This window comes from Salvia miltiorrhiza, chromosome 2, assembly GCF_028751815.1.
Source record: "Salvia miltiorrhiza cultivar Shanhuang (shh) chromosome 2, IMPLAD_Smil_shh, whole genome shotgun sequence".
Classification (NCBI taxonomy): Eukaryota; Viridiplantae; Streptophyta; class Magnoliopsida; order Lamiales; family Lamiaceae; genus Salvia; species Salvia miltiorrhiza.
The window spans coordinates 3,398,762-3,468,908 of NC_080388.1; the positions used below are offsets into that span (position 1 = coordinate 3,398,762).

General features: G+C 34.5%; 5 protein-coding genes across 7 annotated transcripts; 4 read left to right on the plus strand and 1 right to left on the minus strand.

Annotated features, from left to right (window-relative positions):
* Window positions 1–10,919: 10,919 nt before the first annotated feature.
* Window positions 10,920–12,915, minus strand: LOC131012666 (myb family transcription factor PHL8-like). Of its 2 annotated transcripts, none has more exons than XM_057940654.1 (3): window positions 12,474–12,915; window positions 11,205–11,410; window positions 10,920–11,096 (listed from the first exon to the last, which is right to left on the minus strand). In XM_057940654.1, the coding sequence occupies exons 1-3, from the start codon at window positions 12,506–12,508 to the stop codon at window positions 11,023–11,025; spliced, it is 315 nt and encodes a 104-aa protein (XP_057796637.1). In that variant the 5' UTR covers window positions 12,509–12,915; the 3' UTR covers window positions 10,920–11,022. The 2 variants fall into 2 exon arrangements, with proteins under 2 accessions (XP_057796637.1, XP_057796638.1); XM_057940655.1 differs by having other exon boundaries at window positions 10,920–11,092; window positions 12,474–12,914.
* Window positions 12,916–13,108: 193 nt separating this feature from the next.
* LOC131012663 (putative pentatricopeptide repeat-containing protein At1g12700, mitochondrial) lies at window positions 13,109–15,558 on the plus strand. Its single transcript, XM_057940651.1, has one exon. It carries the CDS (start codon window positions 13,370–13,372, stop codon window positions 15,509–15,511), a length of 2,142 nt encoding a protein of 713 aa, XP_057796634.1. The 5' UTR covers window positions 13,109–13,369; the 3' UTR covers window positions 15,512–15,558.
* Window positions 15,559–23,864: 8,306 nt separating this feature from the next.
* LOC131012667 (uncharacterized) lies at window positions 23,865–24,602 on the plus strand. 2 transcript variants are annotated; one of them, XM_057940656.1, is made up of 3 exons: window positions 23,865–24,082; window positions 24,232–24,278; window positions 24,382–24,602. In XM_057940656.1, exons 1-3 carry the CDS (start codon window positions 23,957–23,959, stop codon window positions 24,512–24,514), a joined length of 306 nt encoding a protein of 101 aa, XP_057796639.1. In that variant the 5' UTR covers window positions 23,865–23,956; the 3' UTR covers window positions 24,515–24,602. The 2 variants fall into 2 exon arrangements, 1 of the variants encoding a protein (XP_057796639.1); XR_009097414.1 differs by having other exon boundaries at window positions 23,881–24,082; window positions 24,393–24,602.
* Window positions 24,603–28,007: 3,405 nt separating this feature from the next.
* Window positions 28,008–29,035, plus strand: LOC131012668 (uncharacterized). The gene is made up of 2 exons (XM_057940657.1): window positions 28,008–28,140; window positions 28,225–29,035. The coding sequence occupies exon 2, from the start codon at window positions 28,337–28,339 to the stop codon at window positions 28,796–28,798; it is 462 nt and encodes a 153-aa protein (XP_057796640.1). The 5' UTR covers window positions 28,008–28,140; window positions 28,225–28,336; the 3' UTR covers window positions 28,799–29,035.
* A 10,089-nt stretch (window positions 29,036–39,124) lies between these two features.
* Window positions 39,125–48,607, plus strand: LOC131012669 (pentatricopeptide repeat-containing protein At1g63330-like). Its single transcript, XM_057940658.1, has 2 exons — window positions 39,125–41,428; window positions 48,498–48,607. Exon 1 carries the CDS (start codon window positions 39,214–39,216, stop codon window positions 41,401–41,403), a length of 2,190 nt encoding a protein of 729 aa, XP_057796641.1. The 5' UTR covers window positions 39,125–39,213; the 3' UTR covers window positions 41,404–41,428; window positions 48,498–48,607.
* The last annotated feature ends 21,540 nt before the right edge of the window (window positions 48,608–70,147 follow it).

Here is a 70,147-nt window from a genome sequence, read left to right on the forward strand (position 1 = left end):
ATCACATTGATTTCGTCGGATTTCGAAGTATAGCTCTTGAATCCAGTTTTCGTTTGCTAGTGAGAGTGTCTAGTGTTCAAATACCTAGAGTCTTGTAAAGGTTTTGAACTTGAGTGTTCATTCTCCATTTAGTCATTTTGCCATAAGGCGTCTTCAAGTTATAAATTATAACTTGAAGAACTTTTGTATCTCCTTGTGTCTTCTCCCATTTTTTATTTATTTTCGCTGCTTTATACTTTGTATTTTTGTGCGTGCTATTACACAATATTTTGATCCAGAAGAAGCAACACTAACAATGCTTACTTAGTAGAGAAATGTTGCTTTGGTTTCTTCAACAATTCTTCACAAATTTTGCAAATGATATTCATCTCCTTTTCAATTTGCAGGCAATTGACATTGTAGGTCTCGAATAGGGCTGTGCATTAGGATCGGACCGAGAAAACCGAGATGGCATATATTTTGGTGGACCGACCTGAACCAAAGCTATAGAATGGCACCGGACCGAAACCGACCATCGATTTTGGCCTGGTTCGGCCTGGTTCGGTCCAAAACCGACCAGAATGTTCAACATTAAAAAAAATGTTTTTTTCTTCTTTTTTATTCATTTTTTTTTTTCATTTTTGAACCTATTTTAGCTCATGTAAGAACAATACTCCAATATCCTATAAATCAATTCATTAAAATCATAAAATTCAGTAATCAGTATACTACTATTAAAATCATAAAATTCATAGCAATTAGGGTTTGAATGGAATCCCATAATAATAATAATAATAATAATAATAATAATAATAATAATAATAATAATAATAATAATAAATATATTAATATATTTATTTTGTTCGTCTCGGTCCGGTTTTCAGCGGGTCTCGGCCACCCAAAATCGAAACCGGACGGAAACACTTTTGGTCCTCAACTTTGGAACCGCCCCGGACCGAAATGGTTAGCAGGATCAGACCAAACTGATCGGTTCAGTCAGGCTCGGCGGTTTTGGTCCGGTTCTGCTCAGCCCTAGTCTCGAAAGCCATGAAACTATCTCATTTATCAGTCATATTTCAGATTTTCTGTTCTTGATGGAATCGCTGAAATGCAATGCAGGATCTTTTATATTTAATAATGTTCGTGTTCATTATTTATAGGATCAGCATTTTTCTTTCTTAGATACATGATATATAAACATTTTTTACCATAACATTTTGTGGCGCTCCAAGAACAATACTTCATCCGTCTCACAAAAACATTTTACTCTATTTTGATTTTAGTTTTTGATATATATTGTTTAAAACACATTTCACATTTTCATATTTTTGAGGCATTGGAATTCACTACATGGCTCAAATCACTTGTTTTCTCCTTTGTTCATCGATCATCTAAACATTGTTTATCTATATATACATCTTCCCCATGAATTGGTCCCAACTTTAGAGTTTCAAGTTATGTTTGGGTTATTCGCCAATAAATACAGAAATTTGTTTCAATTTCTAAAATTTAACATGACTTTTATTTTATGCCCACAAACCACATGAACTTGTCATTTTTATGATTTTTGACACCAATAGGAAAAAACTCTATTTTACTGTTAACGTGAAGGCCGAAATATCATGTCATTCACTCTCCAATCAAAATATTATACTACTAGTCTATTAAAGTGCATATTTTGTAGTCCACATCATGTATTCTAGCTTCCACGTCACCAGTAAATTAGGATTTTTTATTGTCGGAGTAAAAAATAAGAAAAAACTAAGTTCATGTTTTTGTTGGCCCATTAAAAAAAAATGTATTTCTTGGCAAAAAAAAAATAAAAATCATGTTAAATTTCAGAAACTGAAACAAGTTTGTCTATTTATAAAAGAATAACCCTTTATGTCTTCTCTACTTATTTGAGTCGGAGCTTGTTCTTGACACTATACAATGTTCAAAAGTTTTGTAAGGTTTGGATGAGAAGGTGTTCACATATAAGATGTGATCTAAAATTTTACCTATCAAATAAAAAATTATACACTTATAAAATTAGTAAATTTTTTCTATTTACAATTAACATGAAATATGATGTATCAATCCTCCATCATATTCTATGTCAAAAATTTTACATATATTTTTTTCCTTCTCATCATTTTTCTAAAATCTCCAATCCTACGTCAACTTTTTATAAAATTTATCAAATAAAAATTTATTTAAAAATACAGTCTATTCTAACTCTCAACAAAAAATTAACATATAATTGACGAAAATTGTTGAGATTATTATAGTTTGAACTGTACTACTAATTTAGATTTGGTCAAATAAAGTCAATTAAAAAAAATAATTTATATAAAGATCATTTGATATATTATAATTATATATAATGATAATTTCGATGTAAAGTGCTTTCACGTAGAATTTTGACATGTTACACTCTAGTTAATCTAATAAAATGATTGTATAATTTATTATACATGGTTCTTTTGATCATGAATTTGTTTGGCCAACTAATCAATTAATTATCCAAAGTAAATTCAAGATGCAAAACATACGTAGGATAAAACATTACACATAACTATTACTCCCTCTGTCCACGAAATTTATGCCACGATTTTCTTTTTCGTCTGTCCACAAAAAATATGTCACATCCATTTTTGATAGTAGGGCCCACATCATTCCACTCACATTTAAAGTGAAACCCTTATTCCACTACAAACTTCACTCATATTTTATTAAAACCTGTGCCAAAAGCAAAGTGGCATATATTTTGTGGACGGCGGGAGTATAAAGCAATATGGGATATGAGTTTTGAGGAAAATAAGAAAGTAGGAATTAAGGAAAATTTGAGAATGTAATGAATTTTTTTTATTTCTTATTTTTATTTTCATTTTAACCTTTTTTTTTCATTTCATATATCAAATTTTATTAATGTGAATTCTTCTTTATTTTTTTATTTTCTCACATCCAATTTAAATATTTCAATTTAAATTATTTTTTTTATTATATTTATAAATATGATAATTGAATTGGTATTAGTTTTATATAAAGATAGAAATATAAAAACGTTTCTCGTGCATTGTACGGGATGCAAATGATAGTTTATAATAAACTTATAAATAAGACACTAAAAAATGGTGAAAATTGAGATATGATATCAGCAAATTATCCAAACGCCTCATAGGCTTATTGATTAACAGTTGCACCAATTTAAAACCTATATGTAGCCGTATCTATCCAAAGCTCAGTTTAAAGATGATTTTACTAATTGGGACCGTCTTAAACTTATATAGCTAATATCAGAAATTATCCAAACTTGTTTAAATTTATTGATAAAAATTACTATAATAATTAGTAATTGATCTTAATAATGATCCAAATTCGTTTAAATTATCATTATCACTGTTTATGAATTAAATAGGAAAAAAAACGTATAAACCGCTCTTGACACCAAAATAGCAATAATTACAACAAGTATTCGGATTTAAACTATGCATACAAATTATAGATTCAAAATATATATGCATTTTTGTAGTTTATTGTTATAGAATAGTCATCATCTTGATTGATTTACTTTATGTAAATTAATGTACTATGCATATTTAAAGTTTAATTTGCTTACATAAAACTAATAGTTATATTAATATTTTTCACAATATATGACAAATGATTGCTTTGGTTCAATGGTAACTGCTCGCACCTCACGCTTCTTAGCCTCCAGGTCACAGGTTCAAAATCCATTGGACACCTTTCTTTCATTTTTAACCTCTTTTTCCTTTTTTCCTCTTTTTTCTTGCATTTTTTTTTTGTTTTCTTTATATATGCGTTTTATTTGTTTTTCCTCAGTTTTTTGTTTTTCTTTTTGTTAGCTTCTTTATTTTTTTTGTTTAATTTTTTATTTTCAACACTTTTTTCAATTCTTTTCATTTGTTTAATATTACCTTTACTCATATCAATGTTTATTTTTTTTAACTATAATTACTTAACCAAATAATTAAAATTATAAATTTTCGTGAGTAAAATTAACAATTTTCGTGAAAAAAGTAATAATATTGAAATATTATATTTCTTCTTATGAATAATTATTTTTTTGTTAAGATTATAGTTACTTTTAATAAGTATAAAATGTACTTTTCTTAGCACAAATGTATACTTATGTTAATATAAGTATTTATCTTCATTCAATATAAAGTATTATATAAACTAAATCCTAAACCTTGAAAACTAAACCCTAAACCTTGAACACTAAACCCTAAACACTAAATCTCGAACTATAATAGGAATATTTACTTTTCATAAGCATAGATATACATTTATTCGCAAAAATGTATACTTATGTTAATATAAGTATTACTTTTTTATTATTAATTAAAAAGTACAAAATACTAAGAAATTTGAAATTTAATTTTGAAAAAAAAAACAATTTTACATTTCATAATACAAATATTTACTTTCAATCAGTATAAGATATACATTTGTTGGCACACATGTATATTCATATTAATCTAAGGATTTAATTTCATTTAATACAAAATATTATATTTTCTAAACCCTAAACCGTGAAAACTAAACCCTAAACACTTGGTTGATTGAGTTTAGAATATCAGATAAATGACTATTTTCATACATGTTCTGGACGTAATATTTACTTTCATTGAAAATAAGTAGTACTTTTCATATTATTAATTAAAAAGTGCAAAATACTAAGAAATTTTAAATTTAATTTATTAAAACAAAATTTTAAAAAATTACATTTATTCATATCAATAATTACTTTTTTTATTATAATATATTATTTACTTCATCAAATAAATAAAAATACAATTTCTCATTCATAAAAGTAATAATTTTTGTGAACAAATATAGTAATTTTAAAAAATTACATTTATGCATATCAATAATTACTTTTTATTATGATAATATTTACTTCATCAAATAAGTAAAAGTACAAATTCTCATTCATAAAAGTATTATGAACATATGTAATCATTTTAAAACATTACTTTTTTTTATGTTAATAATTACTTTATATTACAATAATAATTAATTACTATTTGACAAAATTACCACAAACAAAAATTATAAACCACAATAATTTAGAAATAAACAAAAAATTATCCCCCAAAATCAAAGCAATCCAACACTAGCCAAGATCTATTCTCAAAAAAAACACTAGCTAAGATCTATTCTCAAAACAAATTATAGAAGCTGCAGATTGCTTGAATTGGGGCATTTGAAACACCATCCTCACTTTTCATACCAACACTAAAATATAGATCTTGCTCCGCCACTCCAAATTCACTTTTCATACCAACACTTTCCCAGAAAATCTAAGTAATTCTTCTTGTTGTTTCTAATTGAAGAAAAGAAGGGAAAAAGGGTAACAACCAAAAGATAAATTGAAAAGGAGAGTAAAATTGAAATATGTATACTTAAAAATCTGAACTTTGTACCCATTTATTTCCAAGCTAATCAAGACTTGAACAAATATAGTGAGAAGGAAGCTCTGCAAATTGGTCGATTTCCAGAAACTATCGTAATAAGTTGGGTCGCACGTCGCCCAGAACGAGCGGCTCCCTCTCCAATCCGTCGTCCAAGTCCTTCACTACGAGCAGCTCCGCATCCGCAGCCCCTGCTGTGCTCTTTCCCGACGAAGACGCCGCAAAAATGAACAGAAATTAGGAAAAAAGAAGAAATACCGTCGCGATCTTCGTCACTTTGGTGAATCGAGAAATCGAAGAACAACAAACAACAATTTTTCGACACAGATTGAAGAACAAGACGAGCGAACTCTAGAACGAAGAAGAAGACGAGAGAATTCTGGAAGGAAGAAGGACACGAGCGAATTTCGGAAGAAAAATACCCACAAAATGAGAAGAAAATCGGAAAAAGGCTTTTACTCCCTCCGTCCGCCAAGATTATGGCAATTTACTTGGGCACGAGATTTAATAAAATTGGTGATGATTTTGATGTAGTGGAGAAAGGGTCCCACCACTTTATGAAATGAGTGGTTGAGATTGAATTTTGAGTGGTTTTTTTGTAAATAAAGAGTGTTAGTAAAGATAAAATATTAAAGAGGATGGTGGGACCATTGCCATAAAAGGAAAGTGACATAATCTTGGCGGACGCCCGATATAGTAATTGTGACATAATCTTGGCGGACGGAGGGAGTATATTTTACTATGTTGGGTCGGGCCGGGTCTGTATTCGGGCGCGGGTCAACCCGTCGCATACGGTGCGACGGTCGCACACAATATTTTGCGCCGCAAAAAATAATTCAATATCCCATAATAAATATCCTTCATATATTAACGTGTTACGTGTTTACATATTCTACCACATAGTGGGATCCTCTCTCCACTCACAATAATTAATTATCTGCATTAATACTGTCTTTATGGTGGAACTCTTTCTCCACTCATAACATACTTAACAACTTTTATTAAAACTCGTATCACTCATTCTTAGAATTATTTTTACTGGACATATAGAGTATTAGATAAACTAAAATAATTTTTTAAATAAAAATATAACTATTTATTTGGTCAACTAAAAGTTAATTGACTTTTAGTAAATTCGCAATTTCATAATAATAAGTTTTAGTAAAGATGAAGTTTGATTAAAAATCAATAAAGACGTGACTTGTGAAAAAATTTGCCTGCATTATCAAGGGGCACCAGCTTGGCTCGTGCTCGGAGCTCCTGCACCTCACACGTCTCTTTTTCCTTACACGGTGCTGATCTCTCAGGATCCTTGCCATTAAGGTTTTTTTGAAGCCCTTTAGTTTGTTTTTGCCTTCAACGGGTTTTCCTTTGGTTTTTTCTTATTTTTGTTGTTTTTTCGTTTTTTCGTTTTTTTTTCTTTTTTCTCAATAAAGTTTCAATTTAGCAGTGACTTGTGAAAAAAATAATAATTAAAAGAATTGAGAAAATATAAATGATGAAATTCTAGGTAGCCACGCCAAACTCGTTTTCTATTGGGGATGGACTTACGTGAGCGCTTTATTTCTGCGCGCATGGTGTGAGCGCGGGTCTGGGTCACGACCCGACCCGGATCCGGCTCCACCTTAAATATTAAAAAAAAAATTATAACCGATTTTAATATATTATATAAAATTGTTAAAGCATTGAATATCAAGAGAGCCCTTAGCTTAGTTGGTTTAGGCTCCACAGCTTATGCAAGCTAGACCTGGGTTCGAAACCCACTAGGAGCAAAATTTTGGGCTTCATTTCATTTATTTTGTTATTTCTTTTAATACTTGTAGTTTCTTTCTTTTAAGTATATAGTTTCATTTATTTTGTTATTTCTTTTAATACTTGTAGTTTTTTTCTTTTAAGTATATAGTTTCATTTATTTTGTTATTTCTTTTAATACTTGTAGTTTCTTTCTTTTAAGTATATAGTTTCTTTTTTTTGTAGTTTCAAAATATAGTTTCAAAATAATACTTGTAGTTTCTTTCTTTTAAGTATGTAGTTTCTTTCTTTTAAGTATGTAATTTCTTTATTAAAATAATACTTGTAGTTTTTTTTTTTTTGTAGTTTCTTTCTTTTTTTGTAGTTTCTTTCTTTTAAATATAGTTTTTTTTTATAGTTTTTTTCTTTTAAATATGTAATTTTTTTATTAAAATAATACTTGTAGTTTCTTTCTTTTAAGTATGTAGTTTCTTTATTTTAAATATGTATTAAAATAATACTTGTAGTTTCTTTCTTTTAAGTATGTAGTTTTTTTTGTAGTTTCTTTCTTTTAAGTATGCAATTTCTTTATTAAAATAATACTTGTAGTTTCTTTCTTTTAATACTTGTAGTTTCTTTCTTTTAAGTATGTAGTTTCTTTCTTTCTTTTATACTTGCAGTTTTTTTTTTCTTTTTTCTATAGTTTATTTCTTTTAATACTTTTAGTTTCTTTTAAGTATGTAGTTTCTTTTTTCTTGTTCTTCTTTTTTCTTTTCGTTTCAAATTTTTAATTATTTTTTTATTTTAGTTTGAAAAATAGTATCATTTGTTCTATATTAAAGGTTTCATTTAGTAAGAAAAATAGTATCATTTGTTCTTTTATTCTATATTAAAGGTTTCATTTAGTAAGAAAAATAGTACTCCCTCCGTCCGCCAAAAGTATGGCACTTTGGCTGGGCACGAAGATTAATAAAATTGGTAATGATGTTGATGTAGTGGAGAAAGGGTCCCACCACTTTTTGAGATGTGTGGTGGAGATTGAATTTGGGGTGGGTTTTTTGTAAATAAAGAGTGTTTGTAAGGATAAAATATAAAGGTGAATGGTGGGACCATGGCTTAAAAAGGAAAGTGGAATACTTTTTGCGGACGCCAAATATAGTAATTGTGCCATACTTTTGGCGGACGGAGGGAGTATCATTTGTTCTACAATATTTCAAATGACACTTACATGTAAATGACACTATACTAAACCCTAAACATTATGACACTATGACAGTTTAAATGACACTACAAGATTTCAAATGACACTACGAGATTTCAAATGAAACTTCAACAATTAAAATGACACTATAAGATTTCAAATGCTACTATGACATTTCAAAGACACTTCGAATGACATTATAACAATTCAAAATGACACTATAACATTTCAAATGACACTACAAGATTTAAAAATAACACTATGACATTCAAATGACACTACAAGATTTTAAATGACACTATGACATTTCGAATGACACTACAAGATTTCAAAGACACTACAAGATTTCAAATGACACTATGCCATTTCAAATGACACTTCAACAATTTAAATGACACTAGAAGATTTCAAATGATACTACAAGATTTTAAATGACACTATGACATTTCAAATGACATTATTCCATTTCAAATGACACTTCAACAATTCAAATGACACTACAAGATTTCAAATGAAACTTCAAAAATTGAATGACACTACGAGATTTCAAATAACACTATGACATTTCAAATGACACTATGACATTTCAAAGGACACTACAAGATTTCAAATGACACTATGACATTTTAAATAAAACTTCAACAATTGAAATGACACTACAAGATTTCAAAGGACACTATAACATATCAAAATGACACTACAAGATTTCAAATGACACTATGAGATTTCAACTGACACTTCGAAATGTTATAGTGTCATTCGAAATGTTATAGTGTCAATTTTAAGATTTCATGTAGTGCCATTCGAAATCTTAAAGTGTCATTTTGAAATGTTATAGTGTCATTTTAAAATGTTATAGTGTCATTCGAAATGTTATAATATCATTTCAAATATTGTAGTGTCATTTCAAATGTTAAAGTGTCATTTGAAATCTAGTAATGTCATTCAAAATGTTAAAGTGTTATTTGAAATCTTGTAGTGTCATTCGAAATGTCAATATATCATTCTAAATATTAAAGTGTCACTTCAAATGTCATAGTGTCTTTTGAAATGTTAAAGTGTTTTTTAAAATATTGTAGTGTCATTTTTTTGTTGGAGTAGTGTCTTTGAAATGTTAAAGAGTCATTTGAAATCTTGTAGTGCCTTTTGAAATCTTGTAGTGTCATTCGAAATGTCTAAGTGTCATTTTAAATCTTAAAGTGTCATTTCAAATGTCATTTAAAATGTTATAGTGTCAATTTCGAAATCACATAGTGTCAATTCAATGTATTAATAGTGTCATTTGAAATCTTAAAGTTTCATTTGAAATATAATAGTGTCATTTCAAATCTTGTAGTGTCAGTTCAAAATGTCATAGTGTCATTCAAAATGTTATAGTGTCATTCGAAATGTCATTTGAAATGTCATTTGAAATGTCATAGTTTTATTAAAATTCTTAAAGTGTCATTCGAAATCTTATAGTGTCATTCAAAATCTTATAGTGTCTTTTGAAATCTTAAAGTTTCATTTCAAAATGTCGTAGTGACATTTGAAATGTCATAGTGTCATTTTAAATGTCATAATGTCATTCAAAATCGTCTAGTGTCATTCGAAATGTTATAGTGTCATTTGAAATCTTGTAGTGTCTTTCGAAATCTTCAAGTGTCTTTTGAAATCTTATAGTGTCATTTGAAATCTTTTAGTGTAATTTGAAATCTTAAAGTTTCATTTGAAATGTCATAGTGTCATTTGAATTCTTGAAGTGTCATTTGAAATCTTAAAGTTTCATCATGAAATGTAATAGTGTCATTTCAAAATGTCATAGTCAGAGACGGATCTAAAGGCCAGGCCACCCCGGCCGTCGCCCGGTCAAATTTTTTTTTGTTACCTATAAATGTATGATTTTAATTTTATTTTTCATTTCAAATAATTATTCAAGATTCAACTCGTTTTCTTTACTAAAACTTTATTAGAATCATCCGGTGAAATCTTGCCCGGTCATTATTAAATTTCTAGGTCCGTCCCTGGTCATAGTGTCATTCAAAATGTTATAGTGTCATTCGAAATGTCATAGTTTTATTCAAATTCTTAAAGTGTCATTCGAAATCTTATAGTGTCATTCGAAATCTTCTAGCGTCTTTTGAAATCTTGTAGTGTCATTTCAAAATGTGATAGTGTCATTTGAAATATTATAGTGTCATTTGAAATATTGTAGTTTCATTTGAAATCTTAAAGTTTCATTTGAAATGACATAGTGTCATTCAACTGTTTGTAGTGTCTTTTGAAATATTGTAGTGTCATTTCAAATCTTAAAGTTTCATTTCGAAATGTCATAGTGTTATTTGAATTCTTGTAGTGTCATTTGAAATCTTAAAGTTTCATTTGATATGTCATAATTTCATTTGGAATCTTAAATTCGTACAGTGGCATTATTACAAGTTAAATCAACAAGAATTGGAATGAAACTATATCATTTATATAATGAAACAATGCAAGTTAAAACTACAAGAATTGGAATGAAACTATATCATTTATATAATGAAACAATGCACGTTAAAACTACAAGAATTGGAATGAAACTTAATGCAAGTTTAAAACTACAAGAATTAGAATGAAACTATATCATTTATATAATGAAACAATGCAAGTTAAAACTACAAGAATTGGAATTAAACTATATCATTTATATAATGAAACTACAAGATTCAATAACTAAATTGCACACACAATCCCCTTGTCTTCCTTGCTGAATATCCTCCTATTTCCGGCATAATTCATTTCACTGTCTAAAACCAAATAAAGCACATAAGAAAACAAAACATTTACGAATAATATCATTTGCTAATGCACCTAGTACCATTTACATATATTGAAAGTGTCAATATTTAAATCACCTTTTTGCTTTGCTTTACTGAGAGAGCTGTGGTCCGAGGCGGAGTGGAGCAGGTGATGTTGAGTCTCCTTGGCCTTGTTGAGCACCGACTGCAGGTACCTTCCTTGAGCTTCGATTCTCAGCTGCAAATGTCTCTGCACCTCCATTTTCTGCTCCAGCTTCCTCTGCACCTCCATCTGCATTCTCAGAGCTTCCGCAATCTGCACACTGCACCATCAATTCATCAGCAAACCAAACCAACGCTCTATTCTTACATGCTTCTCTAGTCTACTGTAATTCAACTTACTCATTTAAATATATTAAAAATGTCATTTACTAAGAAAAGTAGTGTCATTTGTAATATAAATATATAGTATCATTTATTAGTGTAGATAGTTTCATTTACTAAGAAAAGTAGTGTCATTTGTAATATAAATATATAGTATCATTTATTAGTGTAGATAGTTTCTTTTACTAAAAAAAATAGTGTGCATGTGTGCAATCGAGAGAGAGAGAGAGGTCAGAAAATCCAAAGAAGCCCAAAGAAAAAAATGGTGTCATTTAGATATTTTAGAAGTGTCTTTTACTAAGCTAAACAGTGTCATTTTTGTTTACTAAGAAGCATTCTTTTCACACTCATCTGAATCTTTGCTTCCATTGACACTCTCTTCTGCACTTGGAGTTCAAGATACGCATGCATGAGCAAAAATAGTAAATGACACTTGAAATATTTGTAAATGACATTATTGAACTTAATAAATAACACTATTTATTCAACTTTTTATTCATTGAGACATTTTAACAAACACCTTGACCACAATCCACAGTGACATGCTTAAGCTATATATAGAACAGTGGAGCACCCTTAAATTTGAGCTAGTCATTTCAAGAGAAAATATAATAATAGTCACAAATTCTCTATTCACTAAGATCAACCTGCATAAGATAAAGAGAGTACTTAGTTGTATTTAGGTTGAAGAGGGATTTCAGCCTATATATAACAATGAAAAGTGTCAATTCCTAAGACAAATAGTATCATTTAAATATATTAATAGTGTTGTTTAAATATAAATATCAACATATAAATATATTGATCCTCAAGAATCCATAGCTGCATCCCATGTTCTGAGATTATAATATTACTATATTAAAGAATTTCCCAGTCAAAAATTCAATGAATTTTATTGCAATGGTGACAATTTCGTATCGTCAAGAAATTCAGAAATTCCCCCAATTAAATTACCTCAGATATAGAAATTGAAACCAATCTGAAAACGTATTAATCAAATACCTATCATCAAGAAGCTGCCTTCTTCTCATAATCATCCAATTTATCTTCCGCCGCTTGATCGGTCGATTTCTCCATCTCCTTCTCCGCCTCCAGCTGCTTCCCTGCCGCCTCCTGCGCCTCCAGAAGCAGCTTGTAGTAATCGGAGTGCGCCTCCATACACGCACAGAAGAAGTCGCGTGAAAACATTTCTCCACGATATACTTCTTGTTTTTCTCCCCTTAATACACGCACTTCTCCCAATTCGTAAACATCACTCTACAACCGCCCGCTTTCATAAACAAGCAGAAACCGCACTCGCCAAGTCCAAGTATTTGAGAGGCGACGACTTCTCCTTGGCTGATCTGAAGTGTGAGAAAAGCGAGAAAGGAAGACAGAGATCGAAGGTGTTAGGGCTTAGAATGAATTTTTTTTATATACCGGGTCAACTGACCCGGTTAACTTTGTCCGACCCGACCCAGACCCGCGCGCATTCTGTGAGCGCAACTTTTAGGCGGCGCTATTTTAAGTTTTTGTGTTTCTATTGTAGAGAAGATTACTTATTGGCAAACGTTGCTTTAATTTGAGCCAAACTCGGATATTAATTATGAAAAGTCATAATCATAATCATTATTTTAGAAAATAAAGTACTGGATAAAATGCTTTTGCTTTTCAGCGACTCCTCAAACGCGATTACTCCATCAACGGCTGAGATTTGATCAACAACATCCAACGGCTCACCATGAATCGAAAAGCCCAGATCTACTTTGCCTTTCTTCCCCAGCTAGCACTGCGAATTCCCCCAAACTCGTTTTTCAGTCTTCTTCTCACAAAACCCTATCTCTCCATCTTCAACAGCGACCTTCCCCAATTCTTCAGCTTCCAATTTCAGCGGTCACAGCTACAAAACCATCCCAAGAATGAGGTCGAACTCCGCCGCCATGTTTCTGGGTAGAATTTTGTCGATTTCTTCATCTAAATTCTCCACCTTTGCCATCGCTTCTCCACATTATCAATCATTTCTTGTACCCAGTTTTAATTTTGATAATGCCAGCTGCCAAATCAGACAATTCTCCGCCTATCCCAGATCCGATTTTGGATCTCTGCGTGAGCCCAACGATGCCGTCGATCTATTTTGGGAGATGATGAGAACGGAGCCGCTTCCTTCTGTTAAGCTTTTCTCGAAATTGCTGAGTGTTGTGGTGAAGATGAAACAATACTCTCTTGCCCTTCATCTGTTCGACGAAATGCTTCAGAGGGATATTCCTATAAATCACTTCACGTTGACTATCGCAATTGATGGCTGTTGCCGACTGAAAAGACCTGATTTTGGGTTTGCGATCGTAGGCATTTTTTTCAAGCGTGGGTACGAGCCTACTGTTGTAACCTTTACCATTCTCATCAAAGGCCTTCTGTTGGTTGGAAGGATTCCAGAGGCAGCTAAAGTGTTGGGGAAGCTGTCAGCTTACCAACTGTGCGAGCCCGATGAATATATGTATAATACTATAATTAATGGATTATGCAAAGCTGGGGATATTCTCCAGGCGATTGAGTTGCTCTGCTCATTGGAAAAGGGAAAAGGGAACTGCAAACCCGATGTCTATGCTTACAACATAGTCATTGATGGTCTATGCAAGGAAGGAAAGGTGGACGAAGGTCTCCATCTCCTCTCCACTCTGGGTGATAAGGGGATTTCACCCAATATTGTGACATACAATTCAATAATCAAGGGGTTGTGCAATCATCGTAGAGAGGATGAGGCTGAAGACATTTTCAAGAAGATGATTGTCTGCCCAGATGTGGTGACGTGTAATATCTTTGTGGATGCTTGGTGCAGAGATGGAAATGTGGAAGAGGCCGAGCATTTGTTGGTATCTATGAAGGAGATTGATGTTCACCCCAACATTGTCACATACAATGCATTGATTAATGGGTATTGCTTGCAAGGGAAAATGGATGAAGCCGGACGTATTTTCCAATTGGCAGTCAACTCTGGAATCAAGCCCGATATCATCAGCTACAATAGCTTGATGAACGGCTATTGCAAAATGGGGCGAGCCGATGAAGTTTCACGTCTTTTTGCCATAATTCGTGCCAAAAGGTTAGAACGTAATGTGGTTTCTTATAGCATAATGCTGCATGCCTTATTTTGTGAAGGCAAGTGTGAAGACGGCTTGAAGCTGATCAAAGAGATGGAAGCTCTACAGGTGTCTCCGGATATCAAGACTTACAATATCTTGTTGGATGGTTTGTGTGGAGCTCATCGTATTACTGAAGCTTTTTCAATGTTGCATACCATGGAAGATAAAAGCATCATTCCAAACATAGTAGCATACAATGTTCTCATTGAGGGATTGTGCAACGACAACAGAGTCGGTGAAGCAAAGGATTTGTTTGACAAGCTTCCATCCAAAGGTTTGCAGCCTGACGTCATAACATATAACATTCTCATTGGGGGATTGTGCAACGATGACAAAGTAGGAGAAGCAAAGGATTTGTTTGACGAGCTTCAATCCAAAGGTTTGCAGCCTGAAATCATAACATATAACATTCTTATTGATGGATTGTGCAACGACAACAAAGTCGGAGAAGCAAAGGATTTCTTTGACGAGCTTCCATCCAAAGGTTTGCAGCCTGACGTCATAACATATAATATTCTCATTGGTGCACTTTGCAAAGAAGGGCATATAGCGGAGGCTAAGGATATGTTCCTTGAGCTTCCATCCAAAGGTTTGCAGCCTGACATCATAACATATACAATCCTTATAGGTGCACTTTGTGAGGAAGGGCAGATAGAGGGTGCTAAGGATTTGATGATGCAAATGGTAAACAACGGTTGCTTGCCTAATAGTGTGACATACAATGTTTTCGTTCAAGGTCTTCTCAAAAGGAACAAGATGCATGATGCTATACAACTGTTGGAAGAGGTGGATTCAAGGGGATTCACACTTGACAAAACTGCATATTCGACGTTGATCGAACCTATGAAAAGAGAAGGTAGAGATAGTGTTCTAATTGATAAGGTTAAGAAACTCGTACCAAAGGACTTCTATTTTAGTTAGGTGTTATGTTGTGTTTGAAGGTCAAGAATTATTTCAATAGAAATTAAGGGGAAACTACAATTGCTTATTTGTTTATTTAATCTTTATGTTATGATGATTTAAAATGCTTCAATTGTGTAGTTTTGATGTTGCTTCAATAATTCTGCAAATTGAAGGTCAAGTTTTGTATCATGCTTTACTACATTAATATGGAACAATAATCACCATTCTCGTCTTTCAACTGCTCTCGACAAGAAACAGATTGAATACCTTGGAGGAAGGCCGATGGCTTGCTCGACTTGATAACCAACACTAATATTGATGGAGGTAGCAAAGAAGCAGCAGATCTGGAGAGACAAATCGCATCTGCAGCTCACGCAACTTTTAAGCTCTTAAGAAACTACATCTCATAAGCTCTTTAAAATAAGTTTAGCCAAACACCCTCTAACTCTTCATCGAGAAATCTCATTTTTAATTATTGTTTTTCAATTGTCGTAAAGGAAATGAAATTGTAAATTTTACTATGTGTTTGATTTTATATTTGTTATGAATGGCTTTCTTCCGCCAAGTTCATCAATAAGTTATATATATATTTCTTTCTTTCGCAAAGTTCATCAAAATCCCTTCTTTCTTTCTAAAGTTCATCAAAGAAATATTCTCTTACACTTGTTCTCCAAATAATCATTCTCCCCAAGTATTCCCTCGAAGTTGTTGGAAATTTGTTCTTCTTCGACAGCAACACAAACGTATGTGTTTTATAATTCACACATCTTGATTCACAAAGAGAAGAAATGTTTTGTGGAAGGAATGATGGTTTTAAGAATTTTTGTTGGGAAGAAAGATTTGTGAGAAACAAAAATCTGATTTTAAATGACCAAAATAAATTATATATAAATAAAAACCTGATAGCATCCATATCTAGAATCCACCGTGCATCCAAGCTTGCTTGATTGGATACAGAATGAAAACAATTTTCCAGGTAAATAATGTTATTTCTTGGATGACATTCACTTGAGATATTAGCATATAGTTTGTGAGATTAAAGCAAGCATTGAAAACACGAAAAATGCACGGTGAAATATACAATTTGGGATAATTCCATATGCATTCATATGAAACATAACTACAGATAAATCTGGACCATCCATCCTGACTAATTATCAACAGTGGAGATAGAGCTGGTGTCTTCATCCACGGCTGAGGACTTTCCTCCGTGTCGCAAACCATGCTTGTCTGCTCCTTTACTTGCAACTGCCACACATCTCGAGCAACGAGCTCTTCAAGAACTCGAAAAGTGGAGGTGTCTGCAGCCCAACACACAACATCATAGCCGTCCATTCTCAACAAATTGAGACAAGGAAACTCACCGTTGAAAGAGTTGTTGTATTCTAGCTCAAGCTTTTGTCAATCATGCGTAATAAAAATACTCAATCATATATTTAATTTAGATAATAAAAATACACATTTCATACTCTTCGGCACGAGTTTTAAGAAAGTTGTTAAAGTAGGTGTAAGTGGAGAGAGAAGTAAATTTATAGGGGTAGTGCTAATATGACTTTTAAAGCTCTTTGATCCCCAATAACTTTTGATGGCAATAATTTAACTTTAATTAAAAACTTGAATTAATTATTGAAATTAATTCATTTTAAATTGATTACTGAAATTAATTTAACTTTAAGAATTCATTTTAAATTGTCTACTGAAATCGCAACAAATGGAATGAAATACACATAGGCTGAACAAAAATTAAAGGGCACAGATTTCAAGGGTTAACAATTTCATTTCCCTCTAAAATTTCAGATTCATTTCACAAAAGTTGGAGCCAAATTCGAAAGTTGTTTTACTCCACTAACATCTATAAATACAAGAGCATTTAAGGCTTCTCCATTTACAATAAAACCTGAAACCTAAACAAAACAAACACAATGGCAGACAAACGAAAAAAGGCCAACTAGACAGAAATTGAAAGAAACAACATTGCACAATGACTTCTCCAAAACAGCAAGGACTTCAAGCTTCGGTACGGCGTGAAGAAAGAGGTAGCAATTGTGTTCAACATCGATGTGAGGACGGTTTGGCGACTGTGGACAGCAGCACGCGCACAAAAGTTGATGGGAAGGCCTGTACAACTTGTTTCAATGAAGAAGGGATCAACACACAATGATAAAAAGGTAATCGACGTAGAAAAACTAAACCAACTATCCGTTCTAGCTAGAGAGGTCAACTATAAGGAAAATGGCAAGCAAGCTTGAAGTTAGTAAAAGCTTGCTTGGTGTGTGGATAAAGGAAAAAAAGATTAGAGCACATACCAATGCAATTAAACCACTTCTAACACTTCAAAATCGGTTAAGTAGGCTCACTTGGAGCCTTAGTCAATTAAGTGCAATTAGTGCAAATGGGAAAATCAAATTTCAGCCTATGTATAACACAATACACATATGAAAAATGGTTTTATTTAACCAAAACATCGGATAGGTACTACCTGCTGCCAGATGAGATAGAGCTTTATAGAGCATGCAAATCTAAAAGATTTATTGAGAAAATCATGTTTATTTGTGTGGTTTCAAGGCCACAATATGACAATGAAGGTAAAATGATTTTTGATGGTAAGTTTGGGATATTCCCATTCACTATGATGGAGCCGGCTGTTAGGAACAACAAAAACATATTGAAAGGCACGTTGGAAACAAAACCGATCCAGGCAATCACAAAGGAAGTGAGCAAAGATGTTTTCATCAACCAAGTGAGTTTTTAGTCTATGCTTTTAACTATCAGAATGCATTATATGCTTCATCATTTAGATTATTTTCCTACTTATCACTTAATGTTTCAGATTATTCCAACAATTAAGGCCAAGTGGCCTCGTGGTGCAAGCAAGCATATAATCATACAACAAGACAATGCGAAGCCCCACATTAAGGGTCCAAACCCTGACTTTGTAGCCGTTGTCACTTCAGATGGATTTAATATCCAACTGATATGCCAGCTGCCGAACTCGCCGAATACAAATGTGAATGATCTAGGGTTTTTCAGAGCAATTCAGTCCCTATAAGATGACAAGTTGGCAAATGGTGTAGATGATTTGCTCAAGAACGTGAAAGATGCATTTGAAAAGCTTGAGCAACATAAGTTAAACAACGTTTTCCTCACACTACAGGGTTGCTACCATGAAATCATAAAATGTAGAGGCAACAACAAATTCAAGATTCCACATATCAATAAGGAAAGACTCTCAAGACTTGGAGTTCTCCCAGAATATTTGGAGGTGGAAGAACAGCTTGTAAGAGACTGTTTGGAAGAGTTAAGGCAGCAGCAAATTGAACAAGGCACAATCTACAACCTTGATTCACTGGTTGACTCACTACAGCAGGTTGCACTTATGGATTAGTTCTTGTTTTTGTGGTTTTATTTTTGGCTAGAAGGTTTACAAGAACAAACAATATTAGATTGTTTGTTATGTAAACCCTTTTGATTGTCTCAGCTTAATGTAATGTTATTTTGCATCATAGACATAAATTCAGCCACGTTAATTCCCTCAGACAACAAAGAACAGAATCATCACAGGGTTTTCAGCCAACATATAACCCACATAACACAGGAACAACCTCCTAAACTAGGGAATACCTAGTGGTGGCTACAACATGATTGGGATTAACCAAAAAAAAAACAAAGAACACAGTGGGTTTCCTCATACAACAAAGAACAGAGTCACTATAGGTTTTTCAGAGTCATCACAGTGTTTTCAGTCACATAAGGTAGACAAGGCATCAACACAGCCATAGATAAGATATGCAAGGCATCACCAGCCAACAAACACCCACAACAATACAAGGCATCGCCACCCATAAAACACCCATAGATAAGGCATGCAAGGCATCACCAGCCATCAAACACCAACAGATAACGCATGCAAGGCATCACCAGCCACCATCAACCCATAAGCAAATTAGGAACAGAATCACCTGATTATATTAGGTCTAAGGCCGTTGGGCACCACTGAGAAAGCAATCAAAGGTAACAAATCCTTCTCTCATCGCTCCAGCCCCTCCAGTTATCAAATGGTTCTGGCACCACCGTATCAAAGGGTCGGCCTTCTTCATCCTGGATGGAGCCATCCACGGCCAGATCTCCCTCCGTTTCAGGCACCACTGTATCAAAGGGCCGGCCTTCTTCATCCTGGACGTATCCATCCACGGCCAGATCTTGGGGTGTTTCCGACGCCTCCATCAAGTCCATTTTCGGCACCACAGTGTCCGGCTCCAAAGCCCAAGACAGAAAGGACAAAGCTTCAAAGTGAGTCGCTGTCAAAACATCTAAAAACATTGGAGAAGACTCCGTCATTGGCGTCGTATCACCGAAAACCAAAGGGGGGAAAAACAAATCGGATGATTCATCGGTAGAGTCATCGGTGGTGCCGAGATCCATCGGAGATGGTAATAGATCAGGTGATTCTTTGGTAGAATCACCGGTTGAACAAAGACAAGTGAGAATCGATTCTTGCTCCATCAATCAGGGGTGAGAGGCGATAAGAAATCGGAGGCCGAAGGGGAAATTGACGAGGAAAGATTTTCCGAGTGAGGCCGAAGGAGAAATCGGCGAGGAAAGACTTAAGGTTTTCAGAGAGGGAAATGATGTCGCGCTAATAAACTTAGGGTTTGAAGGTGAATGGGATTTTAACTCTACATAGGAGAAATAATATTGGGGGGGGGGGGGGTTGGTTTTAATTTGACACATTTTCAGAGGTCAATTAAGAGTGTTTAATTAGGTCCGACTTTTTAATTAAGAGAGTTTAAATTAGATTTGTGGTGGGCCCAACAATGGCAATAAAAGTAAATTGTGAAACAAAATAAGGGTAAATTTGTCAAAAAAGTGAAACATGACTCTTTTTCATAGACAAGAAAAAGATGGGAATCAGGACTTTTTTTCGTGGACGGAGGGAGTATATTTTATCAATCATGTGTAACTTCTTTCTGAAAGAATTTCTTTGACATTGTATCGCCGAGGTACAGTGGCCCCAACACGAATCTATATTTTAATAAAACTTTCAAATTAGGGTAGTCTTAGCCAAAAATTACTGAAGGTTGTAGCCCATTTTTAAATTGGGTTGAACCCACAAAAGTTCTCGGGCCCAATTCACTAGATTACAGGCTTTTGGTTCGAGTTAGGCCCAACTGAATGGTGCCGTATATAAAACTAGCCAGTTTTACATTCATTACTCATGAGCCCCTTGTATTGGGCTATACTCTTTATGACATAATCATATACTATCTTCGTCCATCAAGAGTATACTATTTTGGGTTCGACACGGATATTTTAATAAAATTGTTGGTAGATATGTTTTTTTGTTGATAAAGAGTTCCAAAAAATGAGTAGTTGTGATTAAATTGAGTGTGTGGTCACAGATTTTAAGATGCAATTTTTTATGTTAAATTCATTAATCATGATAATCCTATCTACGTACGAACAATTTTTTTAACAAAAATAAAAAATCATGGCTAAGGTAATACTATGTTATTTCGTTTTCTTTAAAAAAAGTCATTTAAACAATGTCACAATATTCCTCTAATATTTTATAATAATTATACAATGTACTATAGGATAATACTATTTTTTATTTTTTTGTGTTTCCTTTCCATTTCCTCTTTCGTTTGTGTGTGTGTTTTTTTCTTTTCAATATTTTACTTTTTTATTTTCATTTCACCTATTGTCTTATAATATAATGTACTATAATGGATCATTGTGCACCACATATTATTTTTACAAGTTTAGTTATTTATTTATTATGTTTTTATTTTGCGTTCATTGATTTATTATTATATATTGTCTTATAGTATATTAATAAGTTATGATTAATTTGCGCATCGTATGGCATTATTCCTATAATTGTAGTAATTCATTTACATTTTCTTTAATTATCATTATGGATAATTATGTAAATTACAAATTCAATCAAAATATTATCAATTTTTTAATTTTTTAATAAATGTGTAAATGACAAAAAAGTCCAACTATATTCCATCCGTTCCGCGAAACATGAGTCACTTTTGAATACAAGATTTAAGAAAGTAGTATTTAGTGTGTTAAGTGTGGTAGCTAGGTGAAAAATTGAAAATATGAATAAAGAGAAAATTTTTCACAAAAATGAAATCAGGAAGTCATATTTTTGTCTTCATCACTTTTGTGCAACCGGCGGTACCGTACAATCGGGTTGACCCGCACCCATAATAATGTTAATTATACGATTGTATGGTACAACCGGTTGTACCCAAGACCTCCTAAAAAACTTTTGTCATATAAAAAAACTTAACAAGTATCGTGGGACGGCCTAGAAAGGAATAGAACTTATATTTCGTAGGATGAAAACAATACATATTATGTGTATTTCACTATTTATAAAAGTATTAAAAGTATTGTCAAGTTATTATTTTATCTCTATTGTCCCCAATTTAAGAAAGGGTTAATGAAAATATTGTCAACTTAATTGTGTTTTATTTTCTTTTCAAAAGGGTTAATGGTAGAGAATTAATACCCATTCTCAAAGATAAAAATAAAAAAATACCCACACAAACTAAAACATATAAATAATACTCATTTTTTGAAAAACTTGACACTTAATTATACCCTTACAAAAAAAAGAATTTCCAAAGAAGCACTCTTCCCCTCCCCCAAATCGCAGCTCATTCTTCTTATCATGATCTCTCTCTCTCTCTCTCCCCTCTCCAAGGATTCCCCCCTCCGCCCAGCTGCACCGCGCTTCCGCCGCGGCCTCCCGCCTCTGCAAATTGAAAATCAAACCCAAAATAAAACTTCACAAAATATTTATCTTCAAATCCTAGAAAGCTTATTCTTCAATATTGGGTTTCTTCGATTTGTACTTAATATGGTGGTTTGAAAGGTATATTGAGGTCTTCTATACAGTAATTATTGTTATTAAAACTATTTTTATGGTTTATGAACAACATTGTTAAATTGCAGTTGATATATTTCGAAGATTCGTGTGTTCTACATTGCTCAAATCGTGAACTTCGCTTGGCATACTCGACAAGTCACGCATGTCGAGCATAGGTGGGATATGAACAAATACTCGACATGCTCGACCACTTGGAGTCGAGCATGTCGAGCATTAAGCATTTAGAGCTGTTTCTCGACATGCTTTACTTATCGAGCATGCCGAGCAACGCTTGTAAGTCGAGCGATGTAGAACAACGACAATGACAAGTCATACATGTCGACCAAAGTTTGCAAGTCGAGCGATATAGAACAACAACAGTTGCTCGACAAGCTCGACTCTCTCTCTCTCTCTGTCCAGATCTGTCGGCTCCCCTTCCACCTCGCCACACCTCGCCTCTACTATGGCTCGCCTTGCCTCACCTTGTCGTGCTGCTCTTCTACCTCACCTCACTGCGCTTATCCTCTGCCTGTACTTCGCCTGAAATTTGAATTAGGTTCAGGGCTCGACGACACGCAATGCTCGATGCTCGATACTCGAGGATCGAGCAATAGTTCAATTTGAACTATTGCTCGGCAGTCTATGCTCGACAAACTCGACACTCGACACTTGAGCATTGCACAATGATGCTCGACACATCATTGTCGAGCAATGCACGAATTGTACATAAGGGTAAAAATGTCTTAAATGGGTATAATCTATTGTTTTGTAAATGGTGGGTAGTTTTTAGGTTTTGTCTTTCAAAAAGGGTATATCTCATTTTGCCCCTTTTCAAAATCTCTCAATTTTGAAACGTTTTCCATAAAAGTATCTCAACATTCAAATTTCAGTAACAATAAATTCGTGGGTTGGTCTTGCATGCGGCCGGCCGCATACTATGCGGCCGGTTACTTTTAATAAGCACAAGATATACATTTGTTCGCACAAATGTATACTTATGTAACCGTACAAGTTCTCATGAATAAAAGTAAAATTTATCGTGAATAAATGTAATACTTTAGAAATATTACATTTCATTGTAAAAATAAGTACTTTTTATGACGACAATGATTACGTGATCAAATAGTTAACAATATAAGTATTAATGAGTGAAAATAACTAAAAGTAAAAGTTTTTATGAATAAAAGTAAACATTATTGTGAAGAAATGTAAACTTTCAAACCGACTGCATACTATGCGGCCGACAGCACCCAAGAATTTGCGTAAATTCATTATGCTGCAATCTTAGGTGGATTTTTTTTTCCAACTCATTATATGGAATTATATCATTTTATACTATAAAAAATAATATATATATATATATAGGGGAGGGATCCATGAAGAATACTACTCTAATAGAGAATAGAGAATAATCCCTAAGCGTTGGATCAACGCAATCCAACGGATGAAAAAAACATTCGAATAAAAGAAACAAAAATATAAAAACGCGTTGACAAAGTCTGACTCGCTTAATTACGGACGAAAAAGGAGTAAATTGGAATTTTACCTACACCTGTAAATCTGGAATATTCGAAGAAATGCCGATATTCACTCCCCCACTCATCAAACTTATTCTATCGAAAATTAGGAAACTGCAGCAAAAAAATCAAATCGACAACCACCATTCCCAATTCCATATCTCGACGGCGCGGAAAGTTTGTAAGGTTTGTGTTCTTTAGTTTTTTTGTGGAATATTCACAAGTCTGTGCTTTAAATTTTTTCAAATATTCAATATTCCATATCTCGACGACGACGCCATTCAACATTCTCTCTTTCAATCGTTAATTCAATTTTTCGTGGGTCAAATTTGCAGGGAGTTTTGAGTCGGCGATCCTGTTCGTTGTTAAAGAGATTGGTGAAGTAAGTTGAATTAAATCTCAGAAGAATTTATAACTCCGAAGCATTACAGACTCAGTTCATATGATTTTTGTTCGAACACATATAGTTATTGGTTTTGTATAAGTTTTGATTCAGCAACGAGGTCCTTTGATTCAGCTGCTATGGACTTCTTGAGATTCAAGCTCACAATCCAATTTAAGAAGATGGAAAGAGAATTCTGGTTGGCACCTGCATTTGGAGGCCAAAATTTGCAATAATATATTTATATTCACTTTATAAAAAAAAACTGTGTTCTATTCAATAAAAATAATGTTATGTTCATTGTAAAATTGAGATTATTCGTTATATAATTGTAAACACAAATTTTATTGTATTCAATTTAATGAAATACAAAAATGTGTACAAATCCAAAATACATGGATTGAAATGAATTTGTTGCGGGTTGCGATCCTCTACTTTAATCCTCTGATTCTCCTCTTCAAACTTCTTCAAATCTTTGGAGGGAAGTACGCCTTCTTGATCTCCTTTGATTTGAATGTTGGCTTGAATTTGATTTGATAACGTCAATCCAGGGGCCTGCACCTTATTTCTGAATCAAACGTTGCCTTGATTGTTGGAGATGACTTCGTCGTAGAGAATTACTCCTTCAATGCTTGAGCTCTCCAAATGATTTCTGTTCCCTTTGACTCCACAAATGACCCATATTTATAGGTGAAGAATGGAGTGGGCTGTGGGCTTTGGCCTGTCATATTGGGCTTTTAGGGCTGAGGTGGCGCGATTTGATTGGTTCCTCAATATTTGTATTTATCTACATAAAATATTTAATATTTTATGTAGATATTCCACATGTCAATTTCTGATCGGTCAATAAATCCACATAATCAAATATTAATTATATATTTATTTAATCTTGGAATAATATTTAATTTAATTCCAAAATATAAAATAAAATATATAATTTCATATTTAATCTATAATTTCCACATGGCAGAATTTAATAGGCTATAAATTTAATTGCCTACAAATTGCCCCATCGAGACTTGTTCATGGACATCTTGGATATTGGAAATGGACGAGTCTCGAACTTATTTAATAGTTTAAACTCATATTAAGGAGTTCTTGAATTTAAATTTGTAAATAGTTTATACTCGTATTTAGGAGTTCTTTAATTTGACTTTGTAAATAGTTTATACTCATATTAAGGAGTTCTTGAATTTGAATTTGAATTTGACTTTGTAAATAGTTTATACTCGTATTTAGGAGTTTTTGAATTTGAATTTGAATTTGACTTTGTAAATAGTTTATACTCGTATTTAGGAGTTCTTAAATTTGAATTTGAATTTGACTTTGTAAATAGTTTATACTCGTATTTAGGAGTTCTTGAATTTGAATTTGAATTCAAATTGATCCAATAATGAGACTATTTAATTTAGATAGTTCATTTCATATCAATTGAATTTTGCCCCAAATATAATTGAAGAAAGGTAATAATTTTCGAATGTCACCTTTTTAAATCAAACTTGTTTTTTTGCCAACAAGTCCATTTGATTTATACCAAAGCCACGTAGGTCCATTCTTTACTAATTTGAAAGTGTTTGTAAAGAAAGCAACATGCTTCATTTTCTTTTCTTTTTCCCGAAGTTATCAGACCCACGCCTTATTTTGCAGAAAACTTGTCTGCAATAGAAGTCTTCTTCCAACAGGACTCCAATTTTGTTATTCTTCTTCCTACAAGCGATTTGCATCCTGAAGATCTTCTTCTGATTATGAATAATAAAGCTCCTGCTGCGTCCCTATCTTCTTGCGAATAATTGTGGATATCATTTCATGGATACATATACAATAAGAACTCATCTTATAGTTATCCATATATATTACGCAGCAACCGAACTAATAAATCCAAATTTCAGATTCTTCAAGGTTATCAGCTGCTATCTCTGATAAGAATTCGTAGGTTATCTCCAAGTAATTAAGTAGAAAGAGACTTCTATTCAACATAAGAAACCACCACTATATAAAGAGTGCTAAAGCTCAAAATTTTTTCTTCAAACTCAAGCTTGGATCGCAGAAATCCTCTTCCTCTTTCAATTTTCTTTCGTTGACAACGTTGAGGTTGAATCTTGGTGAGTTCTTCTTCCCATAGCTGTAAGAAATCTGTTTCTGTACTCTGCCCTCCATTTGTTCGATGAATTGTTTGATAGAAAAAAAATCAACTTCAAGTTTGTTTTCTATCGAGTTTTGCTGCGATTTTTTTTATTATTGTTCTTCACAGATAACTGGAGATCCAGTATATAATCACTTGACTTTAAATGGAGTAGAGTGTGGAGAGAAGCGGCGGCGGGATGGGCTCCTTGTTGCTGCCCTGTTTTACCGGAGCTGCGTGCGTAGCGGCAGTCCCCAGAAGCGGCGGCGGTGCGGCTCTCCTCCTCGCTGGTGCTATCCGTCGGAGAATGTGTTGTGCTTCCAGCTAGGGAGACAAATGCGGAGCTTGGAGGTTAAACTCGCCGGATTACCATCAATGGCGTCGACATTTATGCAGCAATTCGCAAAGAAGAAGACCTTCGGGAAGCGATCGTCGAAGAAGTATTTGGAGGAGGCGCTGTACAAGAAGCTGTTCAGCGATGGCGGTGATGGAGGAAGCAGCGTGGAACCAACTGACGAACCACCAGCTCCAATTCATTCGTTCCGCCCTGAGATGAGTATTAGGAGGGGAGTACTTGCATCAGAATGCTAAGAGGCTATGTAGCAGTTCTTCAAGCGAGGGAGAGAGCAGCAGGAAAAAAAGTTGATGCTTCCAAAGAGAAAAGAACTCGTCAATCTGAGATGAGTGCATATTTCTATTTTCGAGATACTTTCCGCTCAGATGGTATGGAATTGCTTTGACGACATGGTCCCAAGGGATCATATTTCTCTACGAAGTCTTCACCATCATAGTATCCATGACGCTTTAAATGATTCCGGCTTCTGATGGATGGCGTTGCAAAAAAAAGATTTGAGATTTGAGTTCAGCTTTGAATGCGTCAGTAGATACTAAGAAGAAGGCAGGAGCTCGAAGATAGACCTTTGTCCGTCATCACTGCAGTCTTAAAGTTGCGTGTGGGAAAACTATGAAATTCATTGCTTTGCCTTGCTTGATTAGTTGATCTTGATATAAAACTCAACTCAAATCATAAAATTTTGTTTCTTTTGCAATGTATCTTGAACGCAGAAGCATAATAAGATTCTCCACATGCCGTGAGTGAACCATTTTTCTCTGTTTATTTAGATAGCTCTGTTTTCCCATTCATTCTTGATATTGCTTTTTCCATATCAATGAGGCATTCCTTTTGTGCTTCAGTTATTGGCAGATATGCAAGAATAAGTCCACGACAAATCTCAAAGAAAGATTATATGTGTCCATTATCTTTTTTCAGTATGGTTCTTTAAAGGATATGGAGTTGCGAGGTATGAACTTTTGATATTAATCCCTCATTATGCATTCTTTTTGTTCGCTTTCTTCCATGTAGGAATTTAAATTTGCACCAACCACTTCAAGTCGTCGATCGAGTGCATCTTATTGAAGAGTTTTGCTCGGATACACTTTTCTTCTTGAGAGTCGTGGATATTTTGCTTTTTGCAGATTTTTAGCTGGTTTCTTACATATAGGAGTTTTATGTTGCCCCAACTTCAACTATTGTTCGAGTGCATTCAACCGAGGAATTTCGCTGATACAAATTGATGGAGTGCATTCAACCGAAGAATTTTGCTGATACAAATTCGAGGAATTTCTTCATCTACTCATCAGAGCTTCTCAATATGGATTGGATGATGTTTACCTTGCACCTTTAGGTGGCTCTCAATTGGCATTTATTAAGATTCTGGGTGCGCTCGAATCTGGGCCATTGTGAGTCTTGCCTTTAAAGATTGCTGGTTACATCTTTCTCATTGCGTGCTTCTATGTGGACTAGATGACTCAATTCTTTAATAGGTCTTGGGTGCGCTCGGACCTAGGATTGCTCGAGTCTAGTTCCAATGGAGTTGTTACTTTTGGCGAGTGCGTGCTTCCACTCCATTACTACCGGTTCAAGGAGTTGTTACTTATGGTGAGCGCGTGCTTCTACTCCACTCCTAGGCATCATAAAGCTCAAAGCTCGACGTATACTTTGGAAGTAAGGCGAAACCCTCCATATCGACGTATATTTTGGAAGCAAGGGGAAGCACTCTGCATCGACGCATACTTTGGAAGCAAGGCGAAACCCTCCACATCGGCGTATATTTTGGAAGCAAGGGGAATCACTCCGCATCGGCGCATACTTTGGAAGCAAGGCGAAGCCCTCCATATCGATGTATACTTTGGAAGCAAGGCGAAACACTCCGCATTGGCGCATACTTTGGAAGCAAGGCAAAACACTCCGCATCGGGGCATACTTTGGAAGCAAGGCGAAGCACTCCGCATCAGCGCATACTTTGGAAGCAAGACGAAACACTCCGCATCGGCGCATACTTTGGAAGCAAGGCAAAGCATTCCGCATCAGCGCATAAAGCTCGAAGTTCAAGTTTAAGAAGATCGAAGACACAACCCTCAAAGACTGCTAAAAGACCATCCAAGAATCAACTTGAAGATTGGAGATAGCTCTTTCAAAATGTGTTGAAGCTAGATGTCGAGACGCGGAGTTTAAATTTGATCAAAAAAAGCTTTGGAGGTTTGGACCCATTTTGTCACTTGCTTCGTCACTTGTATTATTTCATAACTTTCAAGCATCATTCATTGTTTCTTATGAATTAATGTACCATCAACCATCCACCATTCATTTTATTCACCAACTTTGTATGATAGTAATCCAAATTGAAAAGACAACTCCAAATCATGACTGAACTTAGAAATATCTAAGCTGCCTACGTACCCTTTTGAAAGGAATCAAGTCAAAACGTAGTTCAAAGATCGATTTGAGTTTTGATGGGGGGGCGCCGTACACAGTTTATACTCTTGCGGGCTAGGAGTGACTATTTATTTTACCACTATATAGACAAAGTGGAGTATATAATAGTTTAACCACATAATTTACCTTTTGGTGGGAGAAGTTTAGCAGTTTAACCACATACACTTTCTTTGGTGGGTGCCGTGCATAGTTTATACTCATATGGGCCAGGAGTAACATGCAGTTTAGGCTCGTGCGTCAAGGAGCTGTCTTCATATTTTTTTTTGTTTTTTTTTTTTTTTTTTTTTTTTTAGGGATAGTAGCGCTTCAAGAACTTCCCATTTATGAGCCCAACTCTCACATTGTCTTCCGAGAGCGACTTATATGCCCCATTGGCGTAGACTTCTTTTGAGAGGCGGGTTAGATAGTATTCCAATCTTTGTTGAGCTTCTAATCTCTTCTCATCCAAAGCTTCCAATTCTTTGAGGTGCAAGCGTGCATTATCCTCTTCAACTACTATCTCTTCGCATGAGGTGATATCGTTTGACGTGGCAACATTTTCATTTTGCTGGCGAAGACTCTTGAAATCAACACTCATCCTTATTCTTCCATTTCTCTGGCGTATGAAGACCATATTCTCTGTAATGCTTGTTGTGATAACCCCACTTCTAATGAGACTTGCAATTTCTCGGCACACTTGACTTTGAGCAGTATGAGGAACTAGATTACTAGCACTATTAGTAGTGTAGTAAGATGAAGCCACACTTTCTCTATCTTCTTTGTCTTCGAGCATCTTTGAATCGGAAGAAGCTATACTTTCTCTATCTTCTTCATCTTCGACCGTCTTTGTAAGGATAACAGTCTTCATTCTGGCTTTCAATTCTCTCCCACATGTCACAAGTAAAGTGGTACATCTTTTCATACGAGAAGGGATCGAGCTCCTTAGCTTCTTTGTCATGTGCAGTCCATAACTTTCTTTTGTCTTGCCTCTTTTCCATGATTTGTCTTTGCCAAGTCTTTTAAAGACAGATGCTCGTTGAACTTCTCTTGTACCTATCCTTTTGAAAGCAGAAACTCTTTGAATGCTTGAATATTCCTTGATTTGTTGGGTGCTGGCATAGTTACTAGTAGCTCTTTTAATGGCAATACGAATGGGACTCTGCACTGCATACCCTAAGCCTGCTTTGGGGTTTTGGCTCGTATTACTGGTCTTTGACTTTGACATAGAGCTTTCTTGAGGATTGTATCCAGCATTAACAAGAAGTGTATATGCCTTCGGACCAAAGTGCTTTGACAGTTCTTTGTCTGAGAGATCCCCGTGCTCTGTGGTGCCATTTTTCTTTGGTCGGACAAACTCTTCAAGCGGTTGGAGAATTGGCTTCTTGGCATCAATCTTCGTTAAAGGCATTGTGAATCCTTCCATCTCCAAAAATGATTCTACCTTCTTCTTCTCCTGGCGAGATCCCGACTCATCATGCGGTGTATCATCTTTCACCATTGTGACTTTAGTTCTCTCCAAATAAAATTTTGCATCAGCAAAGTGTGACTCTGCTTCCGTAAACGGCTTTTGATCACCAACCACCTTTCTTACAACACCATTTTGATGATACTTGAAGCATTGATGCAATGTTGAAGGAATAACACCATTCTCATGAAGCCATGGTCGACCGAGAAGCATGTTGTAGGAGGTCTTAGCGTCAATCACGTGAAGCAGCGTCGTCGAATCCATATCCTGCATTAGCAATCGCAGCCTTATAGTGCCAAGAGCTCTCTGTCCTTCATGGTTGAAACCTTGAATCATTAATCGGCTACTTGATAGTTCGTCCACTTGAATCCCCAATTGCTTCAAAGTCCTTAGTGGCAAAATATTGACCGCCGAGCCTCCATCGATGAGAATTCGATTGACCTTCTGCTCCTGGGTGTAGCAACTCACGAACAATGGTCTGTTATGAGGTTCAAATCCAAACTGCAAATCTTCATCAGAGAATGTGATTGCCAAGACATCATCATCTTCATTCGTATTTAGCTTGAATTCTTCATCTACTTGATTGGATGTATCATACAGAGCTCCAACACCTTCTATTATGTCACTCACGTCACCGGTGGCGACATTTGCAGCAGCACAATCTTCTTCAAGTGATATCTTTCCTTCTCGAGCTAATCGCATGACTTTGTCTTTGAAGATGAAGCAATCATGTATGGGATGTCCAACCAATCGATGGTATTTGCAATATTTTGGGTCATCCGTTCGTCCTGCTTCATTTGGTCGCTTCATTTCTGGCAAATCGACAAGTCCTTCTTTGAGCAAGTCATCAAAAATTCCTGAAACATCAGAATCTAAGAATGGGTATTGTTTTTGCTGCATTTCCTTCAAGGTAAGCTTTCTTTGCCCCATATCTTGGGAAGAATTTTGGTTATTCCGGGAGGTATTTTGGTTGCCTTCCTGACTAACTTCTTTCTTCGGAAATTTCACAGATGTTGCCTTCACTGCCATAGATTCTTTTGTCGGCGCTTTAGCTTTGAATTCTTGCTTGAATTTGTGAGGCTCTTGGATTGGTGGCCCTTCGATTCCGCTTGCCGCCATACTTAATTCCATGTCATGAGCTCTAGTGGCTAGTTCTTCGAATGTTCTAGGTTGGATTCCTCGCAAGATGTATTGCAAGCCCCAATGCATCCCTTGAATGCACATTTCAATGGCAGATGATTCGGATAATCGGTCTTTGCAGTTGAGGCAGAGGTTTCTCCATCTATTGATATAATCAATCACTGGCTCTTCCTTGAATTGACGAGAACTTGTGAGTTCCACCATGCTGACAGTTCTTCTAGTGCTATAGAAGCGATTGAGGAATTCATGCTCTAGTTGCTCCCAACTATCAATTGAGTTTGACTCCAAGTCCGTATACCAGTCAAAAGCATTTTCCTTGAGTGAGCGAACAAACTGCTTGACCAAATGATCTCCATAGGTGCCAGCGTTATTGCATGTTTCAACAAAATGAGCAACATGTTGTCTAGGATTGCCTTTTCCATCGAATTGTTGAAACTTGGGAGGCTGATAGCCAAAAGGCATCTTTAATTGGTCAATCCTTTTAGTGTAAGGCTTAGAGTAGATCATGGATGACTTCGAGTTACCACTAGCCTTCATCGTTCCTTCAATAAACTCCTTGAGTTGATCTATCTGAATGAAACCATCGGCAGAGACTTCGATGTTCTTAGGAGGTGTCTTTTCTTCGCGGTGCTTTTCGAATGACTCTGAATCATCGCTTTCTTCATCTTTCTCGTCATTCACTCGACTTCCTTCTCCTTTCTCTAAGATGAGCTTTGAGATCTTGGCGTCTTGCTCCAATATATGCTTGTTCATGTTTTCAACAAGCTTAGCTAGGCCAGCAATTTGTTCCTCCAGAGTAGAAGCATTTGTCACCATGACGGGAGCTTCAAGAGAGTAGCTAGCGGCTGAATACTCCTTACTTGCTGAAGCAGACCTGGAAATTTCCTCCAATAGCCTAGCTTTGCCTCGAGTGATAACACCAATGTTCTCCAAAGTGATGTTTAGAGCAACACTTGAAGCTTTGTTCTCCATTTGAATTTGCTTGAGTTGTTGTTGGTGAAGATGAGAGATGAGAGGTAGAGAGGTCCCACTGGGCGTGCCAAAATTTGTAAACACAAATTTTATTGTATTCAATTTAATGAAATACAAAAATGTGTACAAATCCAAAATACATGGATTGAAATGAATTTGTTGCGGGTTGCGATCCTCTGATTCTCCTCTTCAAACTTCTTCAAATCTTTGGAGGGAAGTACGCCTTCTTGATCTCCTTTGATTTGAATGTTGGCTTGAATTTGATTTGATAACGTCAATCCAGGGGCCTGCACCTTATTTCTGAATCAAACGTTGCCTTGATTGTTGGAGATGACTTCGTCGTAGAGAATTACTCCTTCAATGCTTGAGCTCTCCAAATGATTTCTGTTCCCTTTGACTCCACAAATGACCCATATTTATAGGTGAAGAATGGAGTGGGCTGTGGGCTTTGGCCTGTCATATTGGGCTTTTAGGGCTGAGGTGGCGCGATTTGATTGGTTCCTCAATATTTGTATTTATCTACATAAAATATTTAATATTTTATGTAGATATTCCACATGTCAATTTCTGATCGGTCAATAAATCCACATAATCAAATATTAATTATATATTTATTTAATCTTGGAATAATATTTAATTTAATTCCAAAATATAAAATAAAATATATAATTTCATATTTAATCTATAATTTCCACATGGCAGAATTTAATAGGCTATAAATTTAATTGCCTACAATAATATATTTATGAATTGTATACTTTATTTTTATTTGGATGTTCTTAATCTTAGTAGGCTTTTTCGAAAAGTTATATATGTAATATTGTGATAATTCGTTACGTATTATATTTCTGAATAATATTATTGATATTTGATTTAGAATTGTGAAAATATTTAACATAAAAGTTTTTGAATAAGCGTAAAAAAGTTATAAACATCGAAATCAAATATTCGAATTTTTTTAGCTAACATAAAATATTTCGAACAAAGAGTAAAAAAATTATGAATATCTAAAATAAACTATTCAAATTTTTTGCTGACATAAAATATGTTTTGTTCATTGAAAAAATGTTTTTATTCGTTACATATTGTATTCCTATTGATATCTGATTAAGAATTGTAAATTATTTAAAAAAATATATTTCGAACAAGCGTAAAAAAATAAAGAATATTTAAATATTTTTTTTGAATTTTACTTGTTGACCTAAAATAATTAACATAAAATATTTCGAATAAACGTAAGAAAATTACGAACATCTAAATAAAATATTCGAATTTTTCTTGTTGACATAAAATATTTAATATAAAATTTTTCGAACAAGCGTAGCAAAATTACGAACATCTAAATAAAATATTCGAATTTTTTCTTGCTGCCATAATATATTTAACATAAATATTTCAAATAAACGTAAAAAAATTGCAAATATTTAAAATAAAATTTATTGTACAAATTATGAAAATATTAACGTAAAACTATATTTTGTGCACAACATACAATTTAAAATAAAAGAAATGTAAAGATATGGATGTATTAATAATGTAATAACTAATTATATATTTATCTCTAAAATTGATCAACATTCAACATATATTATTCAACTTTAATCATATTTTGCGTTAGATAGTAGTATAAAACATAAACAAAAAAATTTAAAAAAATGTAGAATCCATACTAACGAAAGGATTCACAGCAACAATAGAGTTAATGTTCACGTATGGTTTGTAATTGATGATAAAAAGAAATAGAAAAAAAAGAAAGAGAAAAAAAAGAAAAAAAAAAGAAATAGAGTTAATATTCAGCATTCATAATGCCAGTGAATTAATGTTTGAAGTTGATATTTTTTTCCCCCCTCTTAATTATGCACGTGTAATGATGAAATTGTGATGTTGAAAATAGGTTAAGTGTGATGAATTTACAGATTCAAAAAAATATAAAAATATTAAATCAATCAAAAAAGTAGTAGATAACTTCCGCATAAAAATAGATTTGATTAGCCAATATATATAAACTAGCGTGTAACCCGTCGAAATTCGACGGGAAGCCACTTTATGTTGTAATTATTATTGTACATTTTTTTTATTACAACATAAAAATAATTTTTATATAAATTATTTAAAAATTTAATTTTATTTTATCAAAATAAATTGCTTGTATTGATCAAGCCTTTTGGCTAGTTATAGTTCTTATTGAGAGTTAAAATAGATTGACTTTTTATACATTATTTGATGAAATTTCATAAAAAGTTGATGTAAGCTTGACGATTTTAAAAAATAATAAGAAAAAGATTTAGGTCTATTTGACATAATATATGATGAAGAATTGACACATCGTATTTTTTTGTTAATTATATATAAAAAAATTACTAATTTTCAGGAGTGTAATTTTTATAAATTGATAGACAAAATTTAAGACCATGTCTTATATATGAATATCATCTCATCGGAACCTTACAAAACTTTTGAACAACATCTTATATGTAGCTTGAAATATCACATTAAACTTTGTACATTGAACTTCTAATCATTATCTTTTTTGAAGCTTGTTATATGAGATTTGCCTTATGGGTATCATCTCATCTTATTCTTGAAAAGATAAAACTTAACTCGTAAGCAACATCTCATTTGGAGCTCATAAGACCATAACTGATTTGTGAGCATCATCTCGTGCGAAGCTTGAAAGACTATAACTAACTTGTGAGCATCTTCTTGTATGGAACTTGAAAGACCATAATTGATTTGTGAACATCATCTCGTCTATAGTTTGATAGACAGAGCTTAGTTCTAAGCATTACTCACTTGGAGCTTGAAAGGCTGGAGCTGAGTGCTAACCATTATCTCATTTAAAGCTTCAAAGGCCGAAATTAAGTTGTGAACATCATTTTGTTTGGAACTTGACAAACTATATCTAATTTGTGAGCATCATATTGTTAGAAGCCAAAATACTTGTAAGACTATAACTGACTTGTAAGCATCATCTCGTGTAGAACTTGAAAGACTATATAATTGACTTGTAAGCATCATCTCGTTCATAGTTTGATAGATTGAAGCTGAGTTCTAAGTATCAGTCATTTGGAGCTTGAATGACCGCAGATGAGTACTAAGAATTATCTTATTTGAATCTTAAAGGACCAAAATTTAGTTATAAACATCATCTCCTTTGGAGTTTGACAAAGCACTTATAACTTATGAGCATCATATTGTTTGGAGCCAAAATTGAGTTTTGAGTACATCTCAAATGAAGCTTGATAGACCATCTCTGATTTTTTAACATTTTCTTTCACCCGGAGTTTGAAAGATCAAAAGTGAATTTTAAGAATCATCTTGTTTAGAGTTATACAAAAACATATACCAAGCGAAAATGCTTATAAATAAATTAATCAATTTGTATTATCACTAATTTAGTACAATTGGCAATTTTCTACGTTGAATAAATAAAAAACTTATGCAGACATATCAAGATAAATTAGTTTTAAATATATTAAGCCAAAATTTACTATATTTTAGTTTATTTATATAAATGTTAGTGATTAGAAAATCATCTTATGTTTAACGCACATTTATAATTTTCAGCTTTCTCAATGTTTATATTGTTGTAAACTCGTCATTTTTTAAAATTGAATTAGATAACTAAAAATTTAGAGTTTTCACATCTACACCAAACTACATTTTCCTTAAACATATATCAAATAATTGAATTTTTCAATCCGATTATTAATTAATCCAATCAAACTAAGTAGCATATTTAGTTTTTAAAAATTCAATAATAATAATTTGTACTATAGTTGGTTGATTTAATATTATAGGAAATAACAAAGCTAAATTATTTGATCTTTTTTAAATATAACTATTTAACAAATATAAATAACATATGAAAAATGCAATGTATTACGTCATTATTTTAATATATCAACTCACATTATTCATTAAATATAATTATAGCCAAAGTAATATTAGATAAATTGAATTAATTTTTAATATGAATATAACTATTTATTTGGCAAACTGAAAGTTAATTGACGAAATTAAATTGGTGTTGCAAATATATAAAAGATGAGATACCACATACAAATATTATATAGGTTGTAGTCAATATGAACTTGCGAATAAATAGGTACCAATGTCATAAGACATGCGGAGTATCTTAATATATACTTTTTATTCTACATTTTCTAAAATGTAATAAAAAAAAGTGTCATAAAAATCAATATGAAATTCAAATTGCATAATTTTATTTTTATAAATTAAATATGTTTTTATATAGATTTTACACTTTTTAAAATATCATAGCGCTAAATATTGAATTATAGAATTAATAAAAATATAAATAATGTAAGAAAAATCAAATTTATTAATTCATTATTTTAATACGTGGACTCACATTATTGACTACATTTTATTATTGGTCAAAATAATGCTAGATAAATTAAATTATTTTTTAATAAAAAATATAACTACCTATTTGGTCAACTAAAAGTTAATTGACCAAATTAAATTGATGGAGCAAATATATACATAATGAAATACTACACAAGTATTTATATAGTATGTGATCAAGATGGAGTTTGATTAAAAATCAATGTGGGATAACTTGTGAAAAAAAAATGAGAATAAAGATAATAGATAATTTTTGAAATGGTGATATTCTAGATATGCCACATAGTAAACCATTTTCCTATTATAAAGAAGATTCTCACATTAATATTATATTAAACTTTATCATGGAAAATTTTGAATTACTACAAAATATAAATTTTTATATCCACCAAGTTAATTAAAATTGTATGTTTGGTATATAACTATGACTTTCATTATAATACATCCATAACATAAAATATGAGAAAATAAATTAAATTGTTGCAAGATATGAAATGACACATTTAAAATATAACATAGTAAGAAAATAATTGCAAAAATAGTAATAATGAAAATACATCATAATTAAATTATAATTTTTGTATTTAAACTTATCAAAAATTTAGATCCCATGTCAAACTTTGAGTAGACCTAATCATTTAGATAACGTAATCAAAAGAACAATAAGATTAAACTTCCATTTCACAAGAGAATATATAAAGGATGAGATACTACACACAAGTATTTATATAGGCTTTAGTTAAGATGGAGTTTGATTAAAAATCAATGTGGGATAAGAGATGTGACTTGCGAAAAAAATGAGAATAAAGGAGATTATAAAGTTTTCAAAATGATTGAACTATGGAATACTACATCCACATTTTCATAGTTCAATTTTATAGAATAATAGTCATCATCTTAATTGGTTGAACCATGATTGAGGATGAATATATTCTCTTGTGAAATCGAAATTTAATGTTATTGTTCTTTTGATTAAGTTATATCTAAATGATTAGGTCTACTAAAATTTTGACGCGGGGCCTAATTTTTTTGATGAATAAAAATAAAAAATTATAAATTTAATTGTGACGTATTTTCATTATTACTATTTTTGTAATTATTTTCTTACTATATAGATTTTAAAATTTTCATTTGATGCCTATTATATTCATATCTTGCAGGAATTTAATTTATTTTCTCATATTTAATTTTATGTTATGGATGTATTATAATGAAAGTCATAGTTATATACCAAACATACAGTTTTAATTCACTTGGTGGATACAAAAATTTACATTTTGTAGTAATTCAAATTTTTCCATGATAAAGTTAAATATAATATCAATGTGGGAATAATGAATGACTAATGTAAGAATGTGAATGACCTTTTATTTAGGTAATGAATTGCTAAAGTTTGATATGTTTTCAATGTGGGATAAATGAATTAAAATAGCAAAGAATAGTGAATGGAGAAGATGCCACCTAGGATTGAGGATGAATGTGGTGTGTCTAATATGTATTGCTTTATAGAATTGATAGATAAACGGTTACCTCAAACATCGAATTACTTATTTAACCTTACATATATTTAGGCGTTTAATATAGAAGATTAATATGAACCGTTAGATATGCATAGTCATGTGGATGTGATCCATTCTCCATTCTCAAATTATTTGTCATTCTCTATGGATCTTCTCCCTATATATATATCCATATAAAGTTCTATATTTATAGTGGGACCGCTTACTTCGTCAATATTTAGATAGATTGACTAACTAGTTCATTACCAAAAAAGTATTTACAGATATTAGCATAAAAAAAATACAAAACTTGAATTTAGGAGTTATCTTTACTTCTGTTTAGTAAAGTCCTATTCTTTAGGTTTTTTTGGGACTTTTCTTTAGGATTTTTTGTGAAGCGGCCTTTTCTTTAGATTAGTTGAACTATTTTGTTGTTTTCAGTTATGCTTTAATTTGGAAGGCTATTTAACACAAGACCCACTTTGTTTATTTTCAATCATCTTAACCTACAATACCTGTTTTTGCACTTATCTTATCATCATACACCTTTTTCAATCATCTCTTCGAAACCTTCTGCAAAATTATCACATAAAAAGAAAAATAGAGTGAGAATGTGGCGGAATCATGCTGCCATGATTTTGGGAAGAATTATCTCCAATTCTTCATTCAATTCATCCACTCTCCCTGTCAAACCCAGATTCAATTTTGATAATCTCAGCCACCAAATTAAATACTTCTCCGCCTATCCCAGATTCGATTTTGGATCTATACGTGAGCCCAATGATGCCGTCGCTCTATTTCGGGAGATGGTGAGGACTCAACCACGCCCATATGTTACTGTTTTCAATAAATTGTTGAGTGTTGTGGTGAAGATGAAACAATACTCTCTTGCCCTTCATCTGTTCGACGAAATGCTTAAGAGAAATGCTCCTGTAAATCACTACACGTTGAATATTGCGATTGATGGCTGTTGCCGACTGAAAAGACCTGATTTTGGGTTGGCGATCTTAGGCCTTTTTTTCAAACACGGGTACGAGCCTGATGTTGTAACCTTTACAATTCTCATCAAAGGCCTTCTCCTGGTTGGAAGGATCTCAGAGGCAGCTAAAGTGTTGGGGAAGCTGTCGGCCTACCATTTATGTGAGCCAAATGAATATACGTATAATACTATAATTAATGGATTATGCAAAGCTGGGGATATTCTCCAAGCGTTTGAGTTGCTCTGCTCATTGGAAAACGGAAAAGGCAGCTGCAAACCCGATGTCTATACTTACAGCATAGTCATTGATGGTCTATGCAAGGAAGGAAAGGTGGACGAAGCTCTCCAACTCTTCTCCACTTTGGGTGATAAGGGGATTTCACCCGATATTGTGACATATAATTCAATAATCGAGGGGTTGTGCAATCATCGTAGAGAGGATGAGGCTGAAAACATTTTTAAGAAGATGATTGTCTTCCCAGATGTGGTGACCTGTAATATCTTTGTGGATGCTTGGTGCAAAGATGGAAATGTGGAAGAGGCCGAGCATATGTTGGTATCCATGAAGGAGATTGATGTTCACCCCAACATTGTCACATACAATGCATTGATTAATGGGTATTGCTTGCAAGGGAATATGGATGAAGCCGGGCGCATTTTCCAATTGGCAGTGAACTCTGGAATCAAGCCCGATATCATCAGCTACAATAGCTTGATGAACGGCTATTGCAAAATGGGGCGAGTCGATGAAGTTTCACGTCTTTTTGCCATAATTCCTAGCAAAAGGTTAGAGCGCAATGTGGTTTCTTATAACATAATGCTACATGCCTTATTTTGTGAAGGCAAGTGTGAAGACAGCTTGAAGCTATTCAAAGAGATGGAAGCTCTACAAGTATCTCCGAATATCAAGACTTACAATATCTTGTTGGATGGTTTGTGTGGAGCTCATCGTATTGCTGAAGCATTTTCAATGTTGCATACCATGGAAGATAAAGGCTTCATTCCAGACATAGTAGCATACAATGCTCTCATTGAGGGATTGTGCAACGACAATAGAGTCGTAGAAGCAAAGGATTTGTTTGACGAACTTCCATCCAAAGGTTTGCAGCCTGACATCATAACATATAATATTCTCATTGAGGGATTATGCAATGGCAACAAAGTCGCAGAAGCAAAGGATTTGTTTGACGAGCTTCCATCTAAAGATTTGCAGCCTGACGTCATAACATATAATATTCTCATTGAGGGATTGTGCAAAGACAACAAAGTCGGAGAAGCAAAGGACTTGTTTGACGAGCTTCCATCCAAAGGTTTGCAGCCTGACATCATAACATATAATATTCTCATTGGTGCACTTTGCAAAGAAGGGCATATAGCGGAGGCTAAAGATCTGTTCCATGAGCTTCCATCCAAAGGTTTGCAGCCCGACGTTATAACGTATACAATCCTTATCGGTGCACTTTGCGAAGAAGCACAGATCGAGGAGGCTAAGGATCTGTTCCATGAGCTTCCATCCAAAGGTTTGCAACCTGACATCATAACTTATACAGTCCTTATCGGTGCACTCTGTAAGGAAGGACGAATAGATGAGGCTAAGGATTTGATGACGCAAATGGTAAACAATGGTTGCTTGCCTAATAGTGTGACATACAATGTTTTTGTTCAAGGTCTTCTCAAAAGGAACCAGACACTTGATGCAATGCCACTCATGGAAGAGATGGATGCAAGGGGATTCACACTCGACAAAACTACATATTCGATGTTGATTGAATCTGTGAAAAGGGAAGATAGAGATAGTGTTCTATTAGATAAGGTTAAGTGATACACTCAGCCCAAGCTCTAGTTTAGTCCACTTATGCTCAGCCCAAAGCCCATTAGGTTTTTAATATTAGGTATAAATAATGTAATCTCTAAGTTTATTGGGTATGAAATGAATATTTTGGTTGATGTTTTATCAAACTTCTTTCTTCTCTCTTGATTTCTGGAGTTTGAGCTTGCTCGAAAAGCTTCGCCATTGATACGGATCGTATCAATTGGTGCTTTCATTGAGAGTTCATCTCTCTTTGATTATCCAAAAAAAAAAAAAATGTCAAAATCCGATATACTCGCTGCCATTGAAGAATTTCAGACCGCCATCTACAGCTGGCCAACCTCCTTCGACGCCTATTTTCAGGCGGCTCCAAATTCCTCCCTGTTTTCATCTCCTTTCCCACCACCCGTTCACTCCCCTCCACCACCAGTCCACTCCCCACCCCCGCCAGTTCACTCTCCGCCGCCACCAGTCCACCCCCCGCCTCCACCAGTGCACTCTCCTCCGCCACCCGTCCACTCCCCACCCCCACCAGTGCACTCCCCACCACCACCCGTCTTCTCTCCGCCGCCACCAGTCCACTCTCCGCCACCACCATCACCTTCCCCACCACCCATTACTCCAGCTCCCTATCCACCACCATCGTTTCCCCCAATCTTACATACAACTCACTCCACATCACATCTTCCCATTCGCCGTCTAAGCCGATCTGAAATCGAAGCTAAAAACGACCTCGGGTTGTGTTACAATTGTGACCAAACTTGGTCCGATACCCACCGATGCCGCAGCAAATATTTGATTCTTTTCGGCACCGATGATGAGGATGACTTTGGAGATCCCAAGTCTCCTTATTCCAAGGGTGGAGTTGAAGTTAAAGTGAAGGATATCTCAAGCATTTGCGCCTCTGCACAGCCATTCTCATCGCCCCATCCTTTCACAGGACTCGAACCACCATCTCCGCTATCACAGATAGATCTCCAGCCTCCGCCGCCGTCAACATCCCCACTGCCCATACCACCTCCTCCCACCGAGCCACCCCCAAACGTACCGTCTTCCCCTGCAACACCACCACCATCGCCGCCGCCACCACAACCACCGCCACCAATAACTCCTTCGAGAAATCCCCCACCAACGCCCACCCCACCTAGTCAGTCACCACCGTCTCCGACCCACCGCTGCCGCAACAAAAAAATACTCCTTCTGGGTTATGGAGAAGATGACCTTGATCCACCGGGCAATCCTATTTCGGCAGTTGACGATGAGATTATTGAGGGTGTACCCCCGCCGCCGACGTTGCCGACAATCTCAATTATTCTACAGCGGGCGAGGGTTTATCATTACCCATTGAATTGGTTGTTTGAGATTTCTATTGGGCCCAAGTCTAAGAATGAAGAGCCCAACCCAATCAATATATTTGGGCCCAATATGAGTGGCCCTAAAGCTTTGATTGTGGCTGCCCACAGCCCAAGTGCTCGCTTCCTCCGAGATAAAAAAACCGTGGTTCTTCCACGGCCTCAAGGCTTGTCTCTGCTATTAACCGCGCCACATCACGCCGTCGACGTCAAGGAGAAGGATCGTGGACTTGATCAAGAAGTCCAGCTATGTGGCGAACCGCCGCCCGGATCTCGTGGGCACGCCCAGCTGATGTGCATCAGTTTTGAGTTTGCTCGGAGTAATTTTCTGCAGGTTTTCAGCTGGGACTTTTGTCGAGCACATGGTGGTCGTAGTTTTATCAAGCTTCTTAGTTGTTTTCCAGTCGTAGCTTTTATCAAGCATGTGTCGGGCAGTTGTATTGTGGCACTATTTAGTTTGTTTTTGCAATTAGCGGGCCAAATCATCTCCCATAGCCGTTTTTCTTTCTTTACAACTTCACCTTGAGGACAAGGTGATTGTGAAGGAGTGGGGAATGATACACTCAGCCCAAGCTCTAGTTTAGTCCACTTATGCTCAGCCCAAAGCCCATTAGGTTTTTAATATTAGGTATAAATAATGTAATCTCTAAGTTTATTGGGTATGAAATGAATATTTTGGTTGATGTTTTATCAAACTTCTTTCTTCTCTCTTGATTTCTGGAGTTTGAGCTTGCTCGAAAAACTTCGCCATTGATACGGATCGTATCATTAAGAATCTCGTACCAAAGAACTTCTATTGTAGATGTTAAAACATGGTATCATCATAATGTAGAAAAATAAAGAGAAGCCAAAGATTGTTATTGTATTTCTTATGTTTTCTGAAGAATACAATCACCCTTTATAATGTATTACATTCCTCTAAAGTCATACCAGGATCCCTATGATTAAGGGATCCTTGGTTAATATTTGACTGATACATGGAGATTTGGCTACTGCAATTTCTGACTTTTCTGACTTTTGGATGCTGCTATTCTTGACTTTGTAGTTATTTTCAACACTCCCCCTCAAGTTGAGTAACGAGATTCCCGATATTCAACTTGCCAAGAACTTCTGAAAAACTCTTGGAGTTCACAGCTTTGGTTAAGATGTCAGCGAGTTGATCTTCGGATCTGACAAAGGGTAGGGTCACGATCCCTCCTTCGATCTTCTCTTTGATGAAGTGCCTATCAACTTCAACATGTTTGGTTCTATCATGTTGCACCGGATTTTCAGATATGCTGATGGCGGCTTTGTTGTCACAGAACATTTGACATGTTTTTGTTGGATGAAGACTTAACTCCATTAGTAGCCTTCTCAACCAAAGAACTTCAGTCAGCCCACTCTTGATTCCCCTGAATTCTGCTTCTGCACTTGAGAGTGCCACTACCTTTTGTTTCTTGCTTCTCCATGATACAAGATTCCCTCCAATGAAGGCAAAGTATCCTGCTGTTGATTTCCTGTCAACTGGGTTTCCAGCCCAGTCAGCATCAGTGTAGGCTTGTATCTCGAGATGTCCAGTCTTCCTGAACAGTACTCCATAATCAAAGGTTCCTTTCAAGTATCTCACAATTCTGAGTGCTGCTTCCATATGGTCAGCTTGTGGTTGGTGCATAAACTGACTCACAACTCCAACAGCATATGCAATATCAGGCCGAGTATGGGAAAGATATATAAGTTTCCCTACCAAACGTTGATATTTTCCTCGATCCGCCAATTCAGCTCCCTTCACAATCTGTAGCCCATGATTGACAGCCATAGGCGTCTTAGCTGGCTTGCAATCTAGCATCCCAGTTTCTGCAAGAAGGTCAAGAGTATACTTCTTCTGATTGATAAAAATCCCGTTCCTCGATCTGAGTACTTCGATCCCGAGGAAGTACTTTAGTCTCCCAAGGTCCTTCATTTCGAACTCCTTGAAAAGATTTGCTTTCAACTTCTGGATTTCTTCTAAGTCATCCCCTGTTATGATCATGTCATCAACGTAAATGACTAAGCAAGAAATAAGATCACCTCGTTTCTTCAAGAATAAGGTGTGGTCTGAATTGCTTTGCTGGTACCCGAACTTCTTCATAGCTGTGGTGAATCTTCCAAACCAAGCTCTAGGATACTGTTTGAGTCCATATAAAGTTTTTTTCAATCTGCATACCTTCCCTTCCTCGAACTCATCTGAAAAACCTTGGGGTGCATCCATGTATACCTCCCGTTCTTCTTCAAGCTCACCATGAAGAAAGGCATTTGTAACATCAAACTGATGAAGATCCCAATCCTTGTTTGCAGCAATGGAGAGGAGCACCCTGACAGTGTTCATCTTTGCCACAGGCGAGAAAGTTTCTGCATAGTCGATCCCATATGTTTGTGTGTAGCCTTTTGCAACCAGCCGAGCTTTGTATCGCTCAATAGATCCATCGGGTTTTCGTTTGATTGTGAAAACCCATCTGCATCCCACAGTTTTCTTCCCTTTTGGCAACCGACACTTCTCCCATGTGTGATTCCGGTTTAGGGCTCCTATTTCTTTCTTCATAGAATTTCTCCAATGCTCGATCTTCAGGGCTTGCTCTGCTGTTTGTGGAATCTCCTCATCATATAAGGCCGCTTCATAGGCTGTGGCATTTTTGGACAAGTTTCCCTTGGCGATATTTCCAATTGAGTATCGCGAATTCCTCACAATTTTCTCTGGGGTATACCGTTTAGGAGGTACACCCCGATTACTCCTGGGTGGTAGCACATATCTCCCGGTATCTCCATCTACTGTATTATCCTCCTGTTCTTCTTCAATGACTTGAGAAATATTATCAGCAGAATCAGAAGCCACAATAGTAGGTTCAGAAGATCTTACCTCAGATATCAGTGGCGGAGAAGATATAGGCTCATGCAGCGAACTAGATTGTTCTGGAGTGGATGAAACATGCTCGGTGGCAAGGCTAACTTTTTCTGTTGGGTCTGCTTCCGGGCCTGGCATTGGTAACCAACTTAACAGGTTGATCTCACTCTCCCCCTGACTGTTAAGGTGGGTACTGTAAAAATACTCAGTTTCAAGAAAGTCGCAGTTCATGGTAGTTAGGATTTGACGGGTTTTAGGATTGTAACATCTATACCCTTTTTGGTTAACACCATACCCGACAAACACACACTTAATGGCACAAGGAGAAAGTTTAGTCCGTTCATTCTTAGGGATATGAACGAAAACAGAACTACCAAAGACCCGGGGTTGAAGAGTGAGAGTAACAGGGACAGAGGCCAAAGTGGATAATTTTTGTAATGGGGTTTGAAGTTTGAGGGTTCTAGTGGGAAGGCGGTTTATAAGGTAAACTGAGGTTGCGACAGCTTCGGGCCAAAAATGGCTGGGTACCTTAGACTCAATCATCATAGCTCGGGTCATTTCAAGCAAGATTCTATTCTTTCGTTCGGCAACACCGTTTTGTTCAGGGGTATGGGGACAAGTGGTTTGATGAATTATCCCTTTTTGTTGACAAAAGTTCTGCATGTTATGATTGACAAATTCACCCCCGTTATCAGTTCTAAGGACTTGGATATTTTTCTGGAATTGATTTTGCACCATGGCGAAAAAATGAGTAAATTTATCAAAAACTTGAGATTTATTTTTGAGAAAATATGCCCATGTCATTCTAGTGCAATCATCAACAAAAAGCAGAAAATATTTAAACCCTTGACCCCCGGCAACAGGTGAAGGACCCCAAACATCAGAGTGAACTAAAGAAAAAATAGAATCGACTTGAGTATCACTGGGTTTAAAAGGTTGTCGATGACTTTTAGCCAAAACACAAGTTTCACAAGACAAAGTATTATTTCGCATAATGTTAGGGAATAAAAGTTTAAGGTAACCCGTGGATGGATGCCCTAACCGACGGTGCCAAAGCCAGGCTTCCCGGTCAGCAGTTCCGTGAGCCAGCATCACCTTGCCTTGTTGAGCTAACTCATCCACATAGTACAATCCATCCCGCTCAGTGCCACGCCCAATAATCTCCCCCGTTCTGATATCCTGAAGTAAACAGAAGTGAGGATGCATAAGCATGGTACAATTGAGCTCTTTAGTAACATGGCTAATAGATAAGAGTTTGTGTGAAAGAGACGGGACATAAAGACAATTTGAGAGACGTAAAGTAGGGGAAATTTCTATAGTTCCGGCTCCTTTAACACGAGTCAAATCACCATTTGCAGTCTGAACATGCGTACGATGTGATGTTGATGACTTAATAATATCAGTTTTATCAAAAGTCATTGTATCAGTGGCTCCACAATCAAAACACCCTTTATCTCTATCCCTATTATCACAAGAGGTTTGATATGCAGCGGAAGTATTTAGGGAATTTCTACATAATTGAGAGGTGTTTTTAGTATTATGTAGAGGTTTGGGGTGGTTTTGTAATTTATGGAAATCCAGGGGGGTAGTTTGCATAAAGTGGGGCTCTTTTTGCAATTCAGGAGAAGTGGGAGGGTTTGGTGTGAAAACACCAAACCCTATACCTGAATTTTGCCTCACCAAGCCTCCCCAATTCTCTCCAGTCGCCTCCCCCTCAAATCGGCCTCCTCCATTCTGCCCAATCTCTGCCGACCGGTCCACGGCCACCGCCGCTGCCTCTTCTTCCTTGGTAAAATTGCTGCTGTTTGACGGAAGTGAACTCTTGAGGGCTGCGAATCTGATGGACAGGAAGTCATCCGCCGCTTTGCTGTAGCTGGCGTGAGCTTCTTTTGGGGAATTCTTGAGGGCCAGGACACGGCGGTCGAGATCTGGGTCGATGGCGGCGGCGCCGGAGCCGCGCGCCGTGTGGGAATCGACGCTGAGTTTGAGAAGCACGTCATCCTGCGCTGCTCGCAGCAGCTGCTCCACCTCATCGTCGTCGCTCGCTTTCTTCCCTTTGGCAATTTTGTGATTGTTTTCCCACCACTCCGGTGGGTTGCCTGGACCGGCGGCGGTGTGTGGCGGTCGGAGCTCAGGCCGCTGAGTAGGGCGGTGGGTGGCGGCGAGTCCGGCTCCGACCCCTCCCGATGATGAGGCGTCGATGTCGGAGCGGTTGGTTGCCGGCTGCAAGTTTTGTAGTCGGGCGGCCTCCCTTCTCACTTTTGAGAACGCCGACTCGACTGAGGGAACGAGAACTTTCTTGAGAATGTCCCGAAAAAGTTTGTCGTATCTCCCATCTAATCCAGGGAGGAACTGAAATAATCGGCAATTTCCGATTAGTTTCCGGTGCTTATTAATCCCTTCTTCATTGCAGTTGATTGGATTTGGGTCTCTTCGACCCATTCTGTGGATTCTGTTTGGATTTGGGTTATTTGAATCTGTTTGGTTTATGGTTTCAATCTCTCCTGGCATTTTTTTTTTCAGGAAATGAAGAACAGGGGCTGCCTTGATTTGGTGAATTGGCTAGGAACGGTTTTGGTTTTGGATTATGAACGATGACGATTCGTTTCTGAGTTCCTAGGGTTGAACCTGCTCTGATACCATGTTAAAACATGGTATAATCATAATGTAGAAAAATAAAGAGAAGCCAAAGATTGTTATTGTATTTCTTATGTTTTCCGAAGAATACAATCACCCTTTATAATGTATTACATTCCTCTAAAGTCATACCAGGATCCCTATGATTAAGGGATCCTTGGTTAATATTTGACTGATACATGGAGATTTGGCTACTGCAATTTCTGACTTTTCTGACTTTTGGATGCTGCTATTCTTGACTTTGTAGTTATTTTCAACAGTAGATAGGTGTTAAGTTGTGTTTGAAGGTTAAGAATTATTTAAATTGAGATTAAGGGGAACGTACAGTTGCTTATTTGTTTATTTAATCTCTGTGTTATGATGATTAAAAATGCTTCAATTGTGTAGCTGTGATGTTGCTTCAATAGATCTGCAAATTGAAGGTCAAGACTGTCTCATGTTTTACTACATTTGTGATGTAGTAATTTACTGTAATTTTTATGTATTTGTTATATATCTATGTAATTCTCAAGCAACTCAATTTTTCTTCTCGCATTGTTAATATGCTTTTCTTTTGGAACTTAGAAACCACTTTTCTTTTACTATCTATTTATGCTTTAATTGTTTTCACTCTCTAAAACAACAATGATATGCTTGCAGATTGTTTTCGTGGAGAATATCTAATTAATTGAAATCTTTTGCATAAAACAGACAATGTTGGGCCGTATTTCTATTTTATTTATTTTCAGTTTTCGGAAGAATTAATTGAACAATAATTATTTTTAGACACCTAGGTGTAAACCGATTTTTTTGGGTTTTTTCTTTTAAAATATTCTTTCCTTAAATTTCTCAACTACTACTTTTTATCTTATCCTAACTATATTTTATTTACATTTTTATTTTACCTTAATTTCCGTTTTTTTTGCCAAATTTTTATTTTCAAGAATTATTTTTTATTTTTGAATTGTTTTTATTTTTTTTCGATTATTTTTTATTTTCTTTTAAAATATCCTTTCCTTAAATTTCTCAACTACTTTTTATCTTATCCTAAATACTATATTTTATTTACATTTTTATTTTACCTTAATTTCCGTTTATTTTGCCAAATTATTTTTCGAAAATTATATTTTATTTTTTCAATTTTTTTTTATTTGTTTCGAAAATTTTGTTATTATTTTTTATTTCACTAATTTTGATTTTCTTCTAAGAATAATCCTAGATTTGTTTCAACTAAATTAGAGATTCTAATTCTCCTAAATATAATCCTAGATTTGTTTCCACTAATTTAGAGATTTTAATTCTCCTAAAAATAATCCTAGATTTGTTTACACTAATTTAGAGATTCTAAATCTCCTAAAAATAATCATAGATTTGTTTCCATTATTTTAAAGATTCTAATTCTCCTAAAAATAATCCTAGATTTGTTCCACTAATTTAGAGATTATAATTCTCCGAAAAATAATCCTAGATTTGTTTCTACATATATTTTATTTTTCGATATTGTTTTTTTTTTTAAAATTTCGCCCAAAATAATATTTAGAAGTCGTTTTTATAAAAAAAAAATCGAAATAAGGGTAAAGTTATTTTAATTGCAAAAATTATTTTTTTTTCGAATTTCATGTGCAAAAAAACATTTTGAAGATTGTTTTTTTAAAAAATCAAAATAAGGAAAAAGATGCTTGAGGAATTTGAACTTGAGACCTATATAAAATGTGAATGATACTTTGTCACCTTGTTCGGTAGTGACAACCGCATAAATCCTTGGTTAGAATTACAAATAAAATGATTCACGCGATTGGACATCGAGCGAAAAATTTAAATAACATATACATTATTTAATCTCTTATAATAAAGTATTAATTAATTGAAGTAAATTAGTGAATGTCGGAAAAAATAAAATCAAAAAGACTATTTAACATATACTTGAATGAAAAACAATGTATTATTGTAAATAATACAATGAGGTGAAATGATTCATATGGTTTCGCTTAACTATGTAACGAAGTCGATATAATTATTCGTTATACAATAAATATTTATTAATCAATTTAAGTTAAATTAGTGATTTTGAGGAAAATAAAAAATAAAATGAGGTGAAATTGTTCATATGAATGTATTTCGCTCGCAAGACTATGTATAACAAGTCGATTCAATTATTCGTTACAAAATAAAGATTTATTAATTTTTTTAGTTAAATTAGTGATTTTGAGGGGAAAAAAAAAATAAAATGAGGTGAAATGGTTCGTATGAATGTATTTCGCTCGCAAGACTATGTATAACAAGTCAATTCAATCATTCGTTATAAAATAAAAATTAATTAATTATTTTAAGTTAAATTAGTGATTTTGAGGAAAAATATAATAAAATGAGGTGAAATGGTTCGTATGAATGTATTTTGCTCGCAAGACAATGTACAATATGTTTAACTAATTTTTCGTATTTTTTGTAAAAAAAAAACGCACTCTATGTTTAACATACTTACTACTTACATATAAAGCTGATTCATTATTAATTGGGTTTTCTATAAGATTTTGAGTGATTGTACGCCATGTGTTTAAATTTTCTATAAGATTTTGAGTGATTTTTTATCATGAAGAAAATCTAAAAGATATTCACTACTCCTTTATGATTTATTTGCCATGAAGAAAATCAAAATCAAATCTTCACAAAACAATGAAAAATTTCGGTCTTCTCATCTCTAAATCATCCACCAATTTTTTTGCACGCCAAGTGTTTGTTACTATGGTTGAACGAATATTGTATAAAATTTTTCAAGATTTACATGATCCATCAACTTTTGTGGGATTATGTTTATCCAAAATAAAATCTTCACAACATATTGTTGAGATTTTGTCCCTCTTGAAACCAAAAAAAAATGAAAATCAGTAGTTTAGCTGACTGTGGATGTAGGAACGTAACTTACGAACCACGTAAAAATCCTTGTGTCATTTATATGCTTTAAGTTATTTCCTCTATGTGTAAAACTACTTTCAAATTGAATTGGACTAACTGAAAACTTGAACTAAGGATTTGATTAAGTGGCAAACATTTTCTAAAGGCTATTCGAACTAAGTTTAAATATCCGCTGCCGGAGTTATAAGTCTGACTGATCTATCTTTCGATAGTCAGGAAGATTCATAACTCTACTTTGTTTTAGTTCAAACCGTGACTGAAGCTTTACGTGGACTGAAGTTAACCGATCCACTCAATTGACCCAAGTCATCCACTGATAGTTCTATCAGTATCTGATCCACTCAATTGACCCAAGTCATCCACTGATAGTTTTATCAGTATCAGTCGCATCCTTTTCGCAAATATTCTAAACTGGTTTAAGTATCCTGAATGGTCAACTCAACTGATCATTTAAATACAAATCTTTGTATCAGTCAGGTTACAACAAAGTGTTTTTGCGAAAAATAGCCTACAAGTGTATTTCCCCCTCCCCCCCCATACACATGTTCAGTGACCCTCCGAGACCCCAACAACGTGCAAAAAAAATTGGTGGATAATTTGGAGATGAGAAGACCTAAATTTTTCATTGTTTTGTGAAGATTTGATTTTGATTTTCTTCATGGCAAATAAATCACAAAGGAGTGGTGAATATCTTTTAGATTTTCTTCATGGTAAAAAATTATGATCTAATTTAATCATGATAAAATCACTCAAAATCTTATAGAAAATTCAAACAGGCGTTTTAACAAACACATAGCGTGCAATCAAGCTCTTTAATTTAATAAACTTACTTAATAATTTTAAATTAAAGAAAAAAAAATATTACTTCATTAGTTACAAGTATTAATCTTACTTAAATATTAGTGGAGAAAAAATTAAAAATCACCATTTTCGAAAAAAATAAATAATACTAGAAATTTTCAAGAAAAATAATACGTATGGAAACAAATCTACAAGTATTTTTAAGAGAATCCTAAAATAAATGTAAACAAATGAATAAAATATTATCGAAAAATATAAATACTAAAAAAACGGTTGAGATAATTTTGGAAAGGATATTCTTGTGGAAACAAATCAAAACGATTGCTGAAAATAGAACCCTCAATAATCGGACAAATTTACCCTAAACAAAATAATCAGACAAATTAAAAAGAAAAAAAATTGTCAATTCATAAATTTTTGAAAAAAAAAATCGAAAAACAAATAGCATAAATTTCAAAAAAAAATATTTTTTAAAAAAAAATGTATTCGGAACAATAAAAAAATAATTACTCTATGATTATGTTTACAAAAATTCATACATTCGTCGAAAAAAAATAATAAAATTTCGGAAATGAGTAAATAAATAACAATTCGAAAAAAATCATAAAAGTTTCAGAAAAAAAATAATTTTTGAAAAAGTGGAAAAATAGGAAAAAATTGAAATTACAAAATAAATAGGATAAGATTAAAAATAGTTGAGGAATTTAAGGAAATGATATTTTAAAAGAAAAAAAATCGAAAAAAAAAAGAAAAAACAATTCAAAAATAAAATATAATTTTCGAAAAAAAAATTGACAAAAAAAAATGAAAAAAAAGGAAAAAACGAAAATACAAAATAAATAGGATAAGATTAAATGTAGTTGAAGAATTTAAGAAAATGATATTTTAGTAAATCCACAAATTAGCAAAAAATCGGTCCAATCAAATTAATCCTAAAAACCGGTTTTTAGCCTAGGTGTCTAGACAGACACCTAGGTGGCTAAAAATCACTTCTCAAATGTGAAATATTGTTTTTGACCATCCGCCTTTCTCTGTCTGCTCCGAATTTGGTGCTTAGGGATATGGAAAGATTTTCATTCCATATCAGAAATCATTATCATTTAGGTGGAATGAATTGAATATGGACTTTAATGCAAAGCATCAGTTCTTCTCATTGAATCCTTGATTATTTTCTTATGCAGAACAATTAAACTAGATAAAATATTTTCTCTCTCATTGAATCCTTGACTATTTTCTAAATAGCACGAATTTAATGTTTATTTGTTAAGAATTACTCCCTCCGTCCCGTTATTAATGGCACGTTTTTTTTTTCGGCACAGAGATTAAGGAGAAGAAAATTAGGGAATAAAGGTGTATGGTCCACATGATTAGAATTGTGTTTAGGGATTGTTTATTATTTCTAATTTATCAATATATAAAAACATTTATTTCTTGATTCATTAAATAAATTTAAAATCTGTAATTAATTAATCATTTCTTAACATTAACACTAATTTCACAAATTCATGAACTGAGAATTAGGAAGAACATGAACTAGGGTGAAAAATAAAAAATTCATGAACTTGGTGAAATTCACGAAATCAATACAAAACAGAATCAAAATACCAGAACAAAATTCATCAAGCAACAATAAAGATCCTAAAAATCAACAAATATTCACAATTCATGAAATTCAGGAAATCAACAAAAATCAAGAATAAGATTCCAGAAATTGTATGAAATCAAGAATAAGATTCCACAAAAATCATGAAATCGAAGAAATCAAGAATAAGAATAAGAATCAGATCTGGAGCAGGCGGCGGAGGTGTGGAGGCGCGACGATGGAGCCGCTCAGATCTGGCGCTGCACTAGTGCTAGGGTTTCACTCAGTGACGAAGGAGGTGGCGGCGGCGTCACACTCATACCACCGTCGGGCCGCTGATATGGTTTCCTCAGAGGGGTGGAGGCGCGACGATGGAGCCGCTCAGATCTCGGAGCCAGTGGCGGATGGAGCAAGCGCAGAGGTGTGGAGGCGGTGGAGTGTGGTGGCGGCGCTAGGCGGTGGAGGGTGGAGGCCGCGCTAGGGTTTAAGAGATGGTGGTGGAGGGATGAAGAAGAGGGTAGAGAGGGCAGGAGAAGGCGGCGGGTGGATGCGAAGTCGTCGCGCCGTCGCCGTGGAGGAGGAGGAGAGACGGAGTCGCCAAGGAGAGGAGGAGAGACGGCGAGTGAGAGTAATTGGGAGAGAGAGAGTGTTAAGAGTGAGAGTATTTTTTTAAAGTGTTTAATTAGGCTTTTAATTAGGATTTTAATTAACATTAATCAATCCCTTATTTTTTCCAAAATAGGAAACGTGCCATCAATAACGGGACAGCCCAAAAAGGAAAACGTGCCATTATTAACGGGACGGAGGGAGTATATGTTATATAGAAATAATGCATAACGAATTATATTACTATTTGTTACGAATCATATGTCTAATTATACTTCAAAGAGTTTTTATGTATATCTGTTACGAATCAAGTGTCTAATTATACTTGAGGATACAAAAATTAAATTGGGAATTGTTTTACAGTTAAGAAAAATGTTTGACGTCTAGGTTAGGATTATATTAAAAGGTAAAAAATTTGAATCAAGAATATATGAAAATGATGATTTGATTATTAATTAAACAAATCTTAACAACCGAAAATGATTTGAATTGCAAATTTACATCCTTCTCCTCAATAGATTCAGCCGTGTAGTGTAGGAAATTTGATTAGGCTAATTTCAAGCCATAAGATCAGCCAACATCTAATGGACATGATTTGTTCTTATTTTATATACTTAAAAAATGTACTTATTATAGCCTTCCCCAAAGATAATAGTAATGTTTTTAAGCATTATACAATCTCCTTGAACAACACGGCAAATTCCTACTTTCTTTACCTGTAATTTGTTTGTTGTATTGTTGATCAGCCGTCCCCAGATTTGGTCAAAGAAAAATAAAGCTGTTTGGATATAATTAAATACATACAATTAATTTATCGCAAAAACTTGTGCGCGGGTGATGCGGTCACCCGCCTATTACACATCTATATATATTTTGAGAGTTTAAAATCATAACTGTGTATTGGTGTAGTGGTGGGAGCACCACCAATAATGTTCCACTCTCAAAGGTCCCAAGTATGAAACCTCTTTATACTCCATTGGGTTAAGGTGCAGATCCACCCCTGAAGTAGAGACCCCTATAGCGTTTACCCCCTCATTCTCGTTCTTGACGCAAACACTCCCCTATAGTCCAAGAAAATGGTGCAATTAAACTCAGACCTCTAACGCCGTTAACATCCGTTAAACGTTTGGGTTTAATTGCACCCTCGACTTCAGGGATGGATCTGCACCTTAACTTTTTTTTTTTTTTTCAATTTCGGCAACCCACCTCCGGTATTAGCTTAGCCGCCCCCGTACTTATCGACTCCGACTTAGTCGTTGACATGCGGCAGCGCAAGCAGGTCTAGGATCGAGTATGGACCGGATGGTTTAGATCCAGATCCGTATTTTTTTACTTAGGTCCGGATTCGGTCCAGATTTATTGGATTAAAAAAAAGGGTTAAGGTGCAGATAGGCTCCTCAAGTGGAGGCCCTTAGAGCGTTTCCGTCCCCTTAATAACTGTGTGTGCAAATTGGCCCCCGAACTCTAAAAAATGATGCAGATCGCCCCCTCTGACTTAACACCATTATGGGCCGTTAGTCAGAGAGGGCGATCTGCACCGTTTTTTTGGAGTTCAGGGGCTAATCTGCACCTTTTCCCTTTTTGGAGTTCGGGGGAAAATCTGCACACCGTTCATTAAAAAAAATCACATCTCATCTTCTCCGACCAACTTTTCCGGCGTCAATCGCCGTCAGATGAGGAAAATCACGAAATCAAGTTCCCAAGCCCCAAATCGGGAATTCCAAATCGGCGTCATTGCTCCCGAAAATCACATAATCGAAATGGAAACTCGAATTCTCCCTTGAACGTCACCGCCCCCAATTGCAGAATCACCCCCAACGAATCGAACTTCGCCTCGTCGTAGGCGGTGATCGTGACCTCAATCGAGATCGAGATCATGTTGGCCATGGTCTCTGATTTGAAGGCGTCCTTCTTCAACAGCACGCCGATAGTGTAGATGGCGACGGGCATCATCGGCCTTTATCACCGGATTTCGCCGGATTTGAGAGAAAGAGGCGACTCCTTATCGAGAAAAGCTAGGCGACTCCTCATCGAGAAAATCCAGGCGGCGGCGCCCAAGAGAGAAAGAAAGGGGCGGTGCCCTCCGCCGGCCTCGCCGGAGCTTGAATCAGCGACAACGACGATCAAATTTTGAGCGAGAGAGTTGAATTAATTAAAAAGTTAAAAGGTGTAGATTAGCCCCTGAACTCCGAAAAAACGGTGCAGATCGCCCCCTTGACTAACGGCCCATAACGGTGTTAAGTCAGAGGGGCCGATCTGCACCGTTTTTTTTTTGTTCGGGGGCCAATTTGCACACACAGTTAGTAAGGGGACTGAAACGCTCTAAGGGCCTCCACTTGAGGGGCCTATCTGCACCTTAACCCTAAAAAAAATGAGATCCAGGTCCAGATCCATAAGATCCACAAGGTTTCGAATCCTTACCCGGATCCATTATTTTTTCTCTTTTAAAATAAATTTATAAATATTAAATTAACCAAAAATAAAATCATAATTATCGTTTAGAGTTTTACCAATTATTCAAAAATAAATAATTAAACCATAATCTATAAAAAAAATATTAAAAAAATTCAAAATAAGTAAACATATAATAATCAAGCACTAAATAAGTTAAGGTGTTGGAGGAGATACTATTGTGCGGGGCGGTGAAGAAGCTGGTAATGCTGCTGCATGTGGGCGGTGGATAGTCGACAACCAAGAGATTGGGCGCGTGTGAGCTGACAAGGTGCAAGTCGGAGCTGATGAGTACAAGGGCGGCTAAGCTGATGCCAGAGGTGGGTTGCCGAAAAAAAAAAGTTAAGGTGCAGATCCACCCCTGAAGTAGATGGTGCAATTAAATCAAACGTTTAACGGACGTTAACGGTGTTAGAGGTCTGAGTTTAATTGCACCATTTTCTTGGACTATGGGGGGTGTTTGCGCCAAGGTCGAGAATGAGGGGCTAAACGCTATAGGGGCCTCTACTTTAGGGGTGGATCTGCACATTAACCCTACTCCATTTCTGCGAATTTCCCTCCTTTTTTTTACACTTTTTGGATTTTGTTTTTTTTACGTTTTTTTTCCTTTTTCTGTTTTATTTTTTTATTTTTAGTTTTTGCATTTTTTATATTTTCTTTTTTTCTTTTCAGTGCTTTCTTTTTTTTCTTTTTCTTTTTTTTACTGTCTTTCTATTACATTTTTTTATACTATTTTTTGTTTTTTTATTTATTGTTTTTCTTTTGCCTTATTATATATTTTTGTGAAAATGTAATATATTTAAAATATTACATTTCTACATAACAATAATTACTTTTTCATGATGACAATAATTACTTGAGGAAAATAACTAAAAATATAAGTTTTCTTGAGTAAAAATTATTATAATAAAAAGTAATTATTTATATGCATAAATGTAATATTTTAAAATTATCATAATAAAAAGTAATGTCACACCCCAATTCTTGGAAGAATAAATACAATCGAGGTGCAACCATTTTATTTAAATAACATAAGGAAAAATCCTTATTGAACCCGAATAAGATGACAAGTCGGGCTAGTCCCCTTTGGATCACAAGTTTTGTTTCATGCTTCTGACAACCGACATTCATTAGCATAAATCTAAGAGTTTAGAGTCTAAACTCAATCAGGGATATCATTTAATATTTAACATGAAGGTCTTAAGTTGATAAAACAAAATACAGTTGAAAGCTAGCGTTGCAGCGGAAGTCTTAATAGAATATTGAATCCTAGCCTCAGCTCCGTCCCGTCAGCACCGGCCAGCCAACCTGAAAAACATTTGAAGGTATTTTTGGGCTAAGTACTAAAGTACTCAGTGGGCATGCATTTTCTGAAACATTTCATTCATTTCTTAAAGACAGTTTATCCAATCATACTTGACATAACTTAGAAGGTTTTAAATTGAAAGAACTTCTAAGCATGTTAAAATAATTTCTTTCATTTGTGCACACATGTCACACTCCATTTTCTGTTACTCGTTGTGATCCCGGACCTTTTAGCCACCGACGGATCCGTTTCTCCCATTTACTTGAACTGAGGACGTAACCCAGACAAGTTTACTTTGACCTCGGGACGCTACCCAGGCATGCCCTTACATTACATGCTTCGGAACACATCCAGCAAGCACCCTTATAACGCCTCTTAGTTAGTGCCCGAATGGAGATCAACCCACCGAGTCAGCTAACGGTGTACACAATTCTCAAATAACGTGTTAGGCTATAAAAGAACCTCAATTGATTCGTTGTGGCGAGCCTTAAACAGAGCAGAGTGCACATAAACATTTTATTGGATAAAAAGTTTGCATTTCATTGAATAAATAGTTTGCATTTCATTGAAACATTTAAAGCTTAATAACTCAATCATACTTTATACATTTGGAAAGTAAGCCCACCTGTTTAGGCAAAGCCTGTCGTTTAATCTTATCTCTGAAGCGGAATAGCAGTGCTAATCCTCCTGACGTTCAAAGCCTACAAGAAATCTATTCTTAATAGGTCTCTTAATCTAAACTCAAGTCACGGTAAAGTGCTTAACATTCTATGATTCACTTAGCCGGGTTTGCAAAATTTAATGAATAAATAATTGAAAACAATTCTCTTGAGTGAAGAACACCAACAATATTCTTAGTCGTCTTTCTTTTGTAATTGGAATTATAAATAACCAATTAAATCATGATGCAATGCATGACTCATTTCATACTTAAGCATATAAGTGTTTACTTAAAATGCACAAGTCCAAGATACAAAAACAAAGGCAGCCCACTGCCGCCTCTCCCCCTTTCTCTGCTCTGCACTACTATACTCTACTCTGCTCTGCTTCAACCAGCTCTGCTCTCCCAGCTCTGGTAATCAGCTCTGCTAGTCAGCTCTGCTCTTCAGCTCTGCTAGTCAGCTATGCTCTTAAGCTTTGCTAGTCAGCTCTGCTCTTAAGCTCTGCTAGTCAGCTCTTCTCTTCAGCTCTGCCGGTCAGCTCTGCTCTTCAACTCTGCCGGTCAGCTCTGCTCTTCAGCTCTGCTAGTTAGCTCTACTCTTCAGCTCTGCTCTCCAGCTCTGGCGTCTGAGCTCTGCAATCCAGCTCTGGCCTTCGAGCTCTGCAATGCCAGCTCTGCACTGCTCTACCAGCTCTGCCTGCTCTACCAGCTCTGCCCAGCTCTGCACAACTCTACCAGCTCTGCACAGCTCTACCCAGCTCTGCCTGCTCTACTCTCATCTCCCAACTTCTAAACAACCGCCGACTCTCTCTTTCTCAGCCCACCAGTATAGCTCACGCCGATCACCTCCTTGGCAACGACGAAGCGCCGTCACCTTCCTCTGTTTCCGACGACCGCAGCAAGCCACGGCTGCTACCCTCAACTCTCATCCAGATCTGACGAAAACACGACCCATAGGCCACGCCTCCGCCGAGCCTTAGATCCCCAATTCAGCCACCGATCTCCCTCCCTTTCTCTACCCCTGATTCTCTCTCACTCCGGCGACAAACGACAAGGTCACCGCCGATAGCAACAACCCCTCCAACTCGGCACCTCAGACCCAACACAGCCAACCAACTCAAGACTCTATATTTCTTCTTATTCTTAACACAGACCAGTTCTAATGCAAGCATAAACATAAACATAAACAGAGTATGCACAGTTCAGATACAATGTATGCGTGTGATTCTTGTTTGTGAAGCTTGAAAACTCATTTTGTTCGATCATGAAATCTGAACTGGACTGGAATGAAATGGAGAAATCTCAAGGTTGAGAAGAACTTACCAACGTTGTTGCGTTTGAAGTTCAGTCCGGGTGTGTTGGAACGAGAGAGAAGTGAGTGAATTGAGAGGAGATGATTTGGGTGAACTTGCGGAGGAGATATATTTGAAGAGAGAGAGAATAGTGAGGCGGTGGAGGTGGAGCAAAAATATCAAGGATCAAAGATGGGTTGGGCTTTGTCAAGATGGGTTGGGCTCTCATTTTTATTACTCAAATGTAATTAAAACATAAGGCCCAATATGAAAATAAATTCACATACTCACATAAATGCTTGAATGCTTAATTAAATAAATATGCAATGCATATAAATTTAATTACTAAATTTACAAATACTTTTGTAAATCATTTTTGTTGGAATTAAAATAAATTCTTTTTCTCAATCCGGCGTGAATCATCTTAAATGTAAGTTCAAAATTATTCTAAACTTAGCTCGAGGAAAACGGGGTATTACAAGTAATTATTTGTTCACAATGATTATTTTTATTTATAAGAACTTTTACTTTTAGTTATTTATTCAAGTAATTATTTTTATAAGCAAAAGTCATTATTGATGTGAAGAAAAGTAATATTATTTTCACTTGTTATAACTTTTATTTTAAAAAATTTGGTCAAGTAATTATTGTCGTAATAAAAAGTAATTATTGTTACAATGAAATGTAATGTTTCTAAATAATTACATTTGTTCACGATAATTGTTATTTTTATTTATGAGAATTTGTACTTTTAGTTATTGGATCAAATAATTATTTGTGTAGGCAAAAGTAATAGTAATTGATATGAATAATCGTATTCTCCATTTAGGGTTTAGTATTCAACGTTTAGGGTTTACAAAATATTAAATGATATGTAATACTTATATTCACATAAGTATACATTTATGTACAGTAATGTATATATTAAGATAAATAAAAGTGAATATTTTCATTAGGGTTTAGTATTCATTATTTAGGGTTTAATATTCAAGGGTTAGGTTTTACTCTTCAAGGTTTAGGGTTTATTATTCAGTGTTTAGGGTTTAGTATTCAGTGTTTAGGTTTTAAAAATATTAAATGATGGGTAATACTTATATTCACATAAGTATACATTTAAGTATGGAAATGTATATCATATGATAAATAAAAGTGAGTATTTCCATTAGGGAGTAAATATTTTCATTTGGGTTTATTATTGAATGGCTAGGGCTTCGTATTCAGTGTTTAGGGTTTAGTATTCCGTGTTTAGGTTTAAAAAATATTGAATGATGGTTAGTACTTATATTCATATAAGTATATATTTAAGCATGGAAAAGTAAATATATATCTTAGATAAAATAAAAGTAAATATTGCCATTTGAGTTTATTATTGAATGGTTAGGGTTTAGTATTCAGTGTTTAGGGTTTAGTATCTCCTATTTAGGGTTTAGTATTTACTGTTTAGGGTTTACAAAATATTGAATGATTGGTAATACTTATATTCACATAAGTATACATTTATGCCAATAATGTATATTTTGGGTTTAGTATTCATTATTTAGGGTTTAATATTCAAGGATTAAAGTTTAGTATTCAAGGTTTAGAGTTTAGTATTTAGTGTTTAGGGTTTAGAATTCAGTGTTTATGTTTTAAAAATATTGAATGATGGGTAATACTTATATTCACATAAGTATACATTTAAGTATGGAAATGTATATCTTAGAATAAATAAAAGTGAGTATTTCCATTAGGGAGTAAATATTTTCATTTGAGTTTATTATTGAATGGCTAGGGTTTAGTATTTAGGGTTTAGAGTTTAGTATTCAATGTTTAGGGTTTAGTATTCCTATTTAGGGTTTAGTATTTAGTGTTTAGGGTTTACAAAATATTGAATGATAGGTAATACTGATATTCACATAAGTATACATATTATGCATAGTAATGTATATATTAGGATGAATAAAAGTAGTATTCACACTTGATGAATCATCATTTTGAGTTGGTGAATCACAACCCGCAGTGTTTGTATCATCATTTGTTTCATTAACATTATGTGTCACCATTCTTCTAAAACAAAAGACAATAACAATAACAATAAATATTCAATAACAGCAAAATATCATACATTCAGTAAATGTACAATTTTTTGTATAGAAAAGTAAAATTTACATTTATACAATGTAAACATTTTAATTAATAAACATTAATAAAACTTCAATTAAGATAAACATTAATTACATTTGTTCACAATAATTATTACTTTTATGAATGAGAATTTGTATTTTTATTTATTTGATTAAGTAAATATTATCATAATAAAAAGTAATTATTGATATGCACAAATGTAATTTTTTAAAATTATTCTATTTCTTCACAACAATGTTTATTTTTATTCATACGAACTTTTACTTTTAGTTATTTGCTCAAGTAATAATTTTTGTGAGTAAAAGTAATTATTTATGTGAAGAAAAGTAATATTGTTATTTTCACTCGTTTATACTTTTATTTTTAACTATCTGGCCAAGTAATTATTGTCGTAATAAAAAGTAATTATTGTTACAAAGAAATGTAATGTTTCTAAATTATTACATTTGTTCACCATAATTATTACTTTTATTCATGAGAATTTGTACTTTTAGTTATTTAATCAAATAATTATTATTGTACGAAAAAGTAATTATTAATATGTATAAAAGTAATGTTATTTTTACTCGTTAAAACTTGTAATTTTGTATATTTGGTCAAATAATCATTATCGTAAAGAAAAATAATTATTGATGTGATGTAATATAATGTTTCTAAATTATTATATTTGTTCATGATAATTGAAACTTTTATGCATGCGAGTTTGTACTTTTAATTATTTCCTCAAATAAATATTTTTGTAAGTAAAAGTAGTTATTGATGTGAAGAAAAATAATCTTATTTTCACTTGCTGATGTGAAGAAAAGTAATCTTATGTTTTATTCTTAGTTATTTGGTTTAGTAATTAGCAAAAAAAAGGGAAAAAAACATAAAAAAGAACAAAAAATGAAGAAAAAAAGGGAACAACACAGAATCGAAAAAAAGGAACAAAAATAAAAAGAACAGAAAAAAGGGGGGAAAAGGGAAAAAAAGAAAATGCAAGAAAAAAAACTTTTATTCTTAGTTATTTGGTCGAGTAATTAGCAAAAAAAGGGAAAAAAACAAAAAATGAACAAAAAATGAAGAAAAAAAGGGAAAAGCACAAAATCGAAAAAAAGGAACAAAAATAAAAAGAACAGAAAAAAAGGAAAAAAAGAAAATGCAAGAAAAAAAAAACAGAAATCCAAAAAAAGGGGGGAAAGGGGTTTCAAACCCTATCCCTTTGGTATAAGTGGCACATGCTTTACCAATGAACCAAACACTACTTTTGGTTTAATTTACTAAAATGTTTTATATACATATGTTTGATCTGGGTCGGCGCCGCATAGCATGCGGGCACCCGCACCCAAGTCTAACTCTTAATTTATTCAGCAAAGACGCCGTTTTCTCTTCAAACCATATTACAGCTTTTTTTAATGCTTTGGTTTAATCGATTAATTTGCAAAAGATGCAATTTATTTATTGTCTTGCATCAACTTTTATTTTTCGGGATAATATATAATGGACTATATATGGTGTACCTTATATATTTTTTTTACTAGAGAAAGTAAAAACTAGAAAACTTGAATTGATAGGTGGAAATGAAATGAAAGAAAAGACTCGGAAAGATTAGTTAGGATGATCGAGATGCATCCATTTTCCAAAACGTAAAAAAGGAGTGGAAGAAAAAGAAAAACATAGGTAGGTCCCACCACTACAAGTTTTCTAAGTCAAAAAGTTTAGAAAAATATTGAAATTTATGTTGTATAAATTTATAGATATAAAGATGAATATAGCCTGCAATATTATCATAATTGACTTATTAATATATAATACTCCTTCCGATCGACATGCGAATCTTGAGCAATTTTTTTTCGACACATGATTTAAAAAGTTAGTATTTTGTGTGTTAAGAGTGATAGATGGAAAAATGAAAAGGTGAATAAAGAGAAAAAAAATTGCCATGTAAGGAAAGTGCTCAAGCTTCGCAGAACAACCCGAAAATGAATATTGCTCAAAGTTCGCGGGATGGGGGAGTACTATTTTTTATTTTGGTGGGAGATATATAATGACAAAAACTTGGGTGCAACATCTTGTACTATGCAATAAAAATCGATTTTTTTATTTGCTCAAGCAAGTGTTGAATCCATCAACTCGATCTGACGATGCGCTTGAGATTCATTGACTATTACTCCACTGATAACAAAAAAAAAAAGGGATATGAATCATGATTATTTAACTATAGATCAAATTGAAGTGTTTGAAATATTCTCTTTTAATTTTTGAATGTTTTATAAAGTGTTGAATGCTTTAAGTATTTATAATAATTTGGCGAAACTAAATGGTTAGATGATTTCAATTCAATTTAATTCTCAATTGAAACCCACAAAACATATATACACCTAATATCATATGAGCTAGCACCACATTTATATGTACTAAATATAATTATCTAATTTTGTGGAAATTAAACTAGCTAGTTTAAAAATCATTTAAGAGTAATTGAGATAAATAAACTCAAATTAAAATTAATAATTAAGCTTTGTTTTAGGTTAATTAATATTTAATAACAGCACCGTGGGCCATATATTCTAACAACAATCCATTATAGGTTATTAGCATTAATAATTATAATTCTCTAAGTAAACATATTATTTTGATGTAATATATATAGGAGTAGAATCATGGAGTATTAGTATAGAAAAATGACTTTTTCTGGTCTTTTTAAAGATTTCGATAGAATCATAGTCGTGCGTACGTTTATACAAGAAAGGTGTGATTTTTTATTGTAAATCGAAATTTAATTTGAGCTAGTTGTTTATGTTTGAGAAAGTAATGACAATTAATTGCGACGTCTACTCATCGATTGAAAACGTTGCAATATCTTCTCGTTATCAATTGTTGAGAAAATATCATTTTCAATGTACACGATCAATACTCTCTACGTACTTGATCTCGAATAGCAATATCAAACTCCTCAATTAGTTTCCTTAATCCCGGATCACGAACATATTTATCAAAATTTGTCTAGGTCTTCATTTCCGTCTCCGTCTTTGCCTCGAGTCTAAGTCTAAGTCTTCGTCTCCGTCTTTGCCTCAAGTCTAAGTCTAAGTCTTCGTCTTTGTCTTCGTCTCCGTCTCCCTCTCTGTCTTTGTCTCAACCTCAAGTCTTCGTCTTTGTCTTGGTCTTCGTCTTAGTCTCTTTAAGTGACTAGGGCCGAAGCCTCTCTCAAGTCAAGCAAGTCTTGTAATATTTGTGTATGATACTATATCTAGTACTATACCTTTATATTTATGTAACTACTAGAAATTTCACACCGCGTAGGACGCGGTGTTTCTATAATTGCTCCGTGAATTATGGGATCAATAATGATGCTAATCAAATCATTTCCAAGTGCAGCCATATTATACCATGACTTATATGAGAATTTCTACAAGTCATAAACTCATAAACATTGTAGCAAACTACTTAAATATTTTTAAGACATTATGCATCATATATACACAGTGCATTCAATCGGAACCTACATCGGCATATACAATGTACATACAAAAGACAACCTCAAAACATTAATAAAATGTCACTGACATGGTTAAGTACTACCAAAAGTCATAAGATAGATCATAGAATTGTACAAAGCACATACAAGTGTTGGTGTTTAGTTAATGACAAACAATAATATATTTGCATACCATCCTATATTGTTGATGACTTCATTCAACTATTAACATCGTTGTTTCATGTGGAATATTCACCTTTATTATACTCACCTTTATTTTGCTCGGCAACCACTGTAATGAACATGCGGAAGTAAATTCGCCACATAAAAATAAGCAGCAACCACCCCAAACAACGAGTCTTTTACGATTTCCTTTTACAAGTACTCATTTTTTACTCTGAAAACTCATGCGTACTAATCAACTCTATTATGACTATTTTCAAGTACTCATTTTTTACTCTTGAAAAGTCTTGCTTACTAATCAACTCTATTATGACTCTTTTCAATAGGAAATGATTCACTTCGAATCTCCACTTACTTTGGATTACAAGTCATTGTGAGAAAAATACCTCGGAGTCCAAATTTCGCAACAAGTGCTAGCGCATCATGTAACGGCAACCCAGATCACGCAGCCCACCTATGAGATTGGAATAGCCAACAGTGTCAACAACAACAACACACATCTTTCTTTTTATTGATTTCTTATTTGAAAATTACAAACCACAGTCAATAAAAAAATTAATAGGAACACCACTTACTAAACAATCTAACATAACGATAATTGAATTGTGCAAATCTAGACAGTGACACAACAAATATAATTATGCACCTCTTAAGCTTCTCGACCGAGTAGTCAGAGCAGGTGAACACTCACGGCCAAAAATATTGGCATAGCCATAACAGTTGCAGATGGATAAGGTAAGCTAAAACCTAAACGTTTTGAAGTTGTCACATGGCAGTGTAAGACATTTGAATAGAGATTTAATATTAAATTCCCAGCAAAATAAATACAAGAAACAAAGAATTGAGAAGTACATGGCAGGTGTGAACACAGCTCGCAACATGCATTATAGAAGAATTAAAATTACCATGCACCATACTCTAAAGCAAAGACATGGAACAAATAAACTAAAGGTACGTGTGCAACCGATACAAATGAGCCCCGAAAAAAGAAAAATACAAAGAAAGCTCATCAGTAACCTTCTTTGAAAGCACACATCTTCTTTTCGCCATAACAAGATATCTGAAAAACATGACCAAAGTCACAAAATGAGAATTCAGTAATTTAGTTAGTGGTACAATAAAATATGAAAAGAAAATAGAGCACAAAAATACTATTTTGAGAACAAAGTAGGGTAGTGATTTACAGAAGGTACAATTAATGGATGAAAAGTGTTCCAGCAAACAAATTCGATGTGAGCAAAGACAAGCGGACCGTGAGGGCCCCTGTCGAAAACCGAAAACCAAAAATAACAATCTCTGTATAACACAAAGTAACAAATCCTTAAAAAACCTAAAGGCTAGAGGCAATAACCCAAGTCCTAATCCTAGAGTAATGAATCCCATTCTCTAAACTTCAAAATGATTACTATAACTAAACGATCATTGGGAAATGACTTTTAAGTTTTAAATACAATGGAAGAGCACAAAACACATGAAAACAAAATATCACACCACAAATAAAAAATAGAACAAAACCAAGCGCACCGTTAAATTTGAAGAAGTGGAATAACTTTCTTGGAGTAGAAAGACAAAATGCTAAAAAACACAAAAGTAGAAAGTAAAAATAAATGTTGGAGATCATAAGAACGTAAAATATCCAAACAGAAAAGGTGAGCACTCCTCATTTAATGATGAAGCATGTTTTTTTTTTTCATTAGGGAATATCACTTCATTTACAATCACCAATCCTGCTACGAAGGTATTTCCTAATTAAAAGTAGTTTTGCTTCAACTTTCCAAAGTTACGACCTTGTAGTTCATTTCCAACGGTCACTTATAGTTATAGTAGCTATGATATTTACTTAAACCCAATTTCAGTTACCAATTTATTGAATTTGATGATTATCCAGGTGGAGAGATCAATTATTTGTTCAATTACTGTCAAATTATTTCAGACTCGGAAAAGGTGAGTCTATAGTATACCTAAGATTCTCCAGTGCTATAGTTCTATATTTATGATGGTGTGTTAGTATATGATCTATTGGCATAATTTGTTGGTGTGTTTGAAAAATTGATGTTCCATAGGCAAGCTCAAGTTGTTTATACATTTTAACATGGACCATAAAAACTAATACTACATTTTAATTTATCGTGATTTCAACGCGTAAGAGTAAAATGCATGTTATGGAGACTTACTCAAGTGCAAGATAATGCTCACTACGCCCGTGGAGATGTAACTCTTGAAGAAGTGAATGTCGGTGAACGAGCACGTGTCTGAGAATAATTTAGAAAAAAGAATCACATGAATATTTAAATTACACACGTGAAAAAATCAAACAAATTTTTTTTATACTACTACATTTTTTACAAAAAATAGTACATGAAAAATTAAGAATATCAAAGTTTATTTAAAATCCTAAAGCACCCGATTATATTTTTGTCTAGTACTTCCAATATACCTCCGGAAATTACTTCGATTAGTAAACATTGTAAAAGTAAAAAATCAAACAATAATTAAATCAATTATATTCAATTAATTAATCAAAATAAGTTTAAGTTAAAACTGTAGGCCCATTCCTTAATCCTTATCATCAAATCCAACAATATTTGATTATCATCATCTGTACTCATGATCCATTCCAAACACTATTTAAAATCCCCACAATATACTGCCCTGTTCCACGGTGCTCTCTCATTCTCGGTTGCACCCATAGTCTACTCTCTTTGTGTACCCTGTCAACTCTCTCTCTCTCTCTCTCTCTCTCTCTCTCACAACTTCATCTGTCTCTGCACTTCACATTTGCAACAGAGAGTGAATCTCATCCCCAACTAACAAATCCCAAATTCTTCTTCTTCTTCTTTCCGGCGAATAACCAGAACCGTTTGTTCTCTCCATCAATCAGCCGTCCACCTATATCTCACCGTCGTTCCCTATCGTCGACCCACTCTCCTCAGCTCGGCCCGACAATCAGCAGCTAAGAAAACTGCGCGGATGCCGCTGCCGACCAGCACTCTCAACACAGACAACAACACAAGAAATTGAGCCACAACTCAGCCAAGGCTGGTCGTTCCCAATCGTCGACCCACCCTGCACACCTAAGCAGCTTTCGATGCCAACGCCGACCGGCACCCTCAACGCAAGCAACAAAGCAAGAAACCCAGCCCCAAGACAATAGTTCTATTGTGTTCTGGTGTGCTCAGTTTTGTGAAAAAATTCTAGGGTTCATCAGAAAATTTAATTTTACGAAATAAAAGCTCGCCTTGTTTTTTTGGTGTAATGGATTTCTCTAGTGTGATTTTTGGTTGAATTTTGATCGGACTTTGCACTTTCACCGTTGAATTTGGGGGAGATTCTTACGGCAGAAGCCGCAGAACTCCTTTCTTTTCGTCGCCGGAACTGTATCACAGAGAAACATAGAGTGAAAAGGTAAAAGTGAAAAACCAACAATTTGCGAATCAGATATAAAGCAGAGTCAAATATTGGAAAAAAGTCACAAATGGAACGAAAATTACGAAAATGCCATGGGCACTATTTTTTCTACAGTACTATTCCTCCCAATAGTACCCCACTCCTCTCTTATTAAGATTGTTAAATATATACTAAAGAAATGGACCATTATTTTAATTTCTAAAACACTCTTACAAGTTGCAATTAACTTCAAATTAAAATTATTAAAATATCAATTACATCCACATTTGGTCATCGGAGTTGAATATGACTTCGCCGGAACTTTCACTTTTCTCTCAGGCATTTCGTCGAACACCATCCTAAAAACGAAGAAAAATAGGATTTGAATCATGATTAAGTCCATTAATTTGTAGTGACTGGGGCCCACATTTGTAGTCCACAACCTCAAGTCTTCCATTAATTTGTATGGACGACTTGACTCAAAACCCACACCCATCAAGACTCTCAAGTCAAGCAAGTCTTCCATTAATTTCTATGGACGACTTGACTCAAAAGCCACACCCATCAAGACTCAAGTCAAGCAAGTCTTCCATTAATTTGTGTATATATATGTGATGATTATTGGATGCATAATACAATCACAATTTGCAGCCATGGAGATAAAGCTTTATTGCATTTTGCAGTATGCATTCCTAATTACCATAACCTTCCAAATGCTTTCTTCTGAAGCCAAAAAACCTACGAGCCTTGCAACTGATCAAACTGCCCTTCTTTCACTCAAACATTCTCTCTTACTTGCAACTAATTGGACCAACTCGAGCTCCGTCTGCAGCTGGATTGGCGTCACTTGCATTAGCCCATTAGCCCATTAGCCCATTAGCCCATTAGGTTTTTATTATTAGGTATAAATAATGTAATCTCTAAGTTTATTGGGTATGAATGAATATATTTTGGTTGATAGTTATCAAATCTCTCTCTTCTCTCTCGATTTCTGGAGTTTGAGCGACTCGAATTGCTCCACCGTTGATACGGATCGTATCAATTGGTGCTTTCATTGAGAGTATTTCTCTTTGAATATTAAAAAAAAAAAAAATGTCAAAATCGAAAATTCTTGCCGCCATTGAAGAGCTTCACACCTCCATCTCCAGCTTGCAACCCTCCATTTACG

Coding starts and splice junctions, on each gene's coding strand:
- LOC131012663 (XM_057940651.1), top strand. CDS start 13,370: ATGAGGTCGAACTCCGCCGCCATGTTTCTGGGTAGAATTTTGTCGATT.
- LOC131012668 (XM_057940657.1), top strand. CDS start 28,337: ATGGTGAGCGCGTGCTTCTACTCCACTCCTAGGCATCATAAAGCTCAA.
- LOC131012669 (XM_057940658.1), top strand. CDS start 39,214: ATGTGGCGGAATCATGCTGCCATGATTTTGGGAAGAATTATCTCCAAT.
- LOC131012667 (XM_057940656.1), top strand. CDS start 23,957: ATGCCGATATTCACTCCCCCACTCATCAAACTTATTCTATCGAAAATT. Junction 24,083..24,231: donor CGGCGCGGAAAGTTTGTAAG/GTTTGTGTTCTT, acceptor TCAAATTTGCAG/GGAGTTTTGAGTCGGCGATC. Junction 24,279..24,381: donor TTGTTAAAGAGATTGGTGAA/GTAAGTTGAATT, acceptor GTTTTGTATAAG/TTTTGATTCAGCAACGAGGT.
- LOC131012666 (XM_057940654.1), bottom strand. CDS start 12,508: ATGATTATGAGAAGAAGGCAGCTTCTTGATGATAG. Junction 11,411..12,473: donor AGGCAGCTTCTTGATGATAG/GTATTTGATTAA, acceptor TTGATGGTGCAG/TGTGCAGATTGCGGAAGCTC. Junction 11,097..11,204: donor CAGTAAAGCAAAGCAAAAAG/GTGATTTAAATA, acceptor ATTTGGTTTTAG/ACAGTGAAATGAATTATGCC.